The 72089-nt window shown below is 38.6% G+C and overlaps 4 protein-coding genes and 1 long non-coding RNA gene across 13 annotated transcripts in view; 1 reads left to right on the top strand and 4 right to left on the bottom strand.

The window, feature by feature from the left end:
• DUO3 (Homeodomain-like superfamily protein) overlaps positions 1–4769 on the top strand; it is a 15094-nt gene extending 10325 nt beyond the window's left edge. For 4 of the 8 annotated variants that reach the window (XM_082899230.1, XM_028230930.2, XM_082899228.1 and 1 more), the window contains 6 exons: positions 309–365; positions 724–783; positions 881–1102; positions 1643–2930; positions 3009–3148; positions 4071–4769. In XM_082899230.1, coding sequence (XP_082755356.1) covers positions 309–365; positions 724–783; positions 881–1102; positions 1643–2930; positions 3009–3148; positions 4071–4544 — 2241 coding nt within the window. In that variant the 3' untranslated portion in view covers positions 4545–4769. Of the gene's footprint in view, positions 1–308; positions 366–723; positions 784–880; positions 1103–1642; positions 3149–4070 lie in introns of all 8 variants that reach the window. The other 4 variants (XM_028230929.2, XM_082899226.1, XM_028230924.2 and 1 more) reach the window with 1 other exon arrangement.
• Positions 4770–38921: 34152 nt separating this feature from the next.
• LOC114287566 (uncharacterized) lies at positions 38922–40381 on the bottom strand. Its single transcript, XM_028230949.2, has one exon. It carries the CDS (start codon positions 40035–40037, stop codon positions 39102–39104), a length of 936 nt encoding a protein of 311 aa, XP_028086750.2. The 5' UTR covers positions 40038–40381; the 3' UTR covers positions 38922–39101.
• A 9440-nt stretch (positions 40382–49821) lies between these two features.
• Positions 49822–51736, bottom strand: LOC145804630 (uncharacterized). The gene is made up of 2 exons (XR_014346796.1): positions 51604–51736; positions 49822–50124 (listed from the first exon to the last, which is right to left on the bottom strand). It is a non-coding gene; the product is annotated as an uncharacterized LOC145804630 (long non-coding RNA).
• A 6540-nt stretch (positions 51737–58276) lies between these two features.
• LOC114287547 (phosphoglycerate/bisphosphoglycerate mutase family protein) lies at positions 58277–64351 on the bottom strand. Of its 2 annotated transcripts, XM_082899223.1 has the most exons (9): positions 63741–64351; positions 63099–63204; positions 62744–62960; positions 62521–62639; positions 62052–62150; positions 61027–61080; positions 60844–60942; positions 60628–60735; positions 58277–58933 (listed from the first exon to the last, which is right to left on the bottom strand). In XM_082899223.1, exons 1-9 carry the CDS (start codon positions 64157–64159, stop codon positions 58559–58561), a joined length of 1596 nt encoding a protein of 531 aa, XP_082755349.1. In that variant the 5' UTR covers positions 64160–64351; the 3' UTR covers positions 58277–58558. The 2 variants fall into 2 exon arrangements, with proteins under 2 accessions (XP_082755349.1, XP_082755350.1); XM_082899224.1 differs by lacking the exon at positions 62052–62150 and having other exon boundaries at positions 63741–64216.
• A 3463-nt stretch (positions 64352–67814) lies between these two features.
• On the bottom strand, positions 67815–71283 carry LOC114287548 (putative ribosome biogenesis protein RLP24). The gene is made up of 5 exons (XM_028230933.2): positions 71151–71283; positions 70461–70572; positions 68580–68693; positions 68335–68471; positions 67815–68215 (listed from the first exon to the last, which is right to left on the bottom strand). Exons 2-5 carry the CDS (start codon positions 70539–70541, stop codon positions 68047–68049), a joined length of 501 nt encoding a protein of 166 aa, XP_028086734.2. The 5' UTR covers positions 70542–70572; positions 71151–71283; the 3' UTR covers positions 67815–68046.
• Positions 71284–72089: the final 806 nt, after the last annotated feature.

The following is a 72089-nucleotide window of genomic DNA, read 5'->3' as shown; positions in this document are numbered from 1 at the left end:
CAGGCAAAAAACATGCCCTATGCATAGCACTTAAAATGGTACAAACTCTTTGAAGTTTGAATCTTGCACCATTTTGTGTGCTATCTTTATTCCAAGAACTTCCAATCCAGAGTTGCTGCTCCATTTCTCTATCATGCTAATGATTAAGTACATTGCCTTCTTTTTTTTCCTTTTCCCTTCATTTTTTGTTCTCTCTTGAATTTTCTTCGAACTTTTTATTCTTAAAATTGAAATTGTTGAGGTGGAATATTATTGTAATTCATCATTTCTGCTGTGGTGACCTCTAAGAAGTGTTAATTTTGTTACAGATTTTTGTTCGACAGAAAAACCGTTCATCTTCTAAAGCACCAGAAAATCCAATCAAGGTATGTAAATATCCCTATCATATTTGCCAAATAGAATTACCTTACTCCATTTTGCATTTCAGTCTGATGGAATTTCATTGGGAATGTATTTCACAAAATGCCTAATTTTGAGCAGTCCCTGAAATCATGGTAAGTGGTCCAGAGGATATTCAAGGTATCAGAATACTGAAACATCCGAGTTGATGTCATATTTTGGACAAAATATTGCAATAGATGATCTAAAGATTATTCTAATTTATTAATAGATTATAAGATGCAGCAATGGTGGACCTGGATATGTTTATCATATAGGCACTTTGATTATGGGCTCACTACTTTTCATTAGTTAAAATATTGTGAGGCTTTTACAATCATGCAGGCAGTTCGTAGAATGAAAAGCTCCCCCTTGACTGCAGAAGAGATAGCACGTGTTCAAGAGGTCAATTTATTTTGGCATCTTTTGTATTTATTTATTTGAGAATTCATCTTCTCATGCTTGCTCTGTCTCATTCATGTGTATAACCTAAATCATTCAGGGACTAAAGGTTTTTAAGCTTGACTGGATGTCTGTGTGGAAATTTGTTGTCCCATATCGAGATCCGTCCTTACTACCCCGACAGTGGCGCATTGCTACTGGAACTCAGAAGTCATATAAAACAACTGCAGATAAAAAGGAGAAGCGAAGGTTATATGAATCAAATAGAAGAAAGTGCAAACCTGCGGCTTCGCCAAGTTGGCAAACTTCATCTGAAAAAGAGGTAAGCTTTTTTTTTGAACCATCTGAATGGCTATTATGATATGTGAGTGCTATAACACAGACATGCAAGTAAACCTGATATAAGCTAGCTGAGGTTGCCTAACTTGGACTTGGCTTGAGCTCAGAATAGTCTTTGACTGACTTGAACTTGATTTATTTTCTATCATCCTCCCATGTATGACAGTCTTGCTGAATGGGTTGGACAATGAAACTAAACTTTTGACTAGATAAACTACAAATTTTCAAAAGCCCCATAATTAAAACTGAACTCAGAAATTATGACGCTTGTTTGTTTATTATAGTGTCGTTCACTGTAGTATTTTTGTGTATCTGGTTTATTAGATAAGTATATAGATTATCTAATCTTACATGATTATAAATACATTCATGGCAGAGTGGGGTGATGTATTGTGTTTGCCTAGAGGTTAGGACTTGCTCATGATCCTTATAATTGTGCTCTTGTTCGGCCTTATTTGCTGTGGGATGAGATCTTTTGTAATCAATGCTTTGACCTTGTTATACATTTTTTATTGACTTGCAGGATTGTCAAACTGATAATGCTGGTGGGGAAAATAATAGCGGAGATGATTGCTTGGATAATGAAGATGAAACTTATGTTCATGAGGCATTTTTGGCAGATTGGAGGCCTGGTACCTCCTTTCCCTTCCCCTCTAGGCTTCCTTCCTCAAATCATAGAGAAAGAAGCCAACCTAGTGATTTATTGTCACAAGGGGGTTCTTGTGTCATGGTACAAACAAATAATAGTGGCTCTGGAGGATCTCAACCCCAAATTGGTCTCAAGTTTCCAGCTCATTTGACCCATAGTAGACACTATGCCGCTGTTGGTGAGCCAAATCGTGCTGTTTCTGATACGACTCTGAGGCCTCCCAAATCTCAGTTCTGCTCCCGGCCATATCGATCTCGTAGAACAAACAGTGCTCACTTAGTACAGTTAGCTCCAGATTTGCCTCCTGTAAATCTTCCACCATCTGTCTGCGTAATGTCTCAGTCTGCTTTTAAAAGTTATCGGGGTGGAGCATCTACTAAGGTTCCAGCTGCTGAAACTGAAAAAGTAGTTTCGCCACTTATTCGTGTTGCAAATTCAGGAAGCAGCCATCCAATAAAATCTACAGAGAACAAAAGTAATGCTAATCAGCATCAACAGGAAGCTTTTGTCCTTGGAGATAGAGGTGTTGAAGGAGATAAAGGTGACTCAGATCTACAGATGCATCCTTTACTATTCAAATCCTCTGGAGATGGCCATTTGCCATATTACCAATTAAACTGCTATAATAGCACTTCAAGTTCTTTCAATTTCTTTTCACGATTCCAGCCTCAGTTAAATCTCAGTCTCTTATATAATCCTCACCACCAAGCAAACCAAGCAGTTAATCATTTTGATAAATCTTCAATGTCGAAGGAAACAACTTCTCCGGCTGGTGGTATTGACTTCCATCCGCTTCTGCAAAAAGTCAATGATGCAAATGGTGATTCAGTAACTGCACACTCAGTTGCCGATCTATCTGTTAATTTGGAACCGTTAAGAAGCAGTAATGCTCAGCTCCCATTTAATGCTGTCCAGTCTGAGTCACGGGCCACCAGCAATCGATCGGCTGCTTGTACTAAGTCAGGCAGTCCAAACGAAAAAGCTAGTGAACTAGACTTGGACATTCACCTAAGTTTTTCATCCAGAAAGGAGAAAGCTATAGGAAGTAGAGATGTTAACAAACTCAGCTCAACAACATCGAACTTAACTGTTCGAGGTTCTGGAACTGCCATGGAAACTCAAGCCACGAAAAGTTCATGTCATCAGCGAAGTGAATATTCAGGTGCCCATTTATTTGTTGAATCAAGCAATAATACTTCTATGACTGACATTAACAATGAAGGCGACCGGTCTCTTCCAGAAATTGTGATGGAACAGGAAGAGTTAAGTGACTCTGAGGAAGAAATTGGAGAACATGTAGAGTTCGAGTGTGAGGAGATGGATGACTCCGAAGGAGATGGAGTATCTGACTCTGAGCAGATCATGGACATACAAAATAAGGTATCTGTACTGCATCTTTCAGTTCATGCAATGCATATTTCATTTCTTCATATATCTATGTGTTATCCACCATATTTTTTTACCCAGACTGATTGTAGTGCATTATATTTTATTTGTAGTGACTGGCATTGTCTGTCATAATATTCTATAATTAATTTGGTCTTTCTTAGTCTGGAGGACACAGCCCACTGTAGGAGCCCACTTGTTGACTCAGACTAACTTACCTTCTCCAACCCAGTGAGCAATCTGAACCTTTCAAGCCCCAAGAAATCTCCCAACAGATGAGCCCTAAAGGTTTTTTCAATTGGTTGAATGAAAGCCAAGGCACTTGCATTAAATTCCATTACTAATAGTTGACGTCTTTTTTTTGGGTAAAGTGAATTTTATTGACCAAACAAGAGAACACATACAACAAAACTGGTCAGGCCAGTCCAAAAATCACAGAATTAGAACTTCTCTTAGTACTGCAAACTTGTAAAGTCTATCCTTCACAAATTGCTTTCCAGAAAATTCTTTGATAGTCTGAAAGCTCCTTTTTGTGTTTTGACATATATTGTTGTTTGCACTTGAATTAAGTGACCAGTGTGCCTCTTGTTTAATTTTCAAAAGATGCATTTTTCTATTTGTTAACATTAAATTCTATGTAATTATACTACTTTGGTCGAAATTAGGTTTGCTTGGTTCTTGTTTCCTCTCGTTCATGACAAGGTTACGTGAATGTAACAGAAACAAATAACAAAAGCCAGAAATTAGAAGTACTAAAGTTTGCATTTGTGGCGTTCATCGAACTTGTTTGGCAGAGTCTGTTTATATCATGTTATATCGAGCATGGTCCACAATTCACATGCTTCATAGTTCCTCATATCTATCCCGGTTAAACAGTGCTAATCTTGTTTTCCCAACTGTTTATAATTGTTACTAGGAGGTCCCAAATGCCACAAGAGAAACAATTGCGAGAGATTCAGATTTTGATGATCAACAGTGCGGAGCAAGAGCCCAAGGGAAGGAAAAGCCTAGTCCTTTAGGCTTGAGTTTGAGTTCTTGTGCTCCACCGGGATGTCCTCCACATAATAAAATGAAAGCAAAGACTACAGAGACTACAGGCACAGAAGGTTCTGCTGGCAAAAATCACCATCCTCCATCTCGCTCCAACAGATCTTGCAAGAAACCGTTATCACGTACAAAACACATTGCAGCACAGAAACAGGCCATGGACACACCACAACAGCAAGTGAAAAGAATGGAATCGGGTTCTTTTGGTGCTGTAACCCCATTAAAGGGGTCCAAAAACAGCACAAGCAAGAGTAATTTGGGTTTAATTATGGGTCGAGCTAGAAAAAGAGATTCGAATGTAAATAATACTGGTGCGACTGTTGAAAACTCTGGTAGTGCTTAATAGGTGGTAGGTTTGGTCGAGTAGAGCCTAAGATGGCTGTTGGATGGTGATTTGCATGTTAGCACCTCTACTTGAGTAGTGAATGACAAGGTGGAATCCTCTCTCAGGGGAGGTCAAGAAAAGCTCTCCATGAGGAGGTTTGTTCATTTTTTTTGTATTTTTTTTTTTCTTGTTGTAAATATTATGCGGACAAATATTTTATGTAGAGAGCTGTTTTTACCAGAAGTACATTCTTCCGTGGCTTGATGTGTCAACGGGACTTTTTGCTCATCCCAAAGAATGAATTCTGAGCTATAGAGAGTCCCCAACACATTTCATACATTCTAAATGAAGGTGAAATGGCCAAATTGAAATTGGAGGGTTTTTTTGGCCCAAGATTTGGAAAATCTCGTGGCTTCTTTTTGTTATTTGAGTTATTTTCAATAGAACAAATGCGAAGTTTCCTTTAGGCTATGTTTGGTTGGAGCATTTGAAAAAAGGAAAGGGAAAGGAAAAGGGAAATAAAAAAAAGTTATGTGAAATTATGTAAAATGTAGGTATATTTTATTCATATTTTATTTTTTCATTTTTCTTTTCAAATTTCTGTTCAAATTTTCAACCAAACACAGTCTTAATTGTAGCACTTTACTCTCATCCAGTTTTGAGGTGGGATTTTTAGTTTTCTAATCCAAATCATAGAGAAGCGTCAACCACATTTAGTACTTCCAATTGACCACAAAAGGAGGAAAAAAGACCCAACCCTAAATTTTAGTCCTCTTTTCGTCCATCTATTATGGTTTGAAATTTTTATCATTTTGCCCAATTAAGAGAATGATAATACATTCTCATGAGGGTTATATTTTGTTATTTTACATTAAAGTATAAAAAATAAAAAAGGCTGGAAGGTTCCCAATAGTGTCACCATAAAAGGCCAAAAATTGTTATGCCAAACAAGTGGGCTTTTAAGGTTAAGATGGATAAAGTATATTTTTCACCATTATAATTTGATCTAAATTTCATCTTAGAAGTATAATTTATCCTCTCTTTTTTTTATTGTCTTATTTTTAAGTTAAAAAAACCAGTTTTAGTCGAATAAGATTAGAAAATCCAACAGTGGAATTTCTCCTACTCATTCCATCTTCCAAATTTCTTTTGGAAATTGCCAAGTTTCACTGACCTTTCTAGAGTGTTTTTTTGGTGACAATTACATTTATGATTTTTTAATGGCATTGACATGTCATGGTCTCTTCTCATTCCATCTTCCAAATTCCTTTCAAGTTTCACTGACCTTTGTAGAGGTTTTTTTTTTTTTTTTTTTTTTTTTTTTTTTTTTTTTTTTTTTTTTATTCTTTATGACAATTACATTTTTTACCCATTCCATCTTCCAAATTCCTTTTGGAAAGGGTAAGTTTCACTGACCTTTTTGTGACAATTACATTTATGGTTTTTTTTTTTTTTTTTTTAACTGCACTGGCATGGCAATGCGATACATTTTAAATTTTATAGTAAGATTGATGCATGAGGAAAATCATTGAGCAATTTTGAACAATTTCATGAATGAGAAAAATCATTTAGAATAGTCAAGCAATGTGGAAATTATTGAATGTCAAGAATATTCTCTAAAAAAAAAAAAAAAAAAGAAATTTGACAATGTTTATATCAAATGAGATGTATGTTTTATGTAATTGAATAGATATTATATATATATATATATATATATCTTTTAGGATAAATTATAATAATAGTCTCTAAAGTTTAACACCTTTTTCATTTAAGTCCCTAAAATTTTAATTTTGTCAATTGAGACCCCAAAGTATTAATTTCAAATCAATTTAATACTAAAGACAATTTAAAATTAAACATAAGTCTAAAGGTTATATAAAATTGTGATTAGGCTCATATTTTAATTTATTATTAACATAATTATCATCTGCATGTGTGTTTTTATAATTGGTATATTTCTCACTGACTAATTAATTCTAAGTGCTTATATATGTCATTCTTCTATTTCTATTCTACAATTATTTATTTCTTCTAATCTCAATTATTCATTTTATCTTTTTTTTTGTTGATATTTTTAATATTATTCAATATTTCATTTTATTATCCTTTTCTTATTCCACCATTATTTATAATTCGTCTAAATTATAATTATTTAGATTCATTTTTTTTATTTGTTTGGTGGTATTAACTCAATATATTCCCTTGTAAAATTTTCCCGGTAAGGATAAGGATAATCATATTGATTACCTTTTTCTAATTATAGATGTCGAACTTCATGGATAATTTATAATTGATTTTTGTTAAGATTTTGTTAATTTTTTTTAATAACCTGATTATAGTATTATTTCATTCAATAATTGTTTGTAGTGTAGTACTATTATTTAAATTATCTTATTCGACTTTTTTAATCTATTTAATGCTCATATATTAGTATTAGCAAAATTAATAAACCAAAAGCTTATATCAATTTTAAAACACACACGTAGAGGGTAATTAAACTAACAGTAAATTAAAATTTGGGCCTTCTAACAATGTTATATAACTTTTGGAGTTATATTTTATTTTGATATTGTCTTCATGAGTAAATTAATTTGAATTTAATACTTTAAATACTTTAATTAACAAAATTAAAACTTGAGAAACTTAAACCAAAAAAGTGTTAACCTTTGGGAATTATACTCTTATTTATTTTGTGCTATAAGACAAAAGTGTTGTAGATAAGTAAATAGATCAATTCAAAGTTTTTTTTTTCTTTTTTGGGTAAATTACATTGACACCCCCTCACCTTTTAGAAATTACATCTCCCTCCCTGAGGTTTAAAGTTTCATTGCAGATTGTCCTATGAGGTTTAAAATTTCATAACAGTTCCCCCCTTCACCATAATAATCATCATACATAAAATTAAATTAACAGGGAGGTCAGTGTAATTTTCCAAATGTGAAGGGGGGAACTGTAATAAATATAAATCTCAGGGGGTGTCAGTGAAATTTATCATTTTTTTTTCTTTTTTTTTTTCTTGTTACGGACTCTGTTATAAAGAGATGCGGTGATGATACAGGGCTCTAGAAAGAGTTTTAACAAGAGCTCTAACGTCGTGACAAGGTTAAAAAAAAAAAAAAGTTAAAATATTAAATTAATGAGTAGGCTCCATCCATTAGAGCTCCTTTAAAGTTTTTGTTTTAAAGCTCCTGAACATTCTTGTATGGTCCACACATATGGAGTCCACCACCTTATAAGAGGGACAATAAAAAATGTAATGCTACATATAGTGTCTTAAGCGGTGTTATTTTGGCTGATTAAAAAAAAATAATCAATTTGTTTGATTCTTATTTTTAGAACTTATTTTTTTAAAAATTGAAATTTTTTCTTTTTTCTTTTTTTTTTTATTTTTATTGAATTTTTTAATATTCTAAGCGAAAAAATTTAAATTTTTTAGATACGCCTAATATAAATACACTTAAAAAGTGATGTGGTTAGGCCTAGAAAGGCCATAACCCACTATGAATAACCCAAACCTACCACTTAGGGCCCAAGACATAACCCGACTGATAAGGCCCAGCACAGCCGGAAATCAACATGACATGAAAGACCAATGATACTCAGACACGTGGCACGTAAAAGGCAAGCCACATCAGCAGATAAAGATCTGCAAAGTTATTGTCACTGCACATCGCCATTAATGCAGCCTCTCACAGCATTTATTACGACAATACCTCTCCGTCGGGACGACATGCCCTTACCCTGAACAAGGTAAGCTACAGCATAGACTTGGGGCCAAGGTGACAGATAGGACGGGACAACGAAATGATTACCAAAGGATATAAGCAAACGTTAGAGACAAGAAGAATGTTAAGCTTTCTATCTCTAATTCATATCTCTACATTCCTGTTCTCCCTCTCTCTAACTTGCTCGTCGAAGGGTTCGCTGGGGGACACTTCGTTCCCCGTTGAACTCTTGTGCAGGTTCTTAGGTGGGCTTGACCACTCGGATATTAGCTCGAGAAGCGTGGATCAGTCCGACCCGTTCTACCGAGAACCCATCATATCATAACTGTATCAACAGTTGGCGCCGTCTGTGGGAACTCGCTTTGCTCCGCGCGCCAGTTGTGCTCATTGTCGCCGAGGACCCTGTTCCAATAACCTTTTCCTACTACCCATCAACGTGTATGGTCACGACTAAATCCATGGCTTCTCACCAAAATGCCGCCAACCATCAAGCCGACCCCCCTAATCTAAACAACCCACCACAATATTTCATCGAGCTTACCAAGAGCATCAACTACATGGCCGAGCAAAATCAAGCCCTGATAAATGTTCTACTCCAAAGGGACCTTCCTATGCCTTCTCCACTACCTCCAGATATTCTGCCCAACCAAGAACGAGCTCCGAGCCATACTATCCCGCAGCCCTATCCACCCAACTTGGAAGGCTTGCAACCTCCTCTTCCTCATATAAATCCCCCACCTCGACCCCCGCATCCATCGGTCCTGGCACCAACCCCCGAGGGAGAAGCCAGTAGCGTCCAATCCCTACTCCCTTCCGGTGGTGATAACATCTCTCTCTTGGATGCAGAACTCTGAGCCATGAAGCTCCAACTCCAAGGGGTCATGCAGAACATCCAGCATAAATCCTCTACCACAGCAAACTCACCATTTGTTGCCTCCATCTGAGACAAACCTCTACCCCCCAAGTTCAAAATGCCCACCATCGACTGTTTTAACGATACGACGGACCTAGTCAACCATCTGGAGACCTACAAAACCCTCATGATCCTCCATGCATTCCCTAACGAGATCATGTGTCGAGCTTTTCCCGTGACACTGAAGGGGTCAGCTCGACTATGGTTTAGCCAGTTACCAGCAGACTCCGTCTCCACTTTTCAGCACCTCAATGACTCTTTCCTCAGCCATTTTATTGGAGCCCAGCGCCAGTAACGCCCGACAACCCAACTCCTCAACATTCGGCAGACTGAGGGGGAGTCGTTACGTAGTTTCGTTACCCGCTTCAACACCGAAGCCCTGCAAGTAACGAAAAATGATGACAAGGTCATCCTCACTGCTTTCATGGCCGGTCTGCGATCGTTCGACCTCCATGGCAACCCTATTCTCCAAAGCCCCCCGACCTCCATGGCAGCCCTACTCTCCAAAGCCCAAAAATACATGAATGCTGAGGATTCCCTAACCGCCTGAGAAGATCTAATAACCAAAAACCCGACCCCCAGAGAAAAGAGAAAAGACTCAGAACCCAGAAACACTCAGTATAATAGCCAAACACCGCACTATACCGACTGACCCCCCCGAACTGACCGGTCGACACCAGCCCGACCACCTGGTCGGTTCGAGCGGTACACACCTCTTAATTCCCCCATGGAACAAGTCCTCAATCAGATCCAGTGGGACTACCCCCTTAAATGGCCCCAACCTTCACGAACCCCTTCCAATCGGAAAGACCAATCCAAATATTGTTATTTTCACCAAGACCATGGCCATAACACCGATGAGTGCATTAACCTCAAAGATTAGGTCAAGACCCTAATATGTCAGGGACGTCTTAGCCGGTTCACGAACACCCGCCCTCAGCAGAGGCAAAGAACTGAGCCCCCCAGAGACAACCACCGGCGCAACCCCCCCGGCAGCCAGCCCAACCTAACCAAGGCCATGATCGCCATCCACAGTAACCTCAGCCGCCAGACAATCCCCCTCCACCTGTTGGAGAAATCAGCGTCATTTTAGGCGGCCTTACTTGTGGCGGATCATCCCGCTCGACTTAGAGGGCATAACTCAGAAAGATAAGGCAGGGTTCAGACAAAGCAGTTGCCACGGTCGACCGACCCTCCAAACAGCCCAAGCAGTGGACCGAGCCTATCACCTTTACGGACGCCGACTGTATAGGCATCCATTATCCTCATGATGACCCTCTCGTCATTTCTGCCCTCCTCTCCAATTATAAGGTCAGACGAGTTCTCATCGACAACGGCAATTCTTCAGACATCATCTTTCTCAACTACTTTCGCCAGCTCAAAATTGGGGAGGAAAGTCTGTCTCCTCTTCAAATCCCTTTGGTCGGTTTCATGGCGACCGGGTCACCTCCATCGGCTCCATCAATCTCCCCATCACAATCGGCGAGTACCCACGGCAGACTACAAAGTTGCTCACCTTATTGTCGACTGCCCATCCGCCTACAACATCATCCTTGGCCGCACTGTCCTAAATACCTTTCAAGCTATCACATTAACTTATCACCTTGCCATTAAGTTTCCCACCGATCTGGGAGTCGGGACTGTAAAGGGAGAGCAGACCGTAGCCAGGGAATGCTATGTCGCCTCACTCAAAGAAGTTAAGCTGAAGGAAGCCATGATCATTAAAGGACTAGACGCCCAGGATGAGGACGAGCTGGTCAGAGGAAAACCTGTAGATTAGCTCGTTAAGGTTCCCATCGATCCCACTAGCCGGACGAAAACTGCCAAAATCGACAGCCAACTGTCCCCCCAAGCAAAGGCCGACCTTACTGCCCTCCTGATCGAGCACAACGACGTATTCGCTTGGACCCACTCAGACATACCGGGTATTGACCCCTTATTCATAACCCACCACCTCAGCATTAAACCCCATTTCCTACCTTACCGCCAGAAGCAGCGCATTTTTCACCCGGAGCGCAATACTCTCATCGCCACAGAAGTCGACAAACTCCTTGAGGCACAATTCATCAAGAAAGTGGACTACCCTAGATGGTTGTCAAACGTGGTTCTGGTCCGCAAGAACAATGGTAAATGACGACTCTGTATCGACTACTCTAACCTCAACCGAGCTTGCCCCAAAGACAGTTATCCTCTTCCCCACATAGATCTGCTGGTCGACGCCACGGCCGGTCACCAAATGCTTAGCTTCATGGATGCCTTCTCTAGGTATAACCAAATTCTAGTGCACCCATCTGATCAGGAACACACCTCCTTCATTACCGACCAAGGCACTTACCATTATCGTGTGATGCTATTTAGATTGAAAAATGCTGGGGCCACCTACCAACGGTTGATCAACGCCATTTTTCATCATCAAATCGGTCGAAATATGAAAGTATATGTCGACGACATGCTAGTCAAGAGTAAACTCTCCGCTAATCATCTGGCCGACTTGCGAGAGACCTTCGTCACCCTACGAAAGTACCAAATGAAGCTCAACTCGGAGAAGTGCACCTTCGGCGTAGGATTTGGAAAGTTCTTAAGTTTCATGGTCAGTCAGCGGGTCATTGAAGCTAACCCTGAAAAGATCAAGGCCTTGATTGAAATGCAGTCACCCAGAACGGTTAAGGAAGTTCAAAGACTCACTGACCGAGTTGCCGCCCTCAACCGCTTTATTTCCCGCGTAACGAATAAGTGCCTCCCCTTCTTCAAAGTTCTTCGGCAAACTTTTGAATGGACAACCGAGTCCGAAGAGGCTTTTCAGCAGTTGAAGCGGTGCATGGCCAACCCCCCTCCTTTCTCAGGCAATCACTGGCGAACCCCGCTTCCTCTACTTAGCCGTTTCAAGTACCGCAGTCAGTACAGCTCTTATCAGAGAAGACGACTCTGTTCAATGGCCAATCTACTACATTAGTCGGGCCCTCAGGGCACCGAGTAGAATTACCCACTGTTAAAAAAATTGTCCCTGGCCTTGGTCACTGTTTCCAGACGACTCCGTCATTCCTTCCAAGCCCATTCCATAGTGGTCCTCACCGACCAACCTTTAAAGAAGGTAATGCAGCAACCAGAGCTCTCTGGAAGACTCATGCAATGGTCAGTGGAACTCAGCCAGTTTGACATCTTCTACCGACCTCGAACAGCAATTAAGGGGCAGGCTGTTGTCGATTTCATCCTGGAGTTCACTAATCCTACCCCAACCACGGCCACTCCACCCCCGCCAATCTCTACCGAGCCAGAAGACCCTCATTCTTGGACTCTCAATGTCGACAGATCATCCCGCAGAGAAGGCAGCGGGGCTGGCCTCATCCTCACCGCCCCTAAGGGTGGTTATTTTAAATGTACTCTCCGTTTCTTGTTCGATGCTAGTAACAATGAGGCCGAATATGAGGTATTGATAGCAGGGCTCCGCCTAGCAAGGGACATTGGTGTCAGCCACATCCGGGTGTTCAGCGACTCCCAGCTTATTGTCGGACAAATTACGGGAAAATTCGATGCAAAGGAGGACACAATGCGGGCTTACAGGGATATTGCCCTTCCTTTTGTTTGCCTCTTCAATACTTTCCACATCCAGCACATTCCTTGGGCGAAAAACTCAAAGGCAGATGAGATGGCTCAGTTGGTTTCTACAGACCAGTCCGACCTCAGTCATGGTGTCCGTCTCGAGTACCTAGCCCACCCTGCCATTTCTCTCGATCAGCAAGAAGTACAGCTCCTCCAGAATGAGCCCATCCCTTAGGCGTCGAACATCTTTCTATTTTTGACAACGGGAAAACTTCCAGATAACCAACAACAAGCCGCCAAAGTTAAGGCTCGGTCGTCCAATTACATCCTCATCAGTGCTGTCTTGTACAAACGTGATTTTTCACGCCCATATCTACGATGCCTCAGTCCAGCTCAAGCAACCTATGTGATGCGAGAAATCCATGAGGGTATCTACGGTAATCATTCAGGCGGCCGGTCCCTAGCCCACAAAAAACTTCGCACTAGTTATTTCTGGCCTACCCTTAACCAAGATGCGACCAACTTCGTACTCAAATGTGATAAATGTCAACGCTTCGCCAACATCTCACATGCTTCTCCCACAGAGTTGATCATACTTTGCAGTCCTTATCCGTTCGCCAAATGGGAGATCGACTTAGTTGGTCCACTTCCCACCGGCCGAGGCCAGACCAAGTTCGCAATTGTCGCCATTGATTACTTCACCAAGTGGATAGAGGCATAATCCCTTGCCACCATTACCGAACGAAACATAACCAAATTCATTTGGCAGTCGATCGTATGCAGGTTTGGCATCCCTCAAGCCATCGTCTCCGACAATGGCAAACAATTCGACAACGCCAAGTATAGGAAATTCTGTGCAGACCTCCAAATCCAACCCTGTTTCTCCTCCCCAGGTCATCCCCAAGCCAATGGCCAACTCGAGGTCACCAACCGTTCTCTTCTGAAGATCATCAAAACTAAGCTAGAAGCTGCTAAAGGACTTTGGGCTGAGGAATTACCGAATGTACTCTGGGCTTACCGTACTACCGTTCGGACTCCCACTGGAGAGACCCCCTTTCGCTTAACATATGGCGCTAAGGCGGTTATCCCAGTGGAAGTCGGTCTGCCTACCCAAAGGGTTTTACACACGAACCCAGAACTAGCCGAAGAGCTCCGTCGGGCTGAACTTGACCTAATTGAAGAGCTCAGAGAAACCACTGCTGTCAGAATGGCCTCCTACCAACAGAAAATGAGAACACACTACAACCGCAGAGTCCGACCAAGGGAGTTCGTCGTAGGAGATCTTGTCTTACGCGAAGCAACCCTTGCCACCAAGAATCCGGCTGAGGGCAAGTTGGCAGCCAAATGGGAAGGACCTTACGTTGTTAAATCCAGACCTCGCCCAGGCACTTACCGACTTCAGGACATGGAAGGTCGAGACCTCCCCCATCCTTGGAATGCTGAGCATTTGAAACGCTATTTTCAATAAAACTTGTATTTTTGTATTGTCCAATTAATGTATGTTCTTTCTGACAATCTGCACACTTGAATGTTCTCATTTTCTCCACATATGGTGTAAATTTATGATCCAATGGGCTACACTTTACTGACAACAAGCTTATATCTCAAATATCTGCATGATCTTTCAAATAACACTTTGATTGCAGCCTCAGCCAGACTGAGCATCAAAGCCTCGGCCAGACCGAGCATGCAAAGCCTCAGCCAGACTGAGCATCAAAGCCTCGGCCAAACCGAGCATGCAACGCCTCAGCCAGACTGAGCATGACGAGCCTCGGCCAGATCAAGTCGTTAAAAGCCTCAGCCAGACTGAGCATAAAAAGCCTAAGCCAGACTGAGCATGAAGAACTCGGCCAGACCGAGTCGTTAAAAGCCTCAACCAGACTGAGCACAAAATGCCTCAGCCAGACTGAGCACCAAAAGCCTCGGCCAGACTGAGCATGCAAAGCCTCAGCCAGACTGAGCACCAAATCCCTCAGCCATACTGAACACCAAAAGCCTTGGCCAACCTGAGCATGACAAGTCTCAGCCAGGCTGAGCGTAAACTCTTCTGTCAGCGCAAAACTGAGTTACTTCAAGCCACTGAATTATTTGCAGAGTCAGTGAATCATAGCTTAACCCCAACTGGACACGCATACAGAGCTCGGTCAAGGCCATTCAAGCAAACCTCATGCTTGTGGCATTCATAGACACACTTAGTCAAAATTCCAGGTCCATGTTTTTACACCACTCTTTACTTAGTCAAATTCCAAACTAATCTTTTATTTACCAACACTCTTGCAACATGATTTACAACTCCATTTTTGGGCATAATTTGAAACTTCACATCTCTGACATTCTTACATGTTTCCTTTACAAGTCAAGCCTAACTTTAATAAACCACTCCCATTCACTTCAACAGCGTGGCAGACACACACTTGTAATTTTATTACATCTTAACCTTTACTCTGCATTAAGTTTTTAATACAAGTCCGACTCCAATTTACATTGAGATTTTTCACAACGATTTGTACACAAGCTTCACACACACGCCACCATTCTCATTCATTTCAGATACACAAGTAAGAACAATCGAATGAAAACACAACTAAAATTTTATTTATTCACAAACTTGTACATAAGTTCATTACAGCATTTCAAAAATAAAAATAAAAAACAAAAACACAAAAACAACTCTAAGTACAAATTTTGTTCACTTCAAATTATTCCTCCTCACTGGAAACGATGTCTTCTTCTTCAATACCCTCATCCAGGGGGTCTGGGCCACATCGTCTTCGTCAATTTTTACACTACTGAGGTCTAAGTCTGGGAACAACTCTTCACCTTTACGCTTGAACATCTTCCAGCCACTGTCCCAGAACTCAGCCATTTCATGCTTATAGAAGTCTGACCGCTGGAAGCTCTCAATAACTTCTGCCTCAGTCCTGCCCCCAGCGGTCGTTCCCGACGAGCCCGCCCCCCCAGACACTTTTCTCGCCAAGCTGCTGGCGACCGCGGCATCGATCGCCATCTGAAATTCAGCAGACCCCTTAAACTGCTCAACTGCTGCGATGCATAGGTCAGGGTATGCCATCCTTTCAGAGGCCGCCTTGGTCTTCTCTTCTTCCAACTCTTTCTCCAACCTCACCCTCTCCTCCAGCAACTTGGCATGCTCATCTTCCAACTCCTTCTGCAGCCCAGCAATCTTCAGGTCTGCGTCTTCTTTTTCCTTGATCTGCTAGGCACGCAGATCTTCATTGCTGGTCATAGCCTTTTCAAATCGTTCGACGGCAACCGCACAGGCCGTTTGAACATCCCCCAGCTCCTTCTGCTCGCCAACAAGCTGGAACTCGAGCGACACTATCCTGCAGCATTCATCCTCAAGCTCCAACTTGGCCGCGAGCAGCTTAGCGTGGGCACGATCGGCAATATTCTTTTGCACCACCGCCAACACTCCTAACTTTTTCGCTTTCTCAGCCTCCTCCTAACTCCTGGCACACGCGCCTCGCGCAGCCTTCTTCCAGCTTGCACACTCCTCCCTAAAACTTGCAAGTTGGGCCTTCACCTCCTCCAACTTGGCTTTCACTGCCGTCGCCTTTCTCAGCAGAGCCCCTCCTAAGGTGGTTACCTCCATTTGGGCAGAGCATAACCCCCTTAGCAGCTCAGCCTCATTGAACTTGGCCACCGAGCGGACGGCTGCATCATCCACTATCCCCACAAGGCGATCTGCAGCTGTCCTGGCTGGGCTTTCTTCTCTCTCTAGTCGCCCAGACATCGCACGGGCGTGGTAGATAGTAGTCGCCAGCCTGATCCCCCTCCTTGGGGCGCAGGACCCCCTTGGGATTGTTTCTCTCCCCTTGGCTCAGGGCCAGTTGCCCCACCCTCTACTTGAACTTCTTCAGCGATCTCTACCACTACTGGGACGACCTCTACGACCTCTGAGGCGACCTCCACCATTTTTGAGGCAACCACCCTTCCTGGGACCTCCCCCACTCCTTCCTCCTCTGTCTCATTGGCCATGGAGGTCTCCTCTGCCGTCACTTCCCTCCTCCTCTTCAAGCCAGGCTCCCCCTCATTCCTCCTCACCTTTCTTTTCTTCTTCCCCACACTCCCCATCTCCTGGTAAGCCCTCTGTTTCAAAGGATCAATCGGGGTGGTCGTGGCTCAGATTCACCCAAGTCTTTTTCCCCCAGCGATTTGGGGCGCGATCGGCTTATGCGGTCAGTCTTCCTACGCCTCCTTGAACTTACTGGCTTGGGCGAGGATGGTTTTATCCTCCGCCTCTTGTGCCTTCCCTCTCGCCTCTAATTCCGCCCAGTCGAGGTCTCCACTGTTCGGTTGAGGACCCAACCCTGCCGCAAACAAGGCTGACGGCTAAACAAGCTCGTCCCACTTGGCCCCCTCATTCTCCCGCCATTCCTTCACTTTCTTCACCCTCTCCTCCACTGCTACCCCCAGTTTTAGCCCCATCGATTTGGTGGGCACTTTCCAAACTGTACGCACCCCAACGCCTCCATTGGCGAACACATAGAACCACCGCGACCTCCACCCCTTGATCGATGACGGCAGCCCCGCCACCAACCCCTTCTCTGCTGCTGCCTGCAGGGTAACCCAAGTCTTTTGCTGCCCTGACGCCTTGTAGCACGCAAAAAAACTCGTCCACTGTCATTTTAGCCCCCCTCGTTCGCCTTCGGCCACGCACTCGCACAAGCCAGCAAGATCTTCCACGCGTTGGGCATTAGCTGGCCTGGGGCTACCTCCAACCGGTTCAGTATATCCACCACTATCCGGGGGAGGAGCAACCTTAACCCTCCCTTCAGCGCCTCCTCGTACAGGGTGAACTCCCCCGATCGAGCATCAGACGCTCTCTCCTTTGATTCCGATAGTTTCAACTCTATATCTGCGGGGATCTAGTACTTCTCCCGCATCCTCTCCAGCTCCTTCGCAGTAATGATCGACTTATCAGCCTTTGTATACCAATGATCTGGCTCCACCTGGCTTATCGGCGTTGGGGCCGCCATCATGGTGGAAGAATGAGATCATACCGCCGGCTCCCCTACCCTCTCCATTTGCCTCTCCACCTTGTACTGCTCCGCCAACTCCACCGCATCGTCATCCGCAAGTGGATCAACCCTGGCAATTCCAGCTTTTTCTTGGGCCATTTCTGTGGTGTGTCTACGAATAGCTTCGGATGCGAGCGCAAGGAAATTCAAAAAATGTCGCAGAGGTGTATCGTCAGCAACAAAGGAGTTAACACTTGTAATGCTTTGATTTTTTGCAAAGAGGTAGGTAAATCGAACGAATATTACCAAAGGCCCAAGGCTTGCCCGTATTCCAAGGATCACAATTAATTTTCGCCAGTTCGAAAACTTTTCAAAAAACTTCACCGAAACTGTCTTTTCAACACCCACAATGACCTATCGTTTCACTTCTGGTTTAACGCCTAACCTCCCTCACCACGAGATGCTGCCACGTGCACGACCACGATTCACTGCCCCCTCCCCTTACCCTGTCTTTTCCACTCCAAATCACCACGTGACACGCCGCCTCTTGAGCCCCATGCCCCTCCCCACCTTACCCTTCGTGGTCGGCCCCTCCACTCGGCCACCCTTCTTAGTCGGCCCTCCTCATAGTCGGTCCCTCTGCTCAGCTACCCTTCGCGGTCGGCCCTCCTCATGGCCGGTCCCTTCGCTCGGCCACCCTTCGCGGTCGGCCCTCCTCATGGTCGATCCCTCCACCCGGCTACCCTTCGCGGTCGGCCTTCCTTATGGTCGGTCCTTCCACTCGACCGTTTCTAGTCGGTCGTTCCTTTCACTCGACCTTTAACCCCTATCTTCCTTATTATTCCCTTCGCTGGACTAAAGCTGCACTCGGGAATGGGGGACTACTGATGTGGTTAGGCCTAGAAAGGCCATAGCCCATTATGAACAACCCAAGCCTACCACTTAGGGTCCAAGACATAACCCAACTGATAAGGCCCATCACAGCCGGAAATCAACATGACATGAAGGACCAATGATACTCAAACACGTGGTACGTAAAGGGCAAGCCACATCAGCAGACAAAGATCTGCAAAGTTATTGCCACTGCACATCGCCATTAATGCAGCCTCTCATAGTATTTATTATGACAATACCTCGCCGTCGGGACGGCATGCCCTTATCCTGAACAAGGTAAGTTACAACATAGACTTGGGGCCAAGGTGACAGATAGGACGGGACAACGAAATGATTACCAAAGGATATAAGCAAACGTTTGAGATAAGAAGAAGGTTAAGCTTTCTATCTCTAATTCATATCTCTACATTCCTGTTCTCCCTTTCTCTAACTTGCTCGTCGGAGGGTTCGCTGGAGGACACCCCGTTCCCTGTTGAACTCTTATGCAGGTTCTCAGGTGGCTTGACCACTCGGATATTGGCTCGAGAAGCATGGATCAGTCCGACCCGTTCTACCAGGAACCCGTTGTATCATAACTGTATCATCAAAAAGTATAATATTTGTAAAAAAAATCTTTAAAATATTATGAAAATTTTATGAAAATTCAGTACATTTTTTTTTATTCTTGTATATTTATTGATTTTTTAAAATATTATTTTATCAATACTTTACTTTTTAGATACATCTAGGTGCATCTAAAAAAAAAATTGTTTAAAATTTTAAAAATATTCACTAAAAGTAAAAATAAAAATACAAAAAATAAAAAATTCAATTTCTAGAAAATTGAAACCAAACACACCAAGTGTTATTTTTAGATTTTCATATGTTTTAGAGTGTTTTCATTAAATATTTAAAAAAAAAAAGAACTTGTTTCTAGTCCACATTTATGGATTGAATAGTCTAACTAAACTCGTGACGTTCCCTATGCATTACCGTTCATTAAAAAACTGGATTGATCTATTAAGTACAATCATTAATTTTTCAACAAAAAATTTAAAAAAAAAAAAAAAAAGGCAGTAAGAATAGTTTTGAACAAAGGTTGTCTTCAGTCCACACTTGCTGACAATTTCCAAACACTACCTTAATTCGAGCCTTAAGTTCTGAGAGGGTAATTTTTGGGAAAAATTGGGCCGAGCTGCAAGTTGGGCTTTGAGGCCCAAAACGCGAAGGACTAAGTAAGAAGGCCGTAAAGGATACTCCGGCCCAGAGAGCAATGTTACTCCGGCTGGGAGAAGTAAATGTTACTTCGGCTCATGGATGTAAAACTACTCCGGTCTGGAGGCAACTCATAGTTAGGCCGATCTCAGAGTTAGTCCGGTCGTGACTTACAATGGTTAGGTCGGTCAGAACTTGTTACTTGGAAGTTTGATCTAAGCGCATCAAGGTTGAACAGGGCAGCCGAAGTAAAGAGTTGGAGGAGAGGACCGAGCTAAGGATAGTTCGGCCCTCTGTGGCTCGGTATAGCCAAGGTTTATTTCGGTCAAAAGGAAGTTCGGCCGTAAAGAAAACCATCCCACTTGGTTTAAGCAGTGGGGGAGGGTGTAAAAGGATAAGCATTATCCTTAAGAGATTGAATCCTAGGAGGACTCTGTATGGAGAAATACAAGTCCTACTAGGATTGTGCCATATGAAACTTATAAAAGCTCACAAGCATCACCTTGGAGGAGGTAATTGAACACAATCTTTCTGAGAACTTAGAGCTTTGTCTATTTGTCAAGTTTTCTGACTTAGGCATCGGAGAGGTTTCCGGCACACACCCGCCGGCTAGCTCACGTTTGTGTTTTCAGGTGACAAAGCGACGTCGTACGGAGGAGCGTGGACTTGGTCAACAGGATTATACGAGGAGAATTATTTCCTCCCCGTACAATTGGCGCCGTCTGTGGGAATAACAGACGAACAAAAACCTCTTGACTAAGCTTCTCCTTTTCTCATTCAATGGCACACATTGAAGACTTGCCGCAGTCCGCCGTCGACGGACTAACTCCAGAAGGGGGCGCAAGGCGTGAAGGATTACCTGCCGTCCCTCCCATGGCGGACTTGGAGCCCCAACAACATAATTCCAGGAGGGGTGGCAGAGGAAGGCGGAATGGCAGCCCTCGTCACTCTCAAAGTCCCGACAGGCAAAGGAGGAGGATTGATCCTCAAGCCCTGGAAGATCGCGTAAAGGAACAAGATGAACTAATTCGAAGGATGGCGGCGGACATGGAGGCCTTGAAACGCCAGATGAAGACCAAAGATGTGGCGACAGGAGAGGGGCGCAAGCACAAGACGCCCCCTCGCCACTCAGAAAGTCGTAGTAGGAATACTACACCCTCTCAAGGAGAGAGCAGAAGCCTCAGGACAGGCGACACTCACTCCTTATCTTCAAGGACTCGTCACTCCAGGTCCGAGAGGACGAGATCCGAAAGATCATACACTGAAGGAAGCACGTATTGGCCTTCACATTCACACCAAACAAGATCCAGACAAACCGAGCTACCCAGGTCATCCGACTTACGAACCGTGCTAGAAGAAAAAGCACGATGCAAGGAAGATGCCAGGGCAAGGGATCCACACCGAGTTTCGGCCTTACAACGGTTGGCTCCTCGGACGCACGGAAGCGTCGAGGTTGGAATGCCAATACCGCGACCGGCCTACGAACCAACGGACAAGGCATTGGCAAGACTACAGACCTCGCCGTTTGTCCCAGCGATCGAAAACGCACCCCTACCATCAGGCTTCCTTCAGCCGAAGTTCAATACATATGAAGGGAAGACGGATCCATATTCTCACCTGAGCCACTTTCGCCAAGTCATGGCTGTGTACAGGCGAAACGAGGCCCTAATGTGCATACTCTTCCCATCAAGTCTGGGCGACTTAGGCTTGACTTGGTTCGAAAAACTCCCAGAGGGCAGCATAGCCTCCTGGGCCCAATTGGCAGAAGCGTTCGTAACAAGGTTTCGGACAAATACTAAAACACCGGTGGAGATAGACCAGCTACTCTCCATCGACATGGGTGAGAAAGAAACCCTCAGATCTTACAACAGTCGCTACTGGGAGACATTCAACCAGATTGGAGACTGCCCCACCAATCTAGCCATTGCGCAATATAAAAGAGGCCTACCAGTAGGGAACCGACTAAGGGATTCAATTACCATGACGCCACCCCTCACCATGGAAGCCCTGATGGAGAGAGTGCATCAGCACATCAGGGTAGAAGAAGATGGCGCACGTTCCAAAGCCAAAACAAGTGCGGCCACGGTACCAGAAAAGAAAACCTCAGCAAAGGTTAATACGGTGGACCGAAGTAACAAAAATGGACGTGGCAGACGAGATAACGGAGAAGACCCAGACAAAAGATGGCTGAGAATTCGCACTGCCATAACCACGGTGTTCAAAAAACCAATATATCGGATTCTGAGCGAAATCAAGGATGAGCCTTTTGTCAAGTGGCCAGCCAAGCTTGGAGAAGCTCAGAAGAATTACGACGACAGATCACGGTGCACCTTCCACAAAGAAAAAGGGCACCGAACTGAGAATTGCACGCCCCTAAGACAGCATTTAGAAGAATTGGTGGCAGCAGGCCACTTGGACGAATACATTGAAGGAGGAGCGCAACCAGCCCCCCAAGATCATGACCAACCCAACAGAATGCCAAACGACGCACCACCGCAAGGCATTATCAATGTAATTCATGGAGTTTTTGAACCTGAGCGCGTATGCGAGCTTAGAGGTTCAATCAAGAAGGCTGAACACTTTAGGGAAGTATTAAGTTCCCAACCCGCCATCAAGAAGGGGAGGACAGAGGCAACAAACGTCATGTCCTTTTCGGATAAGGACCTGGAACGAATTTACTGCCCCCATAATGATGCCCTGGTTGTCACTCTCCGAGTCAAGGATTTTGACGTCAAGCGGATTCTGATTGACCAGGGTAGTTCATGTGAGATCATGTATTACGACACATTCAAACAACTAAAGCTGCAAGACAAAGACTTGGCACCTGCAGTTTCTCCCCTGATTGGATTCAACTCCATGCCAGAGTGGCCTGTCGGCAAAATAATCCTTCCAGTCAGAGCTGGAAGTATATCAAAACAGGTGGAGTTCTGGGTATTGAAGGTCCCCTCCACCTACAACATCATCCTGGGCAGAACATGGCTACATGCCATGCGTTCGGTAGCGTCATCATACCATCAGGTAATGCGGTTCCCCAATGACGCCGGTATAATTGAAGAAGTCTATGGCGATCAGATCATGTCAAAACAGTGCTTCGCCACAGCAAATGGAAGCCGAGCTGCCAAAGGATACGTTCATTCGGTGGAAGAGCCTGAAAGTAATGAACTATTCGCTGACGTCGGCAAAGAGGCTGATCAGAAAGCGGTGGAAGACTTGGTGGAAGTAAAAATAGATGAGAAGAACCCGGATAAGTTCTTCTTGCTTGGCTCATCATTGTCCAGCGCTGAGAGATTAAAGGTCATAGAATTCTTGACCTCTAACATCGAAGTGTTTGCTTGGACACCTTACGACATGCCAGGCATTGATCCAAACTTCATCAGTCACCAACTCAATGTCCACCCATCCGCCAGACCAGTCATTCAACGCACACGCAGATCGGCACTCCACCACGCCGAAATAGTGGCAGAAGAGGTAGGCAACCTGCTGGAGGCAGGAGCGATAAGGGAAGTGCACTACCCAAAATGGATCTCCAACACCGTCGTAGTGCCAAAAAAGAATGGTAAATGACGTGTCTGCGTCGACTACAAAGCAGTCAACAAAGCGTGCCCAAAAGATAGCTTCCCTCTACCAAGGATAGATCAACTGGTGGACTTAACGGCAGGACATAACCGACTTAGCTTTTTGGATGCATACAGAGGCTACCACCAGATCGCCATGCATGAACCAGACCAGGAGGTCACATCCTTCACAACACCAAGAGGGTTATATTGCTACAAGGTCATGCCCTTTGGCCTAAAGAACGCAGGGGCGACATTCCAAAGGATGGTCACCAAGATGTTTGAACCATTGTTAGGCAGAACAATGGAGGCTTACATCGACGACATGGTGGTCAAAAGCAAGGATAAGAATGACCATCTGAAAGATTTGGGCGAGATGTTCCAGATCCTGAAGAAACACAAGTTGCGCCTCAACGCATCCAAATGCGCATTCGGAGTTGGATCTGGCAAATTCTTGGGCTTCCTGGTGACCAACCGAGGTATAGAAGCAGACCCCTCTCAGATCAAAGCAATCCAGGAGTTGGAGAGACCAAACTCAGTCAAAGAAGTGCAGCATCTCACTGGTATGGCGGCTGCGCTAAACCGGTTCATAAGCAGGTCGTCAGACAGACTACGACCATTCTTCCAAGCTTTAAAAGCCAAGTTTGAGTGGGATGAAGAATGCGACCGAGCTCTGGAAAGCTTGAAGGAGTACATGTCTTCCCCACCACTACTTGTAACTCCAGTTCCTGGTGAAGAACTCTTTTTATACCTGGCAGTTTCTCAGCACGCAGTTAGCGCAGTGTTGGTTCGTGCAGAAGGAATACAACACCTGCCCATCTTTTATGTAAGCAAGACATTGTTGGGAGCCGAAACAAGGTACTTGCCCTTAGAGAAGCTAGCATTAGCGTTAATGATGGCATCCAGAAAGTTGGCGCATTACTTTCACGCCCACACCATAGTCGTCCTCACAGCCTTTCCATTAAAAGCTCTGTTTGAAAGGGCGAACTTCAGTGGGCGAATTTTGAAATGGGCAGTAGAGTTGGGACAATTCGACATCAAGTTCCAACCCAAGACAGCAATAAAAGCCCAATCTTTGGCAGACTTCGTCGCGGAATTTACTCCTGGAAGTCATCATATCTGTCCAGTCGACCTGACTGACTCAACCGAACTAGGGACGGAAGTTGACGCCGGAATAACGCAACCCCTAGTGAAAGGTAGTCCATCAACCGAACTAGAGACGGAAGTTGACGCCGGAATAGCGCAACCCCTAGTGGAAAGTAGTCCATCAAGCACAAAGGCAGACCACATTAAGGACGACAAGGAGGAGCCAAACAAAGGCTCACCAGCAGTTCAAACAGAGGACGAAGGGCAGACAGCCAATATGGACTTTGAAGAAAACACCATCCTTGACCCCACGGCATCGTCTGACCCTTCCACATGCTGGAAACTATTTGTTGGAGAGATGTGGAAGCTCTTTGTGGATGGAGCATCCAACCGACATGGTGCAGGGCTTGGCATAGTCCTCATCTCTCCAGACGGCCTGGTTATAGAGCAAGCAATCAACCTTGGCTTCCCAGCATCCAACAATGAAGCAGAGTATGAGGCGCTTATCGCAGGACTCAAATCAGCACACTTCATGAAAGCAGCCGAACTAATGGTATACAGTGACTCTCTGCTGGTAGTAAACCAAATTTCGGGCGAATACGAAGCAAAGGACGACAGAATGGCCAAGTACCAAGAGTTAGTCAGAACAGAGATCAAGAAGTTTGATGTGGTAAGGATAGAACAAATTGGCAGGGAGGAAAACAGCCGAGCGGACGAGCTAGCAGGCCTGGCCTCAATGACAGATACATCGATCCCTCATCCATTACTCATCGACTTCTTACCAAGACCAAGTATAGAAGACCCCGAAGCAGAAGAAGTATATTGCACTGAATTAGGCCCTTCATGGATGGATCCCATCATCCTGTTCCTAAAAGACGGCATCCTACCAGCAGAGAAAAAAGAAGCCAACAAAATAAGGGCAAAGTCGCAGCGATTTTGGCTATCTCCATCTTTGGCATTATACAAGAAGTCATTCTCTGGGCCTTACCTCAAGTACGTTCATCCCAGCAAAGTAGAAGCCTTCCTATTCGAAATACATGAAGGGGTATGTGGAAGTCATCAAGGGGGAAGGTCGCTCGCCTACAGGGCTATTTCGCAAGGATATTGGTGGCCGTATATGCAAGCAGACTCAGAAAAATATGTGAAGAAGTGTGAAAAATGCCAGAAATTCGCGCACCAAATACATCAACCAGCAAGAGAACTCCTACCTTTAACTAGCCCATGGCCTTTCGCAATGTGGGGCTTAGACATAGTAGGACCACTTCCAACAGCACCCGGAGGCAGAAAATTCTTTCTCGCAGCAACAGACTACTTCACAAAATGGGTGGAAGCAGAAGCACTGGCGTCAATCAAAGAGAAGGATGTGAAGAAGTTTGTTTGGCAGAATATTATCACTCGGTTTGGCATACCAAAAGCACTGATCTCAGACAATGGAACTCAGTTCGACGGCAGGATCTTTAGAAGCTTTTGTGAAGAGTACAAGATAGAGTTCTACAATTCCACACCGGCATATCCCCAAGCAAATGGGCAAGCAGAAGCATCAAATAAGGTCGTCTTGGATGGACTTAAGAAAAGGCTAGAGAAGGCAAAAGGCAAGTGGGCAGATGAACTTCCTCATGTTTTATGGGCCTACCGCACCACACCTCGACGATCAACAGGAGAAACACCATTCTCCTTAGCATATGGAATGGAAGCGGTGATCCCACTAGAAGTTGGCCTCCCCACAATTCGAAGCGAAAATTTTGATCCAGACTTAAATGAAGAAGCCATAGCCTTAGAACTCAACCTTGCAGAAGAAAGAAGAGAAAGAGCGTTGGTCCACATCGCCGCATACCAACGAGAATTAATCAAAAAATACAGCAAAAAGGTTCATCCAAGACAATTCAAAATTGGCGATTGGGTATTGCGCAAAGTAATGGGAAACACCTTGGTCCCAGGAGACGGCAAGTTAGGCCCAAATTGGGAAGGTCCTTATAAGGTGGTTGGGTTAGCCGGCAAAGGGGCATACCACCTAGAAGACAAGGATGGCAAGGCAATCCCTAGGCCATGGAATACGGCCAATCTCAAGTTATTTACTTTTAGCTTTTCTTTTTTAAACATGTGTAATTTTTTCTTCCTTCAATAAAATGAGCAATTCTTTCTAGCACAAATTAATTCTTTGTAAAAGTTGGCTTTCGAGACTAAGTTTTTTGCGAGCATTCTATTCCAAGTTAGCTGGAAAAACTAACTCAGAGGTTGGCTGGATTAAACCAACATCCTTCCTAAGCCCAGGATAAGGATCCAGGCTGCAGGACATTTGGTCGGAATAACCAAATACTATAAGTTAGCTGGAAAAACTAACTTCAAATAGTTGGCTGGAATAAACCAACTCTTGTTACTCTTCAGCCGAAGTAAGTGCAAGGCTGAAGAGTGGTTGGCTGGAACAAACCAACTCTTGTTACTCTTCAGCCGAAGTAAGTGCAAGGCTGAAGAGTGGTTGGCTGGAATAAACCAACACCTGTAACTCTTCAGCCGAAGTAAGTGTTAGGCTGAAGAGTGGTTGGCTGGAACAAATCAACTCTTGTTACTCTTCAGCCGAAGTAAGTGCAAGGCTGAAGAGTGGTTGGCTGGAATAAACCAACACCTGTAACTCTTCAGCCGAAGTAAGTGCAAGGCTGAAGAGTGGTTGACTGGAATAAACCAACACCTGTAACTCTTCAGCCGAAGTAAGTGCAAGGCTGAAGAGTGGTTGGCCGGAATAAACCAACACCTGTAACTCTTCAGCCGAAGTAAGTGCAAGGCTGAAGAGTGGTTGGCTGGAATAAACCAACACTTAATACTCCTCAGCCGAAGTAATTATGTCGGCTAAGGAGTGGTTGGCTGGTAAGTATAGTTTAACCAACCAAAAACCGAAATAACACTTGGAGTGAAAGGAAGTCATTACAAACGCAAGCATACACACAACAACTGGAATAAAAGAAGTAAAAATTTTCATTCAAAAAGAAGTCATTACAAGGGGGCTTAGTTCGGTTACAGAGAAAAGAGTACAAATTTAAGAGAAAAGTTCATCTATCTCGGCATCAAAGGCCGCATCAGTATCAGCAGGAAGACCGGTCTCTGGCGGCAGGACTCCTTCAGTCACAATAGTGGCATCGACCGGAGCCACAGTGTCATTTGGCTGTTCAATAGTCAGATCTTCAACTCTAGACTCCGGCCGATCTATCTGATCCACGTTTTCAACCGGAGTATCCTCAGAAGCAGAATCTTCGTCAGTATCTGAACCCTCAAGGAATTGCTGCTGCAGGGCATCCGCAAACCCCGCAAGGGACTTCGGTATAAAGTACTCTGGAGGGTTGAAGACCTCGGTCTGTTGATCATAACCGAGCTTCTCCACAGCCGCCCTCCAGCCGCACTTGAAGAAGAGCTCCTTGGCGGCATCGCATTGCTTGACGTAGGCCACTTCTGCCTCCTTGAAACCTCGCTTGTACCTCCCCTTGTCGACCGCCTCCATGTTCTCTTTTAGTTCGCTTATTTCGGCGTCCTTCCTCTTCTCAAGCTTCAACAACTCCCGCAAATACTTGTCCTTCATAACGATGGCAGCTTTCTGCTTCTCCGCTTCTGCCGAATTGACTAGATCGGCAAGACGGCCGTTCTCCGCTTCTAGCTCGGCCATTCTCTTTTCGGCTTGTAGTAGTTCGGCCGACTTTGCTTCGGCTTCCGCCATCGCCTGCCTTGTGGTTTTGCGGAGTTCTTGAACTTTCCTATACGTGACATTGTTCTTTTGCAAGGCCTGGCAAAACAAAAATCTCATCTCAGCCGAAGTAAAAGTTAGGAAAAATTTAGACAGGAAAAGACAGACAGAGCTACTTACCAAGATCATGGACTTGGAAGCAGACCGAATTGATTTCATTTCGGTGTTCAGTTGCTTCAAGTGGTGCTCCATGTCCTTGGGGAGGCACACACTTTTGGCTAGATTAAAGGCCAGTTGGTGGTCTTTTTCAGCCACGACCGAGTCAGTGGCTTTGATGTTACGGTCATTGAAGATCAAAGGCGGAGCCCACTTCGGAGATCGAGCTCGGTCCGTTTGCTCTGGTTGGGACGCAGCATGAGGACTTTGGGGGACGGTTTCGACTTCATCAACTAGTTGTTGTTCGGCTGACGTAGATCGGGCGCGTTTTGAAGGGCGAGATGAAGAAGGCCGTTGTGAAGGAAGGGCCACGACGGCAGGCTGCACCTCAGTAGTTGGTGTTACTTCGGCTCTAGTGGTTGAAGTTAGAAGGGCCCTGACTCTGCTCTTCTTTGCCATTTCTTCCTCAGCGGTTAATGGAACAAGTCTTATCTCGGGCAAAGTTGGGTCCGGTTCCGGTGCCTCTTCAAGAAGGAAGTCAGTCACCTTTGCTTTCCGTCGACCGCTGTAACGGTAGGTCGGTTCGAAATTTAGAAGCTTGGCCCAATCCCTTTCTTTAACCCGAAAAGCGGCTCGCAAGACTCCGAGGTTAGGATAGCTATACAGGGAATGGAGATGGGCAAAATCTGCAAAAAAAAGAGAAGTGTTAGTTCGGCTAGTAGACTAAACAACCGAGATAACTTACGAAGCAGAAGACCAAAGTAAAATTACCTGGCTCTCCCATTTTCCAATTTATAGGTCGGCCAGGAATTTGAGCTTGAAAATCCTCAAAGTTCCCAGAGACCCAAAAGAAATCATCATCATTTAGATCTTTATCCGGAGTATGTTTAATTATCTTCTCTCGACGGCGACGAATTCTAAGGTAGTAGACCCACCCAGCATTCTTCGAACCGATGGAATACTGATGGAATATTTCGGCTAGGCCAAGATTTAGTCCGGTTTGATGGTTTAATGCGGCTATCCCCATTATAATACGATATGTGTTGGTGGATAGTTGGGTGGGACATAACCTAGTCTGTCTAAGAAATTCGCAAATTAACGGCTGAACAGGAAACCGTAGTCCGGTCTCTATTATGGATTGAAGGGTGAAAGGGACGAAGCCTTCATTGTCCCAGGGAGTAGCATCTTTCTTGGCCAACTCCAGTTGGACATCATCAGGAATCTGGTAGTCCTGCCTGAATTCGGCCATGCCACCAGGGGTTTCGACTAAATATCTATACTTACCCATTTGTTGTATAAATTACGGATAAGTTATTTCGGTACAAAATTTTGGCTCAGTAGCTCGGTTTAGCACACGCAGGAGTGCCTGGGCAACCTAAGTCTGCAAGGTAGAAAGCAAGGGGGTTAAGCACAGATCGTTGGACCGCGCTACAAATTATAAGCAAGATATACAAATCCTACTTCGGCTTAGTTGGCTGGTTCTACCTTGGCTCATCAGAAGGTTTCTTAGCTCGGTTTTGAGCAGTTTAGACCGGTTTAACGTCTAGGGGCAGCTTTTCTGAGTTCGGTCTAAAAAACTAAGAAAGCTGGTTTAGTCCCAAGGCCTAAAACGATTACAGTATAATTACTTCGGTTGAGCTCTTAGGGGCGGCTTTCTGAGTTCGGTTTGAGAACTAAGAAAGCCGGCTTAGCCCTAAAATCTTAGCTCGGTTATAGACCGAAGTACCTAGTTCGGTATGAGCAAGCCTGTTCGGTGAACTTATCTTGGCTAGAGTGGGTCAGAAGAAACTACTGATATTCCTACAAGTTCTAGTTCGGTTACGTTCTGAATCTATCCACATACATAACACAAACAGTTTCCTAGTCCGGTTGCTAGGTGATTTTGGATCTAAGACTATTTTTCTACGAAATAGTTCATACATACAAAGAGTTCTACTGGTTTCTTCATAAAAAAGTACAAAAGCCAAGCAGATAGAAGGAGAAAAATGTTCACAAAAAGCATACGAAAACTAGATATACAGTTGCACAAAACGAATGTAAAAGCAAAAACATGAAGGGAAAATGGATTTGCTTACCAGAATTAAATAAGGAAGGACTGAAGATGAAGACTGTCGCAGTAAAGAAAGAGCACGAGCAGCAAGAACACAGAGAGAGAAGAGGGAGAAATGGCAAAAGTGAAGGGACCCTAGCCTCGGGGATTGATTTTGTTAGAAAGCCCAAAATTTGGGCGGGACTGTTCAAATTTCACGAAGTACGAAAGACGGCGTGACAGCCGTCCTTAGCCAAACAAAACATGCCACGTATCATAAGAATGGGAAGCGTTACAGACATTAAGATTGAAGAGACGTTTTTGACCGGACAAAACATGGCCAGGAGTAAAATTAGCTCGGCTTAAAACTCGAGAGTTTTTAGCTCGGCTGGAGAGGCTAAAGTATTTTTTAGCTCGGCTGGAAAAAGTGGACTGGTAATCCCAATCATGCTATGCAGATGGAATTAAGGGGCAATTGAGAGGGTAATTTTTGGGAAAAATTGGGCCGAGCTGCAAGTTGGGCTTTGAGGCCCAAAACGCGAAGGACTAAGTAAGAAGGCCGTAAAGGATACTCCGGCCCAGAGAGCAATGTTACTCCGGCTGGGAGAAGTAAATGTTACTTCGGCTCATGGATGTAAAACTACTCCGGTCTGGAGGCAACTCATAGTTAGGCCGATCTCAGAGTTAGTCCGGTCGTGACTTACAATGGTTAGGTCGGTCAGAACTTGTTACTTGGAAGTTTGATCTAAGCGCATCAAGGTTGAACAGGGCAGCCGAAGTAAAGAGTTGGAGGAGAGGACCGAGCTAAGGATAGTTCGGCCCTCTGTGGCTCGGTATAGCCAAGGTTTATTTCGGTCAAAAGGAAGTTCGGCCGTAAAGAAAACCATCCCACTTGGTTTAAGCAGTGGGGGAGGGTGTAAAAGGATAAGCATTATCCTTAAGAGATTGAATCCTAGGAGGACTCTGTATGGAGAAATACAAGTCCTACTAGGATTGTGCCATATGAAACTTATAAAAGCTCACAAGCATCACCTTGGAGGAGGTAATTGAACACAATCTTTCTGAGAACTTAGAGCTTTGTCTATTTGTCAAGTTTTCTGACTTAGGCATCGGAGAGGTTTCCGGCACACACCCGCCGGCTAGCTCACGTTTGTGTTTTCAGGTGACAAAGCGACGTCGTACGGAGGAGCGTGGACTTGGTCAACAGGATTATACGAGGAGAATTATTTCCTCCCCGTACAAGTTCAATTCCATCTAGTTCATATAATCGTCCAATTTAAAAGGATTACAAATGTAAAGAATGCACAAAGAGCAAAACAAGCATATGACTAAATTCTCTGTATATCAATCCAATTTCATTCGATGCATCCCAAGAGATAAGTATGACTAATTCAAGTAGTAACAAATTTTCTTTTATATATTTTTTGGACTGTTCTGCAATCCTTGGTCGTTTGATGTTAACAGCCCATTTGACAAAAACGAACACAAAAAAAGCAAAAAACAAAAAGCAAAAAAAAAAAAAAAAAAAAATCAATCTCCCTCGCCTCCTTCAATTTTTATAGCAACAATTTTTTGTCATTGTACTGCTTTGGCTTTGAAGAAATTCAAGGTTACTTTGTTAGATGAAAACATCATTTTCATATAAATTTGAATTTAAACACTCAAATACTTTAAATAGGCTTAAAATATCGTATAATATTATTTACATAAAATTTTAAATAAGGGATTCTAGGGCATATTAAAAGAAATTGTACAGGTATTCAGTAGTCTTGAAGTACTATAACTTGAGGACACACAGTACTTGTAATGCATATTGGGGATATTTGTTTCAGCTTTTCAAAGCTAACTTATGGTTTTTAGCTTTGAAAAAGTTATTTTGGACTGCTTGGTTAAATTTATTTCAAATAGTTTCTGATTCTAACAGCTTATTTTAACTCAAAAAAACTGATTCTGAGAAGTTCCTCCCTCATTGCTTCTGGTTATCAACTTCTGCTGTGGACATGTTAATTTATGGTTATACTCTTAGTTTTTTTTATTTTTTATTTTTAAATAGAAAAAGACCCAAATGGACTATAAATTATTATTTTTTTTTATGAGAAATTTAGACAAACAAAAAATAAAAATTAATTGAATTAACAAACACTGCTCTATAATCTAACAGTTACACCAAACAAATCAATAACTTCTGATTAAAATCATAATTTATAATCTGTTAAGTTATAATTTATAAATTGTTTTAACAATTTCACCAAGGTCATTGTCAACGTAGTGCTCTAACCAAAGATGTACAAAAAATACTTGGGCAGTTGAAAAGATAAAATATGACTAATTTAACATATTTTTGTAAGTCTTTGTTTGTCTAGACTATCACAAAAATAATATCATCTGATATTTTTAAATTACCTAATAAATTTTGAGTTAATTATCTAAAAATCTTATTTATAAATGTTACGCAGCTCAGATTCTATTTAAAAAATTTTGACCAATAAGTCTTATTTAGTAAAATTGAGAATATTATCAGTTTTTTTCAATTTTTATAACTAAAAACATTTATCAATTTAGCATAGTAATGTTCCAAATAATTGTTTCACTAATTGATAAAAAAAAAAAAGAGTATGAGATTAAACATTTTTACCCTTCTACTTATTGATTTGATTTAACTATCTAATTAAATCAAAAACATTAACAGTTTTTTTCTAGTTTTAAAACTAAGAACATTTTCAATTTTTTTGTTTTTAAAGTTTATTTTTTAGTTTTGCACACTAATATGCCATCATCATGGTTCTTTATAGGCTCATGATGGGTCATTTCACACACCATAAATAAACACTAAATTATACTAAATTTCTTAGAATAACGGTAAATTCAGGTATCGATCCACAGAGACAAACGGAAAATTAAATTAATTTAATTGTTAAATTTCTAAATTAATTTTGATGAAAAAGATGGTTGTTCATAACCTAATAATAATTAAATTAAACAAAGCGAATAAACTAGCAATTATAAATAAAGATAAATTTACTGATTTTGGAAAAAACCTATGCAGTGAGGTGGCAGGTCGGGAATTTTTACTACTTGCACGGAGAATCTGCTTCTGCGTCACTTTTTGCTTAAATTTGCGTGTTACTTGCCAAATCTGTTCAAGTACACAAAACACATCATCTCCACCAAATAAACAAAATTCAAAAACTATAAATGTAACTTAAGCGGCCTCAATGTGGTATCTTTCGGCTTACATCAACACAAAATTTTTAGTTTTGCACAAAAAAATAATTCTCTTTCAAAAAAAAAAAAAATTAAAATGTAGTTTTTTTTTTTTTGCACATAATGTTTTGTAAAAAGTTTTTTCCATTTGAAAGTTGATATTTTAAAGTTGTGAAAATCAAAACAAATATCAAATTATCATATTCATTTATAGATAAACATAAATGATGAACAATCATTGCTTGAAGGGCAATTCCGACTATTAAAAATTTAATGAGACTTAAAGGTCTGAAAAATCTTAATTATGGAGTATAAGTTCATAAATTAGAACTTGCGTATAAATGTCCGATAAATTTTCATAAATTACCCAACAAAGATGGGTCACCATAGTTCTATCTATAAAATTTTCACTGTGTAATTACTTAAGAACATTATTAGTGATACAATATTTTAAACTACTGAATAATTATCGAGTTAAGTTTATGATTTATGAGATCATCAAGCAATACGATTTTAGAACAAGAACAAAGGAAGAATTAATCATTGTAATAAGTATTTTTGAGGACTTGGAAAAAAAAGTAGACAGCTGGTTGGTTAATTAGGTTGATGACAAACTCAATCTTTGTGCTTTGGTCAGCTTAATTGAATTGAATCCCAAATATACGGTGAGTCAGTCACCCTAACTTGGATATTCAACTTTTAACACACAAAACACTAACTTTTGGTAGAAAATGTGTAGACGCAGAATTAAGTTAGGCAAAGTTTTAAAAAAGTTATTTTAGAATCAAACTTGGAGGCCTTTGAAGACTTTTAACCCAAAAAAATAAAATAAAAAAATTGATGACCACTAATGGAGAAGAAACATGCAAGAGAGATGCCAACAGGTCAACTCTTAAAAAAAGGGATAAATTCAATTATTGGTCTTTATAGTTTTAGTAAAATTTCACTCTTATCCCCATAATTTTAATTTCATCATTTTTATTTCCACTTTCATTTCCATTTTAATGTACTCTCTCTATTGTTATCAGTTAGGAGCTTTGTCACAGTTACAAATTAAATTACCAACTATTTTACAAAAAACTCACATGTAAGGAGTTGATAAAATAATTGATAATTTAGTTTGTACCTCTATTTGTTTTTGTTTTGTATATCATGCCCTCAAAAATTGGTAAGTAGGCTCACATTTTGTGTGGTAAATAAGTGGTGTTTTAGGAACAAGCTAAAAAAGCTCATTTTTTTAACTTTTTAGCTTTTTTATACAAAAAAAATTACAAAAAAGTCATAAAAAGCCAGTTTTTTTACACAAAAAGTTAAAAAGTCAAAAAGTCAATTTTTAACTAACTTTTCAAAATATCCCTAAGAGTAATTCCAGTAATAATAATTTTGGTCAATTTTCGACTCGAACAACCAGTTATCCAAAAAAAAAAAAAAAATTCAATAATGAATAGAAGTTCACCTTGTGGGATAAGCAAGTTCAATTTAGCTGGTAAGAGCATCTCCAACGGTGCATTTCTTTTTTCATCAAATCTGAGTAAAAAATGACCCATTTTACCAAATCTGATATCACTCGCTCCAACGGTGAACTTTCATCAAATTTGTGCCGGGACAACCGGTTGGTCGACCGGTTAGGCGAATTTTTTTTTTTGAATTTTTTTTTTTTTTGAACTTTTTGAACTTTTTAGTGGTCAACCGGCTGGTCGACCGGTAAGGCAAAAAATATATATATATATATATATATATATTTTTACTGTTTGAACCTTTTCTTGGAACTATTTGAACCTTTTGGTGGTCGACCGGTTGGTCAACCGGCCGGGCAACCGGCTGGTTGACCGGTTGGTCTCCCCCAATGGTCACAAACAGTGTTTTGATGAAATCAGTATTCTGTTATCAGTTTGATGAATTGTTTAGTGAAATCTCATTTTGATATCGATTTGGTGCAACCGTTGGAGTATCAAACAGTAACTTTTTCATCAAATTTTAAATTTAATGTCAACTTTGATGAACCATTGGAGATGGTCTAAGTAAAGTCACATGATGTGATAAGTATGATTAGCTTTTCCATAAGTAAAAACTACTTTTGGGTTGGGGAAACTATCTTATTTTTGGACTTGATTTTAATCATAACCAATCATATCCAAATCTACCATTTAGGATTTCTTTTTGAGTATGGTACCCAAATGTTATGTTTAGTTAGGAGATTTGGAAAGGAAAATGAAAACGATAGGTAAAATATGAATAAAATATATCTACATTTCACATAATTTCAAACACATTTTCTCTTTTTTTTTTTTTTTTTTTTTTTCTAAATCTCTTCTCAAATCTCTCACACAAACACAACAGAAATATTAGACAAAATGACCATATTGAAAGAAAAATAAGAATGGAGACTTATTTATAAATCCTATTTCAGACACTTATGCTATGTTAAGTCTTGTGTAATTTCTTATAGAGTCTCAAGTCCTATTTAGATAAGAATGTATTCCACAAGATCCTATTTGCGAAACATAACGTGACACGTTACGCTACGTTTATGCAAGTATCACGTTACGTTACGTTTATGTAGGTGTCACGTCACGTTGCGTTCATGTAATGTCCCATATGATATGATCACGTTACATTACATTTATGTAAATGTCACTTTACGTTTCGCAAACTTAATTTATGGTAACATTCAATTTTCTATATAGGAAATTGAATGTTACTATAGATCATATCTATATAGAAATACACGAACAATATGATCACGTTACATTACATTTATGTAGATGTCACGTTACGTTTCGCAAACTTAATCTATGGTAACATTCAATTTCCTATATAGAAAATTGAATGTTACTATAGATCATATCTATATGAATGTGAATGTGAATTTCAAAATACACGAACAAGTAACATTTTCACATTCAATTTAAAAAATTAAAAGCCTAGTAAGTTTGCGAAACGGAACGTGACACGTTACGTTACGTTTATGTAGGTGTCACGTTACGGTGTCACGTTACGTTTATGTAATGTCCCATCTGATATGGTCACGTTACGTTACGTTTCTGTAAGTGTCATGTTACGTTTCGCAGTCTTAATCTATGGTAGCATTCAATTCCTATATATGGTTTTACCATTATTTATGATATTAACAACTAATATTGAGGGTGAATGTGTCAACAAATTTCACACAGCACTTATGAGAACATAAATTTTTAGGATTATATGTATCATAAGTCTTCCTAATAGGACTTATAAATAATTTTTCCAAATAAAAATGTAACATTTAAATTGACAAAACTGAAATTATAGACGTCAAAGTGAAATACAGTAAAAACTATAAACCACAAATAAAAAATGAGAAGAAGAAGAATAAAAAGACAGGAAACAACTAGTAATAATTGATATAAGAGGTCTTCCTCGGGAAATAAGCAGAAAATTGGGGGACCAATTGAGAAAAAACTATTAATAATCGGGCCTTTGACGTAAAAAGCAGGGAATATAAACAGGACTTACCAGATGAAGAACACCTCATTCATTCCTATATTGAAACCACTCAAGTTTAATTAATTAATTATATGATAAAAATAATAATAATAAGGTGGTCCTGAATTATTAAAGGTTAGTTCTTCAATGGGCATATATTAGATGGTAGCTTAAAATTTTTCTATCTCCAATGACACCCCACTCATCGATAGATCAATTTTTTTTAAGGGTCTAGAATTTTTAAATTACCTTCTAACCACTTAGAAAAAAAAAATTAAAAAACCTTGTCTAAAACCTAATAATTTTTTTTTCCTCAAATAAAAAGAGAAAATAAATATTTCTCCTCCAATGGCCTCAAAAGAAACATTTATTGTCTAAAGGCTCCTAATAGAAAAATAAAAAAAAATCCCTGCCTAAGGCTCTGGATGGTAAAAGCTTAAAAGAACACTCCTTATCCGAAATGCCCAATAAAAAACAAAATTTCCTTATCAAAGACTTATTTATTTATTTATTATTATCATAAAATAAAAAAGAAAAGCCTTTCTTATCCAAAAGCTTCTAATAGCAAAGGTTATGAATAATCCAAATTTTAATTACAAAATTAAGAAAAATAAAGAAAAAATTCGTGATAAATCTAAAGTGGAAAGCATATGAAAATACAAGTTTATTGTGCTTATTAGGTAAAAATGACAAATTCAATGATTCTGATATAATTAACAAAAAGTTAAAAAATTACTATCCTCACCAACACACACTAGTCAAATTGTCGGTACCTTTCACAGCCATCGTGTTTGTTAGGTTATGGGGCCAAGCAATCCATTCTTGTAAGCTCTACGAACTAGGTGTTGATAGTAGATTGATCATCATAATTACAAGTTTAGATATAAATTGAAATTCTCCTCAACACCAATTAATTTTAGATGAACTTCAACGGTGAATTGACCGTTCATGAACAGAAATTTAAGTACAAACCTGAAATCTTTCATAATATCAATTGATTTTAGGTGAACTAGTGTTAATGTTGAAATGATGCTAATGTTTTTGCTACATCACTATTAATGTTGGATTGAGGGTCCCCAACTAGGTGAGAGAGTACTTCATGCCTCAACATGCAAGTTGGTAGAGAATTTAATCAAATTGTACTTGTGAACTCTGAATCTGCGTACAGTACAGATGAGTTGGTTACAATGCAAGTTCTCAGACAACCATTGATTTCTTAAAAGACAAAGTTTTAATTACCATGTGCAAATGTTGGAGACTGTTCATTCACATCAATATGAGGAAGGTAATTGTAAAAAAAATTATTAGGTGCAAATAAAATATCATGAAGCAATATCGTGTGTTACATTCCATCAATCACAAACACTACGTGTTCATGTTGATGGACATTATTGTTTAAATCAATTATAATGGAAAAAGACACCACCTGATAATACCCTTAATATCATGTAATAATTGCTCTTTTTTCAGATATCGCTCTAATAACAGTCTTGCGCACATTATCACTTTTTTAATATGGGAATGACATCTGAAAATTTTGACAGGATCATTCTACAATGTCTTCCCAAATTTAGTTAAAACACAACTACTACTACTGTTAAGTACTAACAAAATCATATAGTCCTCTTCCCCTGCTTTCAATATTTAACCTCTTTTTTGGGTGGGTGATTTTCTGTATTCTAATTACACACATAAATATTTTGAAAATCTCTACATTACATCATACATACATACAAATACAGAGAAAATGATAGTTACATATATATGGACTATAACTTCATTTTGTCCTCTTAAAGGCCTAAAGTGATCTTTCTTGGAATCTTTACCAAAGGCAAATATCGCAACAAATCTCCACTGTACTCTTCCAAAATCCCAGAAGTTTCATTTGAGTTATCTTCAAATTACTCTCATTTAAATTTAAAAAAAAAAAAATCTAAAATTTTGCAACAAAAAAAATAATATCAAACCATACAAATGTCGGTGTTCTATTGTCAAGTAGGCATGATTTTATTGATCAATATGTCTATTCTGCAAATTTGATTGCAGGCACAATTGTCACAATATGCCAGAAGAGTCCCATCTTGGAAAGTGAAAAATAAAATCTGCACTAAAAATTTCATAAAATGAAGAAAAAGAACCAAAATCAAACAGTGATCAAAAGTATGTTCATGGGGTCTTACAGGCGTAGATCAAGAGAGAGAATTCAAGCTTTTCTTGCTCTTTCTGCACCAATTTCTCCTCCAACAACCACAACCTACTCTCCATCCCTCTCCTCGTCCTGAACATGAACACCGCGAACCCAGAAGAAGCCGGGTTATTAAAAAACCAATCATGAACATCCCACATCAGATCAATTAGCAACCCGTCAACAAATATGGTCTGGTTTCCTCTAAAATTCCATTGCAGCCTCTTCACACGAATCACCGGCTTTTTATCAACACAAACTGATAAAACAGGACTCTTTAGCCCCTCATTTTCGCCGCTGCAACGTATCAGAATGTCGTGTGCATCCCCAGAATCGCTGAACCGAGCCTTAGTGGAATAAAGGGTATTGCCAGAGAAGTGTTCGCGACGTGATATTAATGAAGATTTGGCTAATTTAGTCCCGGATTTGAGTCTTTTCATGACAGCTTCGTCCGAGATGGTTGTTCCAAGAACTAGGCCTAGTTCTGAATCAATTATGAGTAAAACATAGTACCCATCAATTGGTTCAGGCCCATTGGTGCTGTACTTGGCTGCTGAGAAATCCCAGAAGATTTCAAACTTGGAATTGTCGAATTCGATATATTTGTGTCCCTTTTTCTTCTTCCTGAGAAGTTTGGAATTTGTGTTGAGTTTGAATGATGATGGGTGGTTGTTGTTTTCTTCTCCAAAGTTTATGGTTAGGCCTTGATTGGTTGTGGTGTTCTTGGACCAAGTGGCTGTGATCAAAAAGTTTTTTTGAGTGGAGAGAAAGATTTTGTAGAGAGATGTGATTGAGTTTTGGATTGAAGGTATGGGATTGGGAGAGATACAAGAATGGTTTGTAATTGAGTGGCTAGAACATGAAGCATCTGATACTTGTATTGCATATTCACTAAAACAGGATGCCATGTCTCTCATTGTGGAGAGAGAGAGAGAGAGAGAATTGAAGGCAAGAAAAGGGCTAATAATTTTCTATAGAGGAACATAGATATGAATTTTCTCAGCTTAAATTTTGCATCTAATGAGAAAGGAAAGGAAAGAATGGAAGGACATTGCTTTGTTTCTGCACTGGTTCGTGACAGTTCATCTGAGATATTAAGAATTGGAGAAAAGGAAAATATATATAAATATTAGATACCTTAATATAAAATTTAACGATGTTGTACCAAGTCTGAAAGTATTAATACTGTCAAATTAATATTTGGGATAACTGATTAATCAAAAGAACAAAAACCTATATGAATCTTGAAATTGTTACCATATGAATTGCACAAAATGATAATTGGCAATGGTTAAAAAGAAAAGGTGGCTAAATTACACTTTTCACCCTAGTTAGTAATTATTATTTTAATTTGAATAGTACTTACCCTAGAACTCAAGTCTAATTTTAATTTGGCCATGCCATCCGAATTACCGTCAATTTTTCCTACCTACATTGCTCATGTGAGCGTGAATTTAAATGTCCAATTAGAACAAAAAGACCAAAGTAAAACTCCACTTAAAGTTTAGGGTTAATATTATTCAAATTAAAAAAAAAATTAAATTTAAGTTAAATTAAATTACAAAAGTTAAAAGTATAATTCACTCAACAATCAACTAAAGATATTCATATAATATCAAAAGATTGATCGGATAAATGGAACACTCTATTAAAAAGCATGATACTTGAATTTGAGTCTCATTGTTATGTGATGCTACCCTTTCACCTAGTCTCAATCCTACCTAATGTTAAAAAAATAAAAACTAATTTAGATAATAAGGATGAATGAATTTCAAATAGAGCAGTTGGTCGATAATTTATATAATTATTTTTTCAAACAATAAAAATGTTAGATGTTCAGGATTTAAGCCAATCAAATAATTCGAATCTTTCATTATAATATAATTTACCAATTCACTGACATTCTATTATTTTAAAAAATATTAAATAAGTAATTAGAGAATGGGATGAATTTCGTGGTCATATTTTCACAGTGAAGGAGGTGATATGCGTATTGAGATGATTATGAGTGATGAGACCCCACAAAAATAAAACCAGTTTGTTGACCCACCAACTAAAAGCAAGGGAATAATGTGAGACACAAGCTTTTTTTTCTTTTATCCCTCTTTTTTTCATATTATCATAAACATTAAATTAAAATGATGTGAATAACTTTTTTGAAGGGGTAAACAATAAATTAAAAACAAAAAAACAAAAAACTATGATATGGTTACAGTTGGGAAGAGGGAGAGCACTAAATTTCTGTTGTAAATTTTAGTTTCATGATGTAACAATTCGAAAATTTAAATTGTCTCTTAAATTTTATATTAGTATAATGATTGTATGTGATGAAATATTATTAAAAAAATAAATAAATAATAATAATAATGGGTGTGGTAGTAAAATAATTAATTAATTTTCTGTTGGTATACGATAGAGTGTAATTTAATTAGGGATTAGTTTGTATTTTTATCAAACGAAAGGGGAATATAATTATTTTAAAGAATTGGAGTCAAAATATAATTACCTCAAGTTAATAAGATAACTATAGATCTAAAAAGATTTCAATCCAAATGTAAGAAAGATTGTTGTGGACATGTGGAGGGCAATGGAAAGGCCTGCCTCCCTATAAATTGGGAGGAGATCAAGATCAAAGAAGAAGAAAAGGCAAAAAAAAAAAAGAAAAAAAAAAAAGAGAAGAAAAACGCAAGGGTAGTGGAGATAGGAAACTAAGGAGGTTTGTGATAATGAAAAGTAAAGGCTAAAAATTAATATTAAGGTGAGTTATATTATACTTTGGGTAGAGATGGCAATTTGAACCCGGTCTGACGGGGAGCCGACCCCCCGTCCTTGATAAGAGCGATTTTTCCTCGAAAAATACTCCACACGGGCCGAGGATGGTATTTGAAATTGAATCCCTGATCAGTTTCAAGCTGGGGACGAGGATAGCTTTCACAGGCCCGTCCCTGGCCCCGGCCTCGTTTTCTCCCCGACATAAAATTACTATAATGCCCCCTCTATCTATTCATATATATATATATATATATAATAATATAACCCTCATATGTTTCTCTTTCTGATCTATCTCTCACTCTCTCTCTTTGCCCTCTACTCTCTCTCACTCCGCAATGGCGACGACTCTCTCTCGCTCTCTTTTCTTTCCGCAGTCAGCGAAAGCTCTCTCTCTCTCTCTCTTCTCTCTGCTGTCGGTGATGGCGTCGTCTTCTTCTCCACGGCAGTACGCAGTCTCCCGTCGCCTCCTCATTCTCCGTCGCCTCCTCCTCCTCCGCACCACTGCTGAACCTTCATACACGGCAGATCTGAGCAGATCTGTGTATGTATACATATATGTGTGTGTGTGTGTCTATCTATCTCGATTTGTCTCTTTTTATTTATTAATTTTTTTTTGATGTTGTTGTTGTTGATGAAAATGATGTTGTTGTTGATGATGTTGCCGTTGATGATGTTGCTGTTGATGAAAATATGTTGTTGTTGATGATTTATGATTGAGAGAGAAAGCTAAACAGAGAGAGAGAGCTGTAGGGATTTTCTAGGGTCTGGGAAACTCGATCCCCGTTAGGGGGCTGGAGCGGGGGGATGATGGGTTCCCCGTCGGGGATCGGGAGTGGGGACGGGGATGGGAAATTTTGTAGTGTCAGGGATAAGGGACGGGGAGTGATCCCCGGCCCTGACCCGTCCCGTTGCCATTCCTAACCTTGGGTTACCATGATATATTTTATAAGTTATATTAATATTTTAACTACGCAGATTAATTTTTGAACTCTATTTGTTTAAAATGAAACTCATGGATATATTTGTTTAAATTTTAAAGAATATTTGATTATGACCTTATAAACAATTATGTTTTGTAAGTACCACCACGGGAGTCTCATGCCTTGGGGGACTTAAATAACCATCGGCTTTAGTCACTTTGTGGCCCTCTATTGTCATGAATCTATTAACCTCTGTTCTGTGCGGAGCAAAGTGCTATGTGGAGATAAGTGCTACACTGTTGTGGAAGTCACCTCTATAATCCATACGAGCCACCTATTGAATCCGCACCTCTGTTTTAACTGTCACTCCTATGACATCTCTTCTCCTCTGTTCGGTACTGTGGTTATGGTTATTTATTTACATAATCTCAGTTTTGCTACTTAAATGATTATTTGTTCAGACTAAGTTATCTTAAATATTTTAGTTACATAACTATCCATGATTATTTTGTGTCCCTTATACTCTTAGCATAATATTTCTCACTCTGCCATGTGCTTATACCTATTTACCAATTTTCAGGAAACAATGCAATTCAAAAATAGCTTTTGGGAAGTTTTAGATGCGGGGCTGCAGAATAGACACACACAGCACTTTTATGGATATGTTTATATGTAAACATCGGTATGTTTTGTCAATAAATTTTGTTATAAAAATAGAAACTCCAATGATTATTTTGGTACTCTCACTTGAATATTATTTCCGCTTGCGTTTATTAATTTGTTTAAGAATTGATCGGAAATAATCTCAATTACTAACTATCACGATACTTAACCCTTAAGTATGGAGAGGATGTGGTTACACATGAGGCCATAGTTCCCCCTCCCCCAACTTCTCTCCATTCCCTCTTTTCACAAAAGATCAAAATAATCAATATCTAAATATTTCATTCTATATTTTATAGCATAAAGTTAATTAAAGAAAAAAGCTATGCTCTTTAAGGATTAAAGCTGCATGAAGAGGCAAGGGGGGCGGGGGAAAATTTAAAAAAAATGACTTTACAAAGCTGAAAAGATGATTAAAAGTAGAGAACAAATAAAAAATATATATTGTGATATACCCTGTACACTTTTTTTTGGATGTCATCCCCTATACAAAAGTGGGGTTTGAGATTGTGCTTATATTAGAGGAATTTGTCGATGTAAATCTTAAGGTATATATTATTGTCTTCACAACAGTCGTATCATACTCTCTTTTTTTTTTTTCCTTTTCTCTTTTAATACATTGATGAAATTGCTGTAGACTATGGACATAAACATTCAAGTCAAACTATGTACATTTGTATATCGTGTTTTTTTATTTGTAATGGACGTTTTTTATTGCCAAACAATATAGAACATGCAAGGTGTAATGTCATTATTACACTTTTTAATCACACACTTGCCCTATCGAAGTTGGAGAAATGTATGTTTGAATGAGGAGTGCATAGAAGATGGGGAATCTGTCACCAAAAACAACTGAATATGAGAGAGAGAGAGAGAGAGAGAGAGAGAGAGAGAGAATTGTGAATAAATAAGGGGGGTAGAGATGATGAGGAGGCTCCCTTTTGGGGGGGGGGGGGGGGGGGGGGGGGGCGGGTTTGGACCCCAGATGGTCTGGCATGTCCTCCCCCATTATGGGCAAGCAGACAACTCATTTAGTTAATCTCAGAATAACTACACCTCTTCTTCAATGTCAAAAGTTTAAAAATTCCAGCTTAAACCTACCACTGAGGAAAATTTTCAGCATGCTAGGTTTGATTTTATTTTTATAATCATAATGAAAACTGAATAAAATATGCCAAACTGAGGGGGAAAAAAACCCAACAAATGCAGGAAAAACATGATCTACACGCCTTTAAGAAAAGTCAAACTCATGACCTTCTAATGAATGGCAAAGATTTTGGCTAACAAGACTAGTCCTGTTGGTTTGTATGCTAGGTTTGTAAAATGCTTTTCTTTTTTTCTCTTTTTTTTGTGTGTGTGGCTTTTTGAGTGAAAAAGCATGTCTAGACAAAACTAAAGTATTCGGAAATTAAATTTTAAATAGTATTTTTTTTAAAAAAAAAAATTAGCATGAAAAATCATTTGTTTTTTTGCTTCCATAAACTTGAAAGTATTTACCAATAACAAATACTAATAAGTGTGTTTTTAAGGTATTGTTTAATATGGAAATTGAAAATAAGTCAAAAAAGTTTTAAAAATTCTAAAATCAATAAAAAAATATATTGAAATAAGTAAAAAGTGTCCCACGCTGTCTTTTTCCTATGTCCTAAGGACACTTACTAGTAAATTCTTTTTCAAAACTCTTGCTTTGGGGGGCTTTTCAGCCTTTTAAAAAAATTTCAAAAATTTATTTGCCAAATAAAGCCTTGTCTAGTGTTAAACCTTAAGTTTCATCAAGAGTATGTTTGGTATCTTCCACAAATTTGATAACATTTGATGCCTCTGGAGGTAGAAACCATTGCAATAATTAACAACAGGCAGATAGTGTTGGCAACACCTCAAGGTCACAAAATCATAATCAAAGATTGTGTCTGGAAAAAGAGAGGAAAAAAGAAAAAGGTAAAATAAAATTATATTGTCAGTACTTATACTTTAAATGAAATATCATTTTAATCTTTATATTTTAGTTCAAATAATTTAAATTTTATATTTTTTAGTTTTGTTGTAATGATGTCCTTCTGTCATGTATGTTAATATTTTGGATAAAAAAAACAGCGCTTGTAAAAATAAAGGGACTAGAGTAAAATTCAAAATAAGTTATATGTAACATCAACAATTCTTATAATTTTATTTAAATTTCACTTCGTGGTCTTTATAGTTTGTTTTAAATTTTATTTTAGTGTCTCTACTTTTGCATTGTCTTCTTCTATTCAAAATGTTAATAGTGAGTGACGGGAAGACCATATTACAAAAAAAATTAAGTGTAAATATTTCTAAGTATTTATTATATGACTCGAATTCATGTTACATGTAAACCTTACAATACATGAATAAAATCTAAATTATATAATAATTTTCTGAATATTTTTCTATACACTAATTTTGTGCACATATGAAGTTTTATTCTTGTTGTGAGCAAAGCAAATATTGTGTCATGCACAGAAGACACGGTTGTTGTTTTTTTCAAACAGATAATAATACTTATTTTTTTTAATATTTTTTATTCTTTTAATAAGTAAATAAAGAAAAGCCGAAATGTTCCTACTTCCAGTGTCAGATGTGTTGGACAAAAATATATATATATATATATATATATACATACTTAGATATCCTCTTGCTCATTTTTTATTAGCAATTTTATTTTAACGACTGAGTCTATAATAGTTTGTGGTAGTCGAAATAAATCAAATTTATTTTAAAATTTAAAACAAGTCAATCATTAGATCTCGAAGGATGTAGGCACATTATTTCACCATAATTGTTTCATAATAGATTTTGAAAAACAAACTTATCATCTATTTGTTTGATGATGAATTAGCTAACTATTATTATCAAATTAATAGACTGAATAAAAAAAGTAGGCTCTGGGATCAGCTCAAATAAGACAACAGTATGGTCTAGTCCCGTAATGGACTAGACACAAGGTGTCTCTATTTATACGCTACATTTCATCTCAAGACACATCAGTACTTAATTCACATCTTTAATAATTTAATAAATAATAAATTTGTCCAATACGCACTACAATGTTCCATTTTTACTCTTAATCACACACCTTACCACCGCCACCGCCACCGCCACCACCTACAACCTAGCTCCATCGCCGGTGTTCGTGTAGTCCCTCCCCCTTCCTCTCTCTTCTTTAAGCTACCATTGCGATCTGGCCTTCAACCTCCCCCACTTCAGATCTAGGGTTTCAGAGGCGAAGGGAAGAAGAAAAATAAGGGAAAGAATGGTGGGGAAGGGAATCAGAGGAAGGGGGGCTAGAGAGGGAAGCTAACGGGAGAGGTATTGCAAGGGTGGCGCAGAGGGGTGAGGAGGATGGCATGACGCTGGTGGGGTGACAGCATTATCACCGGCGCCGGCTAGGGTTTGCAGTGGCACCATAGATCGTCCAACCCCTTCCCATCGCCACCAAAACCCCCTTCCACAAAAGCATGAGAGAGAGAGAGAGAGCGTACGAGAGAGAAAAAGAGAGAGAGCGTGCAATTTACCGGAAGGAAAGATCGCGAAATCTAAGTTGTGGGAGAGTGCTTGCAACGAAGGGAGAAAGTGAGAGAGGCGTTGGCAACTGCGGGAGGCTGCAGGAGAGGGGTTGACAGTGGCAGGAGGTAGGGAAGTTACTGGCGGCAGCGGCGGTGATGGGAGGAGGAGCTGCTAGTTAGGGTTTCGGAGAAGAGAGAAAAGAGAGAAAATAGAAGATGATATTTTGGTAATTCTTTTTATGGACAGAATAGTAATTAAAAAAAATGGTATGGGATGAGTAAAATTGCGACGGCCGGGTTCCTTTCCTTTCTCTTTCTTTCTTTCTTCGCTTCGTTCTCCATTTGCCTTCGTTGGATTTGAAATGACTAGGATGGTTCCCTAGATTGGAATTCTAGTGTTTTTCTGTTCGATGTTGGATTTTGCTTGTTTCGCAGGATGCGTGGGTGAGTTTAGAGTGCCGAGAGCGAAGCGGAATTTTTGGGTGGCTGGGCTTGGGCCGCACGTGCGGGGCTGGGCCGCATGAGCGGTGGGCTAGGCCGTTCGAGCGGTGGAGGCTTAGACCCAGAAAATTCGAGTCTGCCTAGAGCGCACGAGCAGAGGGGAAGTCTGTTCCTTGTGTTCTTGACTAATTTGGTATCCTTGACGTTCCTAGAGTCGGGGTAGTATTCCAAATTGGTTGTGGCCGGAGGTTGGTGTTGTGTTTCTTCGGTTGGTTGGGAGGTCCTCCTTGGCACCGTTTGAGGCCTTGTGTGGCCGGCCTTGTAGGTCACTAGTTTGTTAGGCCAAGGTAGGGGATGCACCATTGTTGGGTCCGGAGTTTGTTAAGGAGGCAACCGAGAAAGTTGCTCTCATCTGAAAGAGGGTAGTTACGGCCCAAAGCCGATAGAAAGTTATGCCGATAGGAGGAGGCAACCTTTGTTCTTTGAAGTGGGCGATCGTATGTTCCTTAAGATCTCACCTAGCCGAGGTTTGATGGGGTTCGGTAGGAGTAGTCAGGGATCTCCAAAGTTCTTTGGGTCTTCGAGTTAGTGGAGAGGATCAGGAAAGTGGCATACCGGTTAGCTTTACTGCCACAACTTTCGGGGTTTCATTATGTGTTCCAAGACCATACCGTTAGTGAAGGTGTTGCGGAGACACCATGGGATTAAGGAAGCGACTTGGGAACGGGAAGCGGAGGTCCGCTCCAAGTATCCGGATTTGTTTGAGCATGCTTGGTTGTTTGGTTTTAATTGTAATGTTTCCTAGTGTTAAGGAAAAGAATGATGAATTGTTGATCGTATGTTGTTATACGTATTGTAAATCTAAGCTAGAGATTATGAAAGAAAGATAATTGCTATGAACGTTTTATTCCAAAAGATTATGAAAGAAAGATAATTGCTATGAACGTTTTATTCCGAAAGCTTGATATGAGGAACTATTATTTTGGAGAATGATGACAAAGGGCATGATGTATGGTTATAGATAATTCATTTCATGATAAGTTTGAGCAATTGTGTTTTAACAAGTTGATGATGAGAAGAATGTTAAATGTTGGTTGAACATAAATGTTGTAATTAGATAATGTTGTTGAAATAACCATTTTTACTAGAACGTTTTTGTTTGGTGAGGTTATTCAAATTTCAGGGACGAAATTTCTTATGGTGGGGAGGTTGTGACGGCCAGGTTCCTTTCCTTTCTCTTTCTTTCTTTCTTCGCTTCGTTCTCCATTTGCTTCGTTGGATTTGAAATGACCGGGATGGTTCCCTAAATTGGAATTCTAGTGTTTTTCTGTTCGGTGTTGGATTTCGCTTGTTCTGCAGAATGAGTGGGTGAGTCTGGAGTGCCGAGAGCGAAGCGGAATTTTTGGGTGGCTGGGCTTGGGCCGCACGTACAGGGCCCTAGGCCGCACGTGCGGGGCTGGGCTGCACAAGCGGTGGGCTAGGTCACTCGAGCAGTAGAGGCTTAGACCCAGAAAATTCGATTCTGCCTAGAGCGCACGAGCGGAGAAAATAGGCCGCACGAGCGGTCAAGGTGGGGCGCTCGAGCGGTGGAGAAGGCCGCACGAGCAGCCAACTGGGCAGTTCGTGCCCTGTTTTCTTATAACGTTTTGGTCTGAATATATATCACCTCTAACTCATTTTTCTCTCATTCTAAACCTAATTTCTCTCCTCCTTCTCTCTAGAAAACACCTCAATCACCCAAAACTCTTTGATTCTTATGATTCTTGGAGCAAGATCATCAACATTTTCCCTCAAATCTTGAAGATCCAAGGCTAGGGCTTCACTTGGTGGGTAGAAATCAAAGCTCCCTCTCATCTTTGAAACTAGGGTTTCTCTTCTCCATCTTCTCAAAGACTTTGAGATAGAAATTTCTTGAGTTATATTTATAGTTTTGCTATTTGTTGTTAATTTAAAAGCGTTCTTGAGTCTTGTGTTGATTTTATTGATTTTGATTTAAAATGTAGAGAGAGTTTTGAATGGGGGTTTATAACTAAATCTTTTACTATTTCTTGAGGGTTTTCCCTCTACTAAATTCAAAGAAAATTTCTAGATGGAACATCTCTTGGAAAAAAATGAGGAAAGCTTGTTTTCTATGAAAACCCTAGAGATTGGAGATTTTTTTTAAAATAAAGTAGTGCCTTTGAAATTATTTATTTTCTTGTGTTATGAGGATGTGTGGCATTGAGTTCATCAAACTTTTAGCAAAATAATAATATACTTCATGTGCCCCAAACCCGCCCCTAGAAGTTTGGGCATGACCACTTCAGAAACGAACACTTAACCTGTTTTATATCTATATATATGGGGCCTGAACGGAAGCACTAAATATTAAAATTTAACACTGGAAACAAACTCCATCGAGCTACTACTATCATGCCAGGATCACAAACTTTTAACAAACAAATAAAATCTAAAACATATACCTGAACATCGGTTATATACATACATATATACAGACCCAGCCCTATTATTGGGCATATACAAAAACATGAGAGCTATATACATCACTCTTAGATAGACATTCAAAAAGCAAGCCAACATCTTATCAGCTTAACAAAATCAATGACTGTGTATAGTGCCTGGACACACGAAGGTTGACAAAAGAAGGCAGCGTCATGGCTAGGACTGACCATCTGATTGGTGACCTACAGAAACAGACATAACAGAGAGTGAGCCGGACTCAGTGAATAGTAATACATAAATAAAACGATGCTTAATTTGAAACATAACACAGGGCAATGCATATAAAGATGTAGAGTTCACATAGTTAGTCTGATTCTGTGCTAAGTACATAATGGCCTTAGGTTCAATCTTGCAACATAAACATGGTGGCTATAAGCCCTTGAAACATGTGGCATGAAGCCCTTATAACATATGGCACTAAGGCCCTTGAAACATGTGGCATAAAGCCCTTGTAACATATGGCATTAAGGCCCTTGAAACATGTGGCATAAAACCATTGTAACATACTGGAAACATGCCTAAAACATACTTGAACATCATTCATTAATTCGAACGGAACATATCATAACTAGAGCATTTCTTGTTGTGTCATGTCATTATCGTACGCTTAACAATGAGAGACTAATTCACATTCTCATGAGGGTCACACAATGATTCTAAACTTTGCACTTATAACGTAGATTCTGAATAACTTCCAATTTATAAGCATCATAGCAAAATAACTTCAATTCATATGGATGCACATAGCTACTCTTATATTTACTCAGAATCCATCATTTAAGAATGAACATAAGTTCTTTTGGGTAAATGACTTACTCTACGTGCTCTATTAATCAATAGCATACACCTTTGTTTAATCATTCTTATATGTTAACATAGTTGCCTTGCCTTGTAATTAACAGAGTCCTAATGGTAACCGTTACATCATTCCCATGAGTTGACATAATTAACGTAAAGTTGACAGGACATTCCTAATAATTAGTAACGAAAAGTAAGCATATTTTCATTAGATTACAGATGACTTTATCGGTTTCACAATTTCATAGTTCGGCCCTTGGCCTGAGAGGTTTTCACATTCACAATAGCCTTTGGGTTTCATAGAGTCACAACTTATCACATCGGCCTTCGGCCCTTTGGATTCACAAGTTCACAAGTTTGGCCCTTGGCCTCATAGCTTCATAAGTCACAAGTCGGCCCTTGGCCACATAGGTTTGATCTTCATATATGGCCCTTGGTCACATAACTTCATATTTCACAAATGGCCCTTGGCCACATAGATTCATAATTCACAAATGGCCCTTGGCCACATAGGTTTGATCTTCACATATGGCCCTTGGTCACATAACTTCATATTTCACAAATGGCCCTTGGCCACATAGATTCATAATTCACAAATGGCCCTCGGCCACATCGTTTCATATTTCACAAGTTGGTGATCCATACTTCACAAATTCGAGATGCATATTTCACAAATCCTTTTTGATGTTTCCATAATTTCACAATGTTCCTCATATAGCATACACCTTTGATGTTTCCATAATTTCGCAATATTTACGTAGCATACATAACATACATGTCAACATAATTCTTATGACGAAGATCATAACGTCGATAACAATAATCATTAACGGTTAGAGATACATCGAAGTACTACTACTCACAGTGCTACAACGGAGTGCTTGGCCCTCCTGAAGTGTGCCCTGTACACATATATAACTTAGTCATTAGTTCTTTTTCCTTCCTTCATTATTCTTCACAAGCCTACCATTATCCATCCATTATACCACAATTTCCTCCATCTCAATATATCTATATATAGAAATAGAAGATTACCATTCTTGCAAACACAATATGGAATTTATACTCAATCACCTCGATTTCAAGATAGGAAGGAATTGTATGGACATCTTCCACATTTTTCCAAAAATAAATCATTCTCTTGATTTTAATAACTAAGCAAGCCCACAAGTATTTAGCAAAATAATTTGGGATTAACCCATTTTGGAAAACTCCACATTTTAGGTCACAAAAATCAAAGTCAACATAGTCAATACCATCTCACATAATCACTACAATTCAACATAAGCAACATGATTCAACTCAACATCATTAAATATAATTTAACATAATTCAAGAGGAATTCTTAAATTCCATTTCAACATTCCATAACCGAGTTTATATCATTAATAAATCATTTCCTCCAATTTCCTTCTCATTATAACGTGATTTACATTGCTCATAACAAAATTCATTCGCAAATTTTAAACATAATTTTCAAACATAACCAAATTCCAATTAAACTTGTACATAGATAATTCAAACTACCAATTTCATGATTCAACTTTCAATTTGGGCCAAATCATTGGGTATCATCATTAATCAACCTAGGGTTTCAAGAAAAATGAGGATTTTTAACAAAAATTCACACTTCTTAAATCACCACTTTTTAATTCCAATTTTCCCAATGATTCTACATCTAGGATTCACAATTCATCATTTTAACCCACCAATTTAACTTCCAACATCTCAAACTCTAAATCCCCAAATCTCATAATATGCCCTAGATGATAAAAATGAAGATTTTTGCATTAATATAATGAAGTTACCATAAATCTATCCATAGATGTAAATATTGAGGAGATCTAGAACCCCTACCTCGAAGAACAAACAAAGGAGCGAGCTTGGATGAGATTCCACCTCAATTTCGAAATTCAATCGGTTGGAAATGTTGACCATTTCTTGTTCTCCATCCTTGATACAAGATCCATAGAGGATTTGTTGATAAAAGTGAAGGAAATCAAGGTTTTGGAAGCTAGGGTTTTGGGCATGGAAGAGGGGAGAAGAAGAGAGGAAAAGAAATTGCAAGAAATGGTCCAAAAATCCCGTTTTTAGAGCTGCTGTCCCGCACAGACCGCATGTGCGGCGCTATTCCCCGCACGTGCGGCTCTGCTTCCAGCACAGATGTGAAAACTTCAAACGGGTATAACTTTCTCATCGGAACTCCGTTCTAGGTCGTTCTTGTGTCCAAATCAAAGCCCCGGAAATAAGTTTTCCAATGGTTCTAATATTCAAATTCCAAGTGTGAAAAAAGAAAAGGACAAATGAATGACGGCTGATCGTAGGTTAACTGTTCGAATTAAATTCGTTGGTCCAATCTTACTTTACCATCATACCACCACCTCAAACAATACCCCAAATAAGGTAAGAACATTCCAAATACACTATTAAGAATGTCAAAAATGAGCCCATGCTCGAGCGGAGGGTAAAACAATTTCAAGCCGATACAATAAAAGTCGCCATAACTCAGCAAATAATTCTTTAATTCCGATAGATATAGTTGAATTAAAACACATTAACCCCTAATTAAATAAGGATGACTTTCTATACGCATTTTGGGGTCATTACATCATGTATGAGATATAAGATGTTAACTTAACATTATTGCCAATACTTAAACTTGTAATGTTGTAAGATGGTAAGTTGTTGAGTGCCATTGATAATGTGAAAATGCTTAATCGTAGTGTAATGGAAAAGTGAAATGAATGATGGCATGTTAGCCATATTGAAAGTTTGGTCATGATAAATTAATGTTGAGAAATTGTTGTGGTGTGTTAAAGACACATGACTATTGGGTGAAATGAGAAATTGTAATTATGCGTTGGAGACGCATGGGTATCTTGTGGAAGAACATGGTAAGGAGGAAATGAAAATGTCATGTTGAATATTGTTGTAGGCATGTTTTTGAATATAAAAGAATGCTATGAGTTAGTAGTTATTGCATCATATTCTCAATTGTTTTAATGTCATTATTGCACATCATGACATGACTTGGAAAAGCATTCATTTTGAGAAAGATCATTGTAATGAGAACTAATGGAAATGTGCATGGGATAAATACGTTGGTAAGTCCGAATAGGGGGTGTAGGTGAATTTGATAAGTTGGCCTAAGTGTCCAGGGTGAAAGACCCGAAAGCCGCACGGATAGGTGTCGAGCCTTCCGGTTAATACTGGTAAAAATGACAGTTTGGTAGTGCTCATAGAGACTACTTGCAGGCACCAACCTAGGGATTACCAGTGTCGTATTTACCGCCCCTGTTGATTTAAATTTTGGAAGTTGAAATTAATGAGATTGCTAAATATTATTGAGAACATGGTGGATTTAAAATAGTGCATTGAATATTATTGAGAACATGATGATTTTGAAATGGTGCATTGAAATAAGATTTTCTTTCACTATTGGCACTTGCATGGCATTACATATGCATTTTTAACGTTAATGGAATTGGCATAACTGTATATACTTTGTGAGAAACCTTTACTGGGCTTTATACTCACCCCTATGGAAATTGGTGTAGGTAAAGATGTGGTGACCCCGCCAAGCTACGGGTGTGGAAATGTTTTGAAGAAGAATGGTTTAACTCTTATTTTGTTGTGTTATTCTTGTAAGCCAAGGGCTAATGTGTTTGGGTCCGTGAGACCATTACGTGCAACTAGGCTATTGCCTTGGAACTTGTAAGCTCTTGAGGGCCTTATTTGTTGTGATTTAATGATTTCTTTTACATGCTATAGGTTCATGTACTAGTTTGTAAATAAATGTATAATGGCATGTGAGAATATTTTGGTAAACATTTGGAACTATGTAATTGGTTTTGGTTAATATCTCATTTTGGAAGTGGGTTGATGTAATAGTTATGTGGGATTATTTTCAAGACGTTACAAAAGTAGTGGTATAAATAGAGGCACCCCTAGACACAAGTTCTATTAAAAAAAATTCATTGACGATCTTAATTCTTTTGGGCTTTCTTTTTTTTTTTGGGGGGGGGGGGGGGGGCTTGCTTGCTTGATGAAAAGAATTAGAGTTGGCCACTAACTACAGCAATTATCGTTGGACTTCATAAAAAGAGTCTCTATTTGTTGGAGAGCTGGAGAGGAGAAATCTAGATCAACCCTACAAAATGGGAGAACCACATGCACTTTCTCAAAACAAATTTAAACCATAACTTAACCCCAATCGCATTAAACTCTAGCTACCGAAAACCAAGTGGAGTGAATACAAAGAATAGAGGTAAATGAGAAGTGGGTTGGCCCATGGAGACTCCAAACCATGGAACTATTACACATTTTCTTGATAAAGAAATCTAGGCATATCAAAAAATTTACAAAATTTGCACAAGAATCCCACAACTATTGTGACCCCTAACATGCCATTTTGTGATCGCCAGTGTAACTTTACATTAAAATTTTCTAACTACTATTTTTTATTTTATTATACACATTTTAGTCACCCACCAAAAAAAAAAAAAAAAAAAAAAAACTAAATTAAACAATTCTCTTCCTTCCTTAAATAGTGGCAACATTCATTTAAACAAGTTGCAAAAATGATTGAGACATCTCATCTACTCATCCTAGTAGTGGGCATGTGCAAATGTTAAAAGTCTACAAAGAACTAACATCATTAATAAATAAAAGATACTAATATAACATTAATAATGCATTACTCAACATCACTTACATATATACATACATATATTCATGTTTTTATAATTCCTACGGTCAACTGAAAGTTCAATATTAAAGTGGTTGAAACTTCATTTTCTTGTTTAACAGAAAAAACATAAATTAGATTTTATTATTCATAGAAAATGACACTTTGAATTCCATGTACCTGTATTTGCAGTTTAGTTAGTTATATATATATATATATATTTCCTTTGATGTCATCTCATGATTAATTAGTGTACTAATCCACCATGGCCACTCCACTCCACTCCACTGCCTTCAACAACTACAAGATATATACATACATGTAGGGACCAAAACTTAATTTAAAAAGAAAATCACATAAATTCATTTTTCTTTTTTCCGCTCATGAGGATGTTAGAGTTTCACCTCAACTAATCCGAGTAATGTGCAGTCTCATTTCACATATGATGAATATAAGCCTGTTGAGAGAGTGGGAAGTGGGAAATGAAAATTTTAACTACTGGACCGAATAAATATATATATATATATATAAACAAAAGCACTGTGATGAGCTCAAAAATAGGCAAACAGTATGGTTAATTCAGACTAAAGACAAGTTGTATTCAAAAAATAAATAGTTGAGCATGAGGAGGTGGCCAACAATTTGTACTTTATTTTATTTTTTTTGAAAAGAGGAGGTGCCCAACCATAGCAATCATGGTTGAGCACACTTACCCACTAGAGAGCTAAACAAGAAAAGGCTAGACAAATCCGACAAAACGAGAGAACTGCAAATACTTCCTCAAGACAAACTTGAGCCATAACTCGACCCAATTTCACCAAGGTCTAGCGAGCAGAACCAAGGAGGAAAAGTTGATGATTATTGTATCATCCCAAGGAGACTCGAAACCATGAAGCTACTTCACATTTTCTTAATTAAAAATCTAGAAATATCAACAACAAAAAAATTACAAAATTTGTAGTGGACTCAACAACTATTGTGAGCGTCTAGGTAGGGAAAAGCTTAAGACTCCTAAAATCACCCTTAAATTTACTCCAATGATAGACAGTTACACGTCAATTATTGATCAGTATAGAAATCAAACACTTATGAAACAAATATATCATGTTTTTATGAGTGAAATCATATTTTAAGAGTCTCTAGCAAAAGCACATCTCGGTAACTTTTTATGAAAAATTTCTAACTACTATCTTGATTTAATTATACACATTTTAGTCACCCACAAGAAATTTCATTAAGCATTTCTTTCCTAACTTGTGATAACAACAAACGCAAAATGACAAGACATCTCATCTACTAAAACTAGAAGCGTGTGCAATATTAACAAAGCTCTAACATCATTAACTGAAAAAAGATAATAGCATTAACAGTAATAATGTATCGCACAACATCACTATATGCATCACTATATATGAATGTTTTTTAATTCCTACACAACTGAGAGTCCAATTAATAGTTTTCTTTTTTCTCGTGTGCAATATTCCTAGTTGTTGAAACTCATTTTTCTAAAGATGACAGTTTAAATTCCCTGTACTTATCTTTGCAATTTAGAGATATATATATATATATATATATATATATGTATATGTGCGTGTGCGTGCATATGCCAAAATTTTATTTAAAAAGAGAACATAAAGTCTATTTATTTTTTTATTTTATTTTTTTTTGGGGGGGGGGTCCATGAGGATGTCCTGGGTTTCGATCCAACTAATTCCCAAGTAATATGTAGTCTCCCGTTCCACATATACCAGATATAATTATTGGGTTTAATCCTCCTCAAGAGGGAGTGAGAACTAAGAAATAAAAATTTAACTATTAGTTTATTTCTTAAAGTTCGAACCATAATTTTTAACATTTCTTTTCCTAACTTGTGGTAACATCACTTAAACAATTCTTGCAAAAATGATAAGACAACTCATCTACTAAAACTAGTATCATGAGCAATATTAACCAAGTCTACAAACCTCTAATGTCATTAATTAATAAAAGATAATCACATTAATAATGCATTACCCAACATCACTATATGCATCATTATCATATATGTATGTTTTATAATTCATAGAAACAACAATTGAGAATCTAATAACTTTCTTGCTTCTTGCAATTAAGTTGCTGAAACTCTATTTTCTGGCTAACAGAAAAAATAGATTAGATTTTATTATTCATTAAAAAATGACACTTGTATAACAAAAATAGTACACTAGAAGAACTCTCTCAATATTTCAGAACACTCACTTACACTAAACACTTTGGCGCACTTAAACACACGCCACTCAAGCTCACTTGATTATGTAGCTTGTTGCTTGTCATCCCATATTTATACTAGTTCAAGAGTGAGGAGTTTCTATAAGAAACCTCATCCACAAATTGAGTTATGCAAAATTAATGGTTGATAAATGATGAAATTTGAGTAGGTAAAATGTGTGATGAGGAATTTACTTCTAGGACATTCAAGTGTAATAAAATCTTCTAGAATTATCTTATGGGAGAAAAGAAAGTATCTGAAGAAGATTGTAGAAAAGATAAAACAGAAGTCAGTGGTGATTCTTAACAACTAATGCAACCTTTAACAACTACAAGATTGCGTACCTACAAACACACACATATCTATTCGTGTAGCTCGTGTACCTCAACTAATTCTAGACTCTAAAGTTAATAACCAAGCAAACCTCCAGTGACTCTTTAGGATGACTTAAACTTGAGACATTAGATTTTATAGTCAAGGCTTTACCGCTCAACTAAACCCTTGGGTTACCTACAAAAATATATATATATGTACGTACCAAAATTTTATGTTTGATACAAGAAAATATAAAAAAAATAATTTTCTAGCCACAAAAAAAAAATTATGAATCAGCAGAATGGATTTTTTTTCTAGTTTTTTGTTACAATTTAGAGTTGATGTTTCAGTTCTCATTTCTGTTGAACATTAGATGTAAAATTACAAGATAGAAACAATAAAAGGAGAAAAATATATAAATGTAGTATATATTCATCTATATTGAATTGCCGGTGTAAGCTGAGCCACTTATCGGACAAATTTTTGACTTGTTTGGAGAACCTGATCTGTTTTTCCATCTAAGATCATCTCATCACCAGTCAATTCCAAACTACATACATATATACAGTTAGAACTCTTCATCGTCGAGGGTTGACCTTGTAATGGGTATTGACCACCTTCCCAGATGAGCAGTGTAGTTTATGCATCTGATAACACTTCTTCCAGTTGCTCCATCTGGGAAGTCAATGACACTGATGCTACCAGCATCAAGATGAAACAATCCCATCCATTCTTTTGTCAGATTCAGGCAGTGCACCATCAGTGCAATGTGAGCCACAGGATGACCGACTGCTACGACAATATTTCCTGCCTCAGACCCACTGGATAGCTCCTCCAGTAAAGATTTCCAGGCCTGCCCTGACTTATCCCACAATGCTGTCATCACTCCATCTTCATATCCATTTAACCAACCAGACCAAAGATATGGAACTTCAGTTGCATCCTGTGGAACAAAGAAATAAAATAAAACCAGCCAACTCAAGACTCCATAAGCTATGTTGTATCGGGTGCGGGTGCAGGTGCAGGTGCGGGTGCGTATTGGGGGTTGGACACTTCAAAACTAAAAATTGAGGATACATAAATATGGATCCAAATGCAGATACGGGTATGGAGATAAGTTCAATAGTTATTTTTAAAATATATTCATTATATAAAGATGAGTTCAATAGTTATTTTTTAAATATATTTATTATTTTTTATCTTATGTATTATTTTTATTGATAATATTTTTAATAATTATCTATATAATTTATTTTTTTATTTTTAATTGACATATATATGTTATAAATAAAAATTTATAATAAATAAGGAATAATAAATTATGTTAAAATAAATAAAAAATAAAAATTAGATATTTTATTTTATAAATTTTTTTAGATTTTTTTAATTATATATGATTTAATTAGATTTTTTTAAAACAATTAGATGATTTATTTATTTATTACATGTTAAAAAGTTAAGAAATAATAAATTCTATTAAAAAATAAATAAATAACAAATAAAAATTATATTAGCCATAAAATAAATTATATTATATATGATAAGATAAATAATTTTTTATTTTAGCCATAAAAATTATATTATTTATGATCAATTATATTATATATATTATATATAATAAATTATATTATATAAAACAAATTATATAAACGGAGAGAGCGAGAGAGAGAGAGAACACAACAGAGAATAGAGAAAGACGAAGAGAGAAAGAAGCACAGAGACGAAGAGGAGATCGAGAGTGAATGAAGTGAGAGACAAAAACGATCGAGATCGACAGTAAGAGAAGAGATGAAGGCGATCGAAGCCTTGAGAGACGAAGAAGATCGAGATCAACAGTGAGAGAAGAGAGTGACAAAGACGATCGAAGCCCTAATCTCAGCCCTAATCGCAACCTCGCAGTTATGCCACCGTATCTACTTTCTCCATGTTGTATCGCCGCCAGATTCCGCACCTATACCCGTGTCGTGGCGAGTACATGTAATGTAGTCCATAAGTATATATTTGTCATTAAGGGTCATCATTTGACCTGAAGGCCCGTGACCTGACCCAAGACCGCTGGGCCAGACTGAATGAGGCTTGGGCTAGAACAAACTAGGGTTTGAAGCCCAGTCCGGCTTATTGGCCGCCTTCTAGCATGTCCATGGGCCCGACCATGGGTCCGACCAAATCAGAAAATAAGGAAAAAAAAATGAAAACAGAAAATATATATAGATAAATAAAAACTCTAAATAGGCCTCAAATCTTGGCCCAATGGGCTAAGACCACTGGCTAGCCCACAAGCCTAGCCTGTTGATCTGTGAGCCCATTAGCCCACCTGACAGCCCAGTCTACGAGCCTGTCTGGGCCAAACCAGTTGAGTAAGGCTTGGACCGCGTGCCAGCCCATCCTGGGCCCGTCAGAAAAAGTCTGTTGGGCTCCAAATTTTAGGCCTGACCAGGCCCGATGCTGACCCTTATTTGTTAGATGACCTATTTGGTTGGCCAGTTGATGCAAGACAAAAAAAACTTTCAAAGCCAAATAATATATTTTCTATCACAGATCGTTTCCTAATTTGTTTTATATATCATACTTGTTTTATTTTCCTGCATCTTGCAAGCCGACCATTAAGAAATTTTGGAAAGTAAACTTGTCACTTGCCTTCTTTGATTGTTGAAGAATGTTTTCAACATCAAGGTCCTGCATCTGCTTCATTTCCACATAACGAGGCACACAATCTGCACCCAAGCAATCAGCGGCTTCTTGAACCTATAGTCACATCAACTGATGGGCATTAACTTTAGAAGGAAAATTAATGTTTTCTACGAAAGTGTGAATAAGTGTGCCCAGACACAGGAACGGTGGAGAAAAGCTTACTCTGGATATGGCATCGGCTGTCTGAGCTGAGGCCATTTTAGGGCTGCTGACTATAGAGTTCACCTTTGAATCAAGAAGTAGCTCCGCTGTTTTCTGGGACTGTTATGTATGCAAGAGATGAAATCATATCATAAAACCCAAGTACCTGAACCATTTAATACCAAAATGAGAAAACTGTTGTACCTGTATGGCCCCTAGCATATTCATTGGCCTGTCACCAGTGCAAGGAATGCTAGACTGTTAAACAACAAGCACTGTTGAATTTAAGTTCTTAGATTTTGAAAAGTAATAATGAAACTGAAACAGCTGCCCAATAACACCTGAGATGGTTGCAAATTATCTTATAACATGTATCAATATTTGCAAATGAATTTCAAAGTTCTATCTAACTATAATTTCATTATTGCAAACAATCGAGCACTTTAAAATCAGTTACCTACGATTATGTTATTGTTGTTTATTCTGAATTTACATGTACTAAATTCAACTTCAAAGAAAGAAAATCGCCAGCCCATTGAACTCGTAGAATCAGAGAGGTATGCAGTTACTTCATGCATCAGTATCGTGTTGAACTTTCAACATTTCTTATGCTTCCAAAAAGTTTTGAAGTCTCACAACAGTCTTCCAATGTTGAACACAATCTACCCAAAACTGTTAACTTCACCTCCATCTAGAATTGCAAGGATATTGCACATGCCATTATTCAATTTAAAGGTAAAATCATTCCCTAATGGCAAATTAAAAACCTAGAACTATTAACAGAGGATCACTGAAAAAATATGAGGTTAGCAGTTCAATCATAGTTCAAGAGGTCACTAAACCAGAAATTCAATAGAGACAAACCCAAGTACAGAGTTTGAGCATAAAGTATGAAAGGAGCGTATTCCCATGCCACACAACTCCTTTGAACGGTTGAAGAACACTTCAAAATGTTCTGCAGGGAAATTTTTGTATATTTTGACTTGGTGTTAATTTCAAAAGACGACCACAAGACTTCCATAGACAAATCTAACATATATTTGACAAGGCACTCAAGATCTATGAATAGAATTGCCAGAATCAAGAAAACTACAGACCACAAATTCCACCATGTGCAAACGAAAAAGAAAGAAACTCACATTCATAATTTTGCTTACACAACCACAAAATAAATTAATATGAATGTCATACACAAAACCACTTGGCTCTCATTAAACATCATTTCACACCTCTGAGCCGCTCTGTGAGGATCCATGACAAACAAGAATTATCCGATTACTGGTTTTTCTGCCTCCAGAACTTCCAGCTGCAATAGGTGAATTTGGGGTCTGCATCAATTACAACAAAAATTATGTTCTGAGCGCCGAGGCAACCTACACTACAGGGAAACTAAAGCCTATGCTAAGTGCTCACAGTAAATGGGTTCTTTACCCTAAAAATTTAGGCATTCAACATATACTAGACCACAACTCTGATGAACAAAATGCTTAATGATCAATACCAACCATTTTGTAGGTCAGAAAAAACGATTCAATGTCATAATGTCATTACAGATATTGTTGATTGATTTAAGCAAATTGGACACAAAGTTTGTCAGTTCATGAAGGGAATAGACAACTCAATGTCATTACTGCATTGAAATTATAAAGATAATGTTGGATCACCCTTTAAGTAATATTGAAGAATGAATAGGGATACCTGATTTAAGCGATTAAGACATATATATGGAGACCCACCCTCTAGTCGTGGGGTGAAATCCAGCACACTCACACCACAATTGCTCTGCAGCAAAATCCTGAAATACTCGGTGCCTAAGCCTGATAAATGGGAAGAAGAAACAAAGGAAAAGAGAAGAAACTATATTCAAAATGACAAATTAAAATTTCTGTCGGCAAGTCATAACAGAGAAAGTAGACAGTACCAATCGCTGTTGCAACAAGGGCCTGATTAACAGCATTGTGAGCAACCACAAGAACAGACCTGCTTTCGTGAGTTAAGATTTTGGTCCAGCAGCTTCTAGCGCGATCCCATAACTCTCTCACTGGATAATGACCATCAATATTAAAATTTGCCGCATCAGTTTGCCACTGATGGAAAGCTGCACCAAACTTTGCTTTTCCCTCGTGCTTTAGGAGACCCTGAAGTCAATAATGGAATCAGCAACCATTACTATACCATTTCTTTGGCATGTTACGTCTTCCTATCATTAAAATATCATTGAAGCATATAATATAACTGCACATCTGATGGAAGAGATGTTGAGAAATTAAGCTAACTTGAAAGGAGTACAGGTCAATTTCCCTCAGATCAGAATCAGTAATAATCTCCTCCTTGCGAGCACTCCAAATGATTTCAGCTGTTCTCTTTGACCTAGTCAGTGGACTGAAACAAACAAACCCATATGGTCAATTGACTGTGAAGAATATGAAAGAATAAATTCTTGATCATCACTCAAGAATCAACTAAATATGAATTTGGGTGTCATATAAAGAATGGATTGAACCATTCTGTTGTACATAGTATCAAAATTCAACAAAAAAACTGAAGCCATCATCACCAAAAACAAATAATTTTTGGCTCCCATTTTCTAGAAATCAAATTGTAGCTCAAACTGCCCATTCTCTAACAGGGACCAATTCTTGATGCAACAGTAAAAGCTTCGGATGTCAAGTTTGACGATGCTGGTTTGAACCTAAGGGCAACCACTTTCTGCAGATAATGCTAAAGGTTTGGTATCTACCAATGTGACTATTCTAGCACCCCACTTATCAAGTTATTCTCCAAAATTCTAATAAAAAGCCCAAAATTATATTACATGTGTATTCGCCCCAAGACCACCCCTAATTAACAAAAAGCGAAATTACCCCTAAAAAAATCTAAAATAATGTAACCAATTAAATAAAAAATAAAAGCTGGACCTAGAGAAGCAGACATCGAAAGAGTCATCGATGAGCATGAGGCGGGAAGTCTCGGCCTGAGACTCGCCTTTCGGAGTAAGGACCGAGAAATCGGAGCTCCCTTGGATCCTACCTTCCTCGTTCCACGTGCTCTGCCCGTGCCTCACCAGCACCACCCTCTTCGCCGCCCTAATCGGCGGAAACGGCACCGAAATGAAGATCTTCGAACTCCGTTTTCTCTCTCCTTCTTCCGTCGATTTCTCTTTCGGTTTCTCGATCTCTTGTACGCTCGAAGCCGATCGAACCGGGAAGAGACTACTACTACTATTACTGATCTGGTGGTGGTTTTGCCTGAAACTTGTGGAGATGAAATTAGGGTTTCTGTGGAGGACGAAGAAGAGGTGGTCGCGGCCCAGGAGAGACGGCGCGACGGAGAACATTTTTTTGGGAGTGTTTTTCTTTTTGGGGATTTTCTGTTGCGAATGTTTTCGCGCTAAAAGTTTGTCTTTATGTGGTTTATGGTTACCGTTGCTTCTATCTATGAGACCAGTAACGGAAGGACACGTGGTCAGAAGACTCAAAATCAAATTACAGTATCAAAAATTTTTGGACAAACCTCACTTTTGGCATCTGGCGTAGGTCGGTTTAATTATCTTAGATTTAGGAGTAACGGATATATTAACCTGTCAAAGTCGATTAAATTGAATTAATTTGTTACATTTTGGATGGATGCGTGTTCATGAGTGGACGGTTGTGGATTGATTTTCTCTAATCGATCAATCTGGCGGACGGATGGCAAATTTGAGATTCTTTTGAAAAGTAATCGAATCGCCAAACCGCAAGCACTCCTAGTAATTTATAAGATTTTGTGTTTTCAGTTTGTTTAAATATTTTGTTTATGTTTTAAATTAAAAAATAGTTTAAATATTCTGTTGAAAAAAAAGTTTTCAACTTGAATATTTTTTTTTAATTGAAAAAAATAAACGTATTATTTATCTATATTTTTAAATTTATCTCTAAAAATAATTAAAAAAATAATAATATATGTTGGTTAGTTTTTTGTTTTCAAAAACAAATATAGATGTAACAATACAGAGACATACAATCTCTACTAATCTCTACTACTGCTCTATTTATGGTTTTGGTGGTTTGAATTGTTTTTATATTTTAAAAATCACAAATTGTAATACTTTATGTAAATAAGGCATGCTGTGATTGTGATATTCTAAAGTTTCAAACTTTCTTACTTTGAATAAGGCATGCCGTGATTGTAATATTTTTTTAAGTAATTGACTGTAATACTTTCTTTTTTTTTTCTTTTTTTTTTAAGGAAGTGTACAAGTTGAATTATGTTGAAAATTTATAAAATTTTAAACCGCCAAACCGATTCGCATCCATCCATCAAATCGCCAATTTGCTCAATCTACATCTGCCGGATTGGCGGACGGATACGGGTTGATTTTCTCCAATTTGCCAATCTGGCGGACGGATGGCGAGTTTGAGGTTCCGTGGCCGCAACCGACCCACACCCACCCCTACTTAGATTCTTTATTTTTTTTTTAAATCCTTACTTATAAATTATAAATTTCTTAAAATTTCCCTTCCCCTCTTTAATAATTCCAAACTTCAATTTATCCTCTGATTTAAGCTATGTGCAATTTATTCTTAACTTTAAAAAATTATTGCATAACCCTGTGTGGTTAGTATATTATGCACAATTAACACCTTTATCAACATAAATAAAAAGATTATTTTATCCTCTTATATATAGCAGTCATACATTTAAGAGTTGTGTTGAGAGAATTTAAGGTACCAACATATGATTTGACAAGAATAATGTTTGAAAGCTCGAAAATCTCCTCCTCTAATCTCCCTAATGCCCAAAACGACGTCGTTTTGAACATTATTATTATTATTTTTTCTTTTTCGTCTTCTTCCATGTTCAGTCGCAGAGAGGAAGAGGGAGAGGGAGAGAAAGAGAGAAAGAGAGAGAGAGAAGAGAGGTTCCCGTCGTCGTCGTCTTCGTCCAGCCCCCCGTCGTCGTCGTCTTCGTCCAGCCCGATCGTCGTCCCCGTCGTCGTCCAGCCCAGCCCGATCGCCGCCCAGCCCAGCCCCGCCTCTGCCCAGCCTCGCCGTCGCAGCCTCGCCTCTGCCCAACCCCGCCTCCGCCTTATGGCCCCCTCCAGTTCCTCTCCTCCTCCTCCTCTTCCTTCTCTGCTTCTGGAAAAAAAAAAACAAAATTAGGGGAATTCGGGGGAGCTCATTTTCGAGCTCCCTAGCATTGCCGGATTTAACAAATTATCATTAACTTCTTCCTAATTATTTATTCAATTCTTAACTTTTCAATCTAATTTAAATTTAATTATATTTTCATAACAAAATATATATATATATATATATATTTTATACAAACATATATACATTCGTATATATATACATCATTATATATTTATACATTATATATTGTAGATATATTGGAATCATAAAATAATTTTGAATTCATCAACATCATTTTTGGAATCATAATGATAATGTGGGTGATAGATGATAATTTCTGGAATCATAAAATTATTCATCAACACATCATGGTCGTGGCTCTTTCTTCTTCTCCAACTTCAAATCCTCTGGCAAAACCGCCATCGCCGCCGTCCCATCAAGCACTCACTCACTCTTCCCTTTCTTCGAAACCTTCTACATTGAAAAACTTGAATTCGAATCGCTCTCTTTGGGAGCATAAAACGAGAAGAAGTAATGCGATTCGTCGAGTGTAACCGTCGCCACGTCCTTGGCCAACGGCCGCTGGATCTCGTCGGCGACACAAGCGAAGACGGCGACAATGTTATCACCTTGCCGGAGACAAAGAAGAAATAAATCGCCGCAAGCGAGCTTGACGCTGTACTCTTTGTCGATCAAATGGAGGACCGCACCGGAGACAGTGAGGATGAATTCTTTGACAGACTAAGGAAGGGGAGAAGGGATGGCTGGGTAGAGGTTTACAATCTGGATATTGATGATGAAGAAGAGGGTAGACTTTAGAAATTGATGATGCCATTTGCACATTAGGCCTGTGTCTACCTTGGATGGAAATTTTAATTGTACACTTCAATCTAATAGCCATAGAGGTCATGTGATGATTTCCAACGTCATAAGAATAAACTGTATGCAGCCTTAATCGCAGGGATTAAAAATGAAGTTTGCCCTTCTTTATATTTTTTTCAACTAAGACATAAAATAAATTTGTTCAACTAGCAAGTGTTTCAACATTCCTCTAATTTTATTTTCCACAAAACTGGAATTTTATAACTTCCGTTTTAAATTATCAAACTTTTTGTCTTATACTACAATATATTATTTTTATATAGTATGACAAGTCACATTATTTTCATTTTATATCATGTTGTTCATATACATATAATTTTATTAATTTCTATATATAAGTGAAATACATGACAAAATTTTATCATTTGATTGGATCCCTAAATTTTAATTCTATCAATTTGATTCATTCATAAAATGTAACAAAATGAATACTTTTTAGGCCATACACGCATTGTATTATTTTTTTCAAATGACCTTTTGAAATTGAATTAATTTTACTCTTCTTTTTTTTTAAAAAAAAAAAAAAGGCAAAATTGAGAAACGATTATTTGGAGGAGCAAAATGGCAAGTACTTTTTGCTGCGGCAACAAGACCAGCAATGCAACCTAATTCAGTTACAGGAACCAGTACATCAACAGACCTGTGATTCAACAAACTTCCTCCAATTCAAAATCACTACAGTTATAAGCTGATATCACAATTCAACACACTCCAAATCCAACCAAACACTTTTGGCACCATTTAGATTCTGGATTACCCTTCTTCAACTTCTCAACAATCAGAGAGAGTTCCAACTACAATTCCAATCCCCAGAGCACAACTTGAATCACAAGTAATCTGCTCTAGTAAACCAGCTGGTCTAAACTCAATGTGAAAAACACCTTCTCTTCCTTTACTCTGTTTGAATCTCATTCAAAGCAAAACATCAACAACCAATTCAGGATTGATCTCTTACACAAAGTTTAGACATTTAAGCTGAAATGGGCAACAGACCTATTACTTTAAAAGTTTCTCTATAATATCCAAAATCTTCAAAATTGGTTCCCAAATCTCAATAAAAATGCCCAACATTACAATAATCTTCAAAGGCATGTTCAGATGCCAAAGAACAACAAACGAACCACTCCATACACTGAAAACTATCAATAGCTATTTAATTACCGGGTTCTAAATGTAAAGAAACCAGGAATAAAAAAGCTTTTGCCTCCACATAAAGACGAAGCAAAGATCACTCCTCCATGCGATTTTCCTCTGATTGCTGAGAAGAAACCTTGACTTTCTTCGGTAAAATAAGAGAAGGTTCCTGTTGGAGGGCTGCAGGAGCCCTGATCATGTCGATGCTCTGCTTGAGCTCCTTTGCTGCCTCCTTCTGTTCCTTGGATCTCTTTCCCTTAAACCTGTCCATATTTTCCCAGTAGACATTAATAAGAGGGAGGGGTAGCCATTAATAAGAGGGGGGGGGGGGGGGGGGGGGGGGGGGACACAGTTCATAATATTCTTAACAGAGAGAGCAAACCTATTTTCATGATGTTTGGCCTCCCTTTCAACTCTGACTTTATCAATCTTCTTAATGGCCTTCAAAGTGTTCTCAGCAAGGTTTCTGTCATATCTCTCCGGCCTATTTCGCTTCCTCTCAAACTCAAAGGTTGAATCCTTGGAAGTTGAATACGAAAAAGCAAAATAACAAATTATCACCATAGCATGTTAACCGTATTAGAGGAAAGAGGGGGAAAGACGAGTAAATAAAAGAGTCTTCTTTACCTGTGTCATATCCTTTCCATGCAGTCTCCTATAAGCCTTGGTCCACTTAACTTTACGAGGATTCCTCTTCATCTTAAAGTTCTTGTGACATTTAGATCGACAAAATCGGAAAATCTGCATTTGGAGTGGTTGTCAGGAGTCTTAAGTCAATAGCGATATTAACTATAATTTGACAATCTACATTGGCTACCATATTGTTCTATAATGATAGCTTGAATTAAGACATGTTCCAAGTACCATCTTAAATGAAAAATCTATAATATTATATAAAGCACACAACTCATAAGGTTTTTGAAGTTATGCAAGGCTTTTTATTTTTCCAAAATTAACCATATTTTTAATTGCTTCAGAGAATAATTGTTAACAGTGTTCAAATTCAACCTATCTTCTCCATTCATCAAATTATAAAAAAATTTAAACTCATCATGTTTGCACACCTTGTTTGGTTTTAATTGATTTTCTAAAAATTGAGTTTTTGTTTTTCGTGTTTTTTGTTTTAGTGGATTTTTTTAAAATAAAAAATTTTAAACCAAAAACAAAAACAAAAAAACAAAAACAAAAACAAAAACAAAAACAAAAACAAAAACAAAAAGTTCAATTTTCTGAAACCAAACAAGGTGGTTCAAATGAAAACCCAGGTCAAGACAACATGAAACCTCACGACTACCTCCCTACAGAATTGAAAAGCCTACTTGGGTCAGGTCTGTGTAGATTGAAAAGTTTCTTCAACTTACACAGGAATCATTATCAGGTTTCCAGACCCATGACCTAGTGTTAAGTTTGGTTCAGTTGCAAACCAACAAAGGGGTCTGGCTTACGAAGCACGGGTACTACGAAAATGTTACCGTACTCGTACCAAGTATTTATCGGGTATTGGTATTCGTATTGATAGGGTTGCATGCATATCAGGTACTCAAAATACGTACCAAGTACTTTTTACACATTCTTTGACAGTTGGATACTCTATGGTGGGTACTTCGTTGGTACAAGATGGATAAATTGTGAGTACACCAAGCTATAGAATATTAGTAGAGATACGTTTAATTTATTAAAGAGTTATAATTTACTTGAAATTGCAAATCCATTACTTGATGTGCCAGAAATGAAAGATGAATTATTCAATAATGAAATCAATGGAAGTGAAAATTGAAATTTCAAGTTTTCAAATTTTGCTTAACTTGCTTTTGAAATAAAAATTTGTTTTGTAATTTTAATTTCACTTATTTAATGGCATTAAATTAGACTATGGACTTTGCTTTGATATTGATATAGTTGAACTATGATTTCTTTTTTGATTTTGTAATTTCTCCTTTTAATTTTAGTATTGAACTTTGACTATAAGTTGAATCTGAAACTATAAATTATAAAAAATGAAAAATTTATTGATGTACCCAATTGTACCTGTACCCTAATTTTTTTAAGTCTTGTCGTATCCATGTATCCCTAAAGCACCCGCACCCGTGCTTCATAGGGTCTAGCATTTCTCTTCATATTCTCCGGTCTAACCACAATAAAAACTTTGTGGGTGTTTGGGAGGTTGCTATTTTAGTTTTTAGCTATTTTAGGAGGTTAAAATTTTTGTATTTGAGAAGATAATTGGATTTTTTTGTAATTGGATGTGATGTTTGTGAGAGAAAAAGTAAAATAATTATGGGTTTGATATGATATTTTGTCTTATTAACTATTTTAGTCTATTTTGTCTTTTAGTATTATTTGAGCCAAAAAAACTAAAAAAGCTCCTTCCCAAACACCCCAAATGTACTGGAATCACATATTCCAAGAAACAGAATAATAGGACAACCCACAAAGTGTAAAATAAGGCTACACATTTCATCCTTTCGAATAGAATCTTTTCTTATTAAAAAAAAAAAAAAAGGCTACCTTAGCATCATTCCTAACAAACTGAATTCCATGCCCAGGATATACAGTAGAGGAACAGAACCAGCATTTTTCCAATCTCATGGCGGATTTGGGTTACAAAATCCTCTATTCCCTGCAAGAGACAATATATCATCATACAAAAGATTAAGCAAGGCCATATTTACTAAATCAATTGACAAGCCACAAGGCATCACCTATGAAACATTAATACAAATACAGACACCGGACACAGACATGCCGACCTGGTTTTTTTCTAAAAATTTCCTAAACAGCCAAGTTGAATAAATCTATACTACTATATAAAACCTAACACCAGATCGTCAAAAATTCAACTATTCATCTTCTTCATTCCTCAACTACCCGCACATCCACCGCTAGTGTATATATATGTACTGTAAATTCATATATAAAAGTAGCATTATTTCAATCAAATTAGGGATACAAAAATACACAAATGACAGTAGTAGCACCAACGGATTACAATTTCACTATAAAGAAACACAAAACCTAATTTAGATAGAAATCACATTAACCAGAAGCAACTACAATAATTTACATATCAATCACTAATTCTATATTTAGATATCAATCAAACCGAGAGAGAAATACAGAGAGAATCTAATAGTAACCACGATAGAAACTAAAATTAATCACAATAATGACTGAATAGCTTAAGATCTCTGGACTCACCGCCTTGAAGCGCTGTTCTTGTTGCTGCGTCGCTAGACGCCCGAGAGCGAAGAGCACGAAGCGAACGAGGGAGAGAGAGCCGGAGATGAGGATTTTGCCCTAACTTTGGATTTATGGGAAGGTTGTTACGGACCGACCGGGTATAGTGAACCGGTGCTGGTTCAACTGGTCCACCGGTTCCAACAATTTCTCTAAAAAAAGAACCGGATTTTCTATCTATAATCATCTATCATGTTTGGCAAAATTTAGATTTTTGTTTTTGGTATTTTCGTTTTTATCTTTGTGAATGTTTTTAATATTTTATGTAATTTTTTATATTTTTTAGATACACTTAGGTCTTGTTTGGTAATATTACTTTTGAGCTTAAAAGTCAAAAAATTACTAAAAAATTTAAAAAGCCAACAACATATATTAAAAAGTCAAAGATTCACTTTTCTCTCTACTTTTTGCACATCTATTCCTAAAAAATCAAAAAGTCATGCTAAGGGAGTGTTTGTGAAGAAAGATTTTAGCCACTTTTAGGTTAAAATCCACAAAAAGACAAAATAGGCTAAAATAGCCAATAAGACAAAATATCACATCAAACTCATAATCATTTCACTTTTTCTCTCATAAACATCACATCCAATTACAAAAAAATCAAATTATCTTCCCAAACACAAGAATTTTAGCCTTCTAAAATAGCCTACAAAAATAGCAACTTCTCAAACACCCAATAAAGTCTTTACTTGGTAAACATTTTAGGACTAAAAAAAACACAAAAAAACAAAATAGGCTATATAAGCCAATAAGACAAAATGTCACATCCAACATATAATCATTACATTTTTTCTCTCACAAAAGTCAATAAAACTCAAAAATAAAAACTAAATGAGACTAAAAAAACCAAGCTAAAAAAGTCCCAACACAAAAAAGTTGGCTACCGTAGCCAATGCTAAA

The sequence above is a fragment of the Camellia sinensis genome, chromosome 12 (assembly GCF_055761805.1).
Source record: "Camellia sinensis isolate YWXY chromosome 12, ASM5576180v1, whole genome shotgun sequence".
NCBI lineage: Eukaryota > Viridiplantae > Streptophyta > Magnoliopsida > Ericales > Theaceae > Camellia > Camellia sinensis.
Note: the sequence above shows the minus strand (reverse complement) of the source record. Positions and strands in the feature narration are given on the sequence as shown.

Bases quoted from the DNA above. Each gene is read 5' to 3' on its own strand.
- LOC114287566 (XM_028230949.2), bottom strand. From the start codon at position 40,037: ATGAGAGACATGGCATCCTGTTTTAGTGAATATGCAATACAAGTATCA.
- LOC114287547 (XM_082899223.1), bottom strand. From the start codon at position 64,159: ATGTTCTCCGTCGCGCCGTCTCTCCTGGGCCGCGACCACCTCTTCTTC. The intron at 62,640-62,743 runs GTACTGTCTACT...CCCATTTATCAG, and splicing joins CCTTGTTGCAACAGCGATTG to GCTTAGGCACCGAGTATTTC. The intron at 62,151-62,520 runs GTATCCCTATTC...TAATTGATGCAG, and splicing joins GTCTTAATCGCTTAAATCAG to ACCCCAAATTCACCTATTGC.
- LOC114287548 (XM_028230933.2), bottom strand. From the start codon at position 70,541: ATGAGATTGGAAAAATGCTGGTTCTGTTCCTCTACTGTATATCCTGGG. The intron at 68,694-70,460 runs GTAGCCTTTTTT...CTCCAAATGCAG, and splicing joins TTGTTAGGAATGATGCTAAG to ATTTTCCGATTTTGTCGATC. The intron at 68,472-68,579 runs GTAAAGAAGACT...TCAACTTCCAAG, and splicing joins ATGGAAAGGATATGACACAG to GATTCAACCTTTGAGTTTGA.